The sequence below is a fragment of the Malaya genurostris genome, chromosome 1 (genome assembly GCF_030247185.1).
Source record: "Malaya genurostris strain Urasoe2022 chromosome 1, Malgen_1.1, whole genome shotgun sequence".
In the NCBI taxonomy this organism is placed as follows: Eukaryota; Metazoa; Arthropoda; class Insecta; order Diptera; family Culicidae; genus Malaya; species Malaya genurostris.
The window spans coordinates 70,944,088-71,007,883 of record NC_080570.1 but is presented as its reverse complement, the minus strand read 5'-3'; the positions used below and the strand labels follow the sequence as shown (position 1 = coordinate 71,007,883).

Genomic DNA, 63,796 nt, shown 5'->3' with positions numbered 1-63,796 from the left:
GTCTAATCACCACATCTTGAATGCACACCTCCGGCGTATCGGCCTCGTGGAGAGCGGTCTCTGCACTTGCGGTAAGGGTTATCACGACATTGAACATATTGTCTGGGCATGTACCGAGTATTGTGGCACCAGATCGCAGCTAATGGACTCCCTTCGGGCCCGAGGTATATCACCTGGGGTTCCAGTACGAGACGTTTTGGCCCATCGAGACCTTCCCTATATGTCACTCTTGTACCAATTCATAAAAAACATCAACTTACAAGTCTGATCTGTGTTCTGCTATCCTCCGATGATATTTCAATTCAAGCTCGATTCTAACATCCGCTCGCAACTCCTCATCCAACATCTGTTCACCATCTTCTTCGGAACTAACAAGATCTTGTGCTGACACTAATTTTTTTGCTCCCCCTTCTTTCGTCTCTTCACTATCTCGACGTGAACTAATTAGATCTTTTCGCTGACCTAAGTAATTTCGCTTTCTAACCCCATTTTTCAACAACATTTATTTCTCTCTGTTTCACTCCTTCTTTTCCGCAAAATTCACCACCCCGGAGGGCCGAGTCGACGATCAACATGCGGGCCACTCGCCGGGTTCTTGTTGCCCGGGGGTGTTTCCCGCGGACCCACACGAAGAATGAAACCACCATCGATGCATACCATCGTCACCAACCGAACAGCCTCCACCAATGACTAGTTGGAAAATATGGTCATGAAAGTGAAGATTCTAATTTACTCTAATTTTAAGTAGTATAAAAATGCCCTCGGCATCTTATAGCTTAACGCAGTGTGCCTTAATATATGTTATTGAATAAAAAAATTTCCGATTTATTATTTTAATTATTTATTAAAATTATTAATTGGTTATATTGGTTGATCTGGGCAGCCGGCTACCGAAAAAAATATTTATTTATTTTTTGAAATATTAATATCAAGTATTTTTTACTATGTATTCAATATAAGGATAAATGTTATCTCTGTTATTAACTTTGTAATATCAACGGATTTGCGCAATAGTTGAGTTTCATATAATTCAATTTATAATCCTGAAAGACAATCAATAGCATGGAAGAAGAATTGGTATATTTTTAAAACTTTTCTCCGAAACTAGACTGAAATTGATAAGTTGAATGGAGTTGAATGAAGAGATAATTTAGTAAAATAGAGTAATCAGAAAGGAAACATTGAAAATATCTGATAACTGAAAGGAAAAAGAAACTCCTGCTATTGTCGCCTTTTACGACATGGAAGCAGGAACCCAGTGGATCTATTCTTGGTTCGTATTTTTCCGCCGGATTCCACACGGCATCTAGGCTGGTACTGTCCGGAGGACGATAATATGTACAGGGTCCGGCACTCGAAGTGTAACCAACTTCAGACCGCTCGCGCAGCTGACGCACGGGCATCAGCTCTCTAGAAATTTGCTAAATGACAGTTCGGAGTTGTATTGTTTACAAGCGCAAGAAAGCATTTTGCTAAAAGTGAACGCGGAAAAAAAATCTTGACTTGAGAGAGCGAAGGAGTTGCTTCGTTTGGCCGAAAGCGGTCAATTTCCGATCATTGTATTTTCTGACGAGAAAATTTTTCCAATTGAGCAATTCGTAAACTCTCAAAACGATAGGGTTTACTTGACCGACCGTTCATACGAGAATTTGAGTCATCGATTGGCCACCAGGAGGCAGCACCCGCAGCAGATAATGGTTTGGGCCGCTGTAACCGCAGATGGGCGCTCTCCAATCGTTTTCATCGAGCCTGGCGTCAAGGTAAATGCGACATATTATCGGGAAAGTATTCTGGAGGTTGCTTTGAAGCCGTGGGCAGACAAACATTTCGGTGGCAGACCATGGACGTTTCAGCAGGACTCGGCACCGTCTCACAAAGCTCGAGTGAACCAAGAATGGCTGAAAAACAACGTTCCGAACTTCATCACGTCCACACAATGGCTCTCGAATTCACCAGATGCGAATCCAATGGATTATTCTCTTTGGGCCATTTTGGAGAGCAAAGTCCGAACTAAAAGATACACCAGTCTCGAGGCGCTGAAAAAAGTTATTGTCCGCGAGTGGGCCTAAATACCTGCAAGTCACATTCGGCAACTTGCGATTCGTTTTTTGACGGTCTCAAGGCCATAGTCAAGGCAAAAGGAGGTCATATCGAGCAAAAGTGAATTGATTCTGAATTTTGTATTATTTTTACACATTTTGTACTTTGAATTAAGTAAAAGTAATTTTCCAAACTGAATTTATGGCCTTTTTAATTGGTTACACTTCGAGTGCCGGACCCTGTACTATCAATCTACTAGTGGACCTCAGCCCCTACGATTGTTTCGGAAATGGCTGGACCGATTTTCACAAACTTAGATTCAAAAAAAAACGTACACTCGGTTTTCTCTGAGATCGCTCGACCGATTTTCTTCAACTTAGATTAGAGACATTGTAGTCAAGGATGGCTTTTACCGTATCAAATAACGCTTACTAGCAACCCCTCACACGATTCAATCAGTGCCATCAAAGAGAGACGGATATCATCGCAGCAACCAGGCGCGGCAACTATGGGGGGGGGGGGGCAAAGCACTTTTTGCCCCCCAAAAGATTTATTGGAGGGGCCATGCCCCCCAATATTTTGGCAACTGGAATAATCATTAGAAAAATTCATTACAAATATCTTATGATATAACACTTTTTTTCTGTTATCCCCATAGTTCGTTTCCGCAATCCTTCACATTTCTTAACTAAGTTAAGTTTTTGAAATTTTTAAACTAATTTACTACAATGTGTAATGTGCTATATTTTACCACTTTCGAATATTGGTTATTACTTATTTATTTACTTGTTTGCTTTTTAATTGCTCTAACCTCTCCGTTTCCTTTATATATTGCAAAGTTCAATGACAATTTATATATTGCAAAGTTCAATGATCTGTAATGTTTTGTGACATATAACACATATAACACTCCCAAATTTCATTCGGACACGGTTCCGGAATTGCAGAATGATAAGTATAAAAATTCCATTCTGACACGGAAAAATCAAACCAAATACATTGAAATAGCCGTATAATTTTTCAATTAGGTAGGTATGGTTAGTATATGACCAAATACGTTGACTTTGAGCATACCAGATCATCGTTCCTGGTTCCGGAAGTACCGAAAAAGTGCTCCAAACTGAAAATCACTCCAATTTCTCAGAAAAGGCTAAACCGATCTTTGCCCACTCATACCGTTTTTGTTTATTGATCAGAGCAGCCCGAAAGCTGAACCAGAGTCGCCCAAACAACGTTTGATATGTTTGTTTTAGCAACCTGAAGTCGCTCTAGATTGCACTCCAATCGCGTAGTTTCGCTCTGAAATTTTTCTCGGCTCGCACCACGCATCCATGCGAGTTTGTTTATTTATTCTTTTTTTCATGAGTTGTTGTTTAGGGCGCGTACTACGTTTTCGTTTTACTCGGATTCAGAGTTGCCCGCGTCTAGGTTCAGAACCGAAAACGGTATCAGATTCAAATGAAAAGTATCATATTTCCTTAAGTTAATTTAGAATATTATCTAGATCCGGCTTCCGGATCCGGAAATACAAGGTAGTGTGTATGAAATTGCAACCTGTTATATAGACCGATAATGCAAAAATCGTAGAAATCCTTTATAAATTTAATTCAAAACTGTTTCAATTTGAGGGCTATGCAAGTTGCTGACCAAACATACCGATTTCAGCTATGCCGATTCCCAGCTCCCGGTTCCAGAAGTACCGGAAATAGTAGTCGAAAACTCAAAAACAAAATCTTTTCATTTTCTCAGGAGCGATTTTCACAGACTTAGACTCAAATAAAAGGGTGAACGTATATAAAAATAAACTGCTTTTGACCTTTGTTCGGATCTTACTTCCGGTTCCGGAACAACAGGGTGAGATGCGTTTGAAATTTTAAACCGTTAATTAACACATGGATCGATAAGTCCCGAGACTAAAGCAGAGATGGCGCTCGTAGTGAACCAGTAACCACGTCTTTCTAGAGTACTAACCTTTGCTTGAAAAGGGCCAAATTTTAAGTCGATCCGACCAGAAACAGCTGAGTTATCGAGTTTGGAGTAAAGTCGAATTGTAGTTTGTTTAAAAATGGAAAAAACGAATTTCGTGTTTTGGTAAAACATTGTTTTTAATGGGTAAAAACACCGTGCAAGCGAAACAATGGATTGAAAAATGTTATCCGGACTCTTGTCCATCAAAAGCAACGATTTGTCGGTGGTTCGCCGATTTTAAACGGGGTAGTACCGACACAAATGACGCGGAACGCTCGGGTAGACCTGTGGAAGCCGTTACACCGGAAAATGTGAGTGAAGTGACAAAAATTATAATTTTTTTCGGTTTTTTTAACGATATCAAACTAACTAGAGATTATAAGAGGAGAAAGAATATGAAATCATAGAGCCATAGTACTCAAGGAAGAGCAAGGATGTGAAGAATAAAGTGCGGAAAAGTGAGACGTGACAAGGGTCATTTAAGTAAGCAGAAGGCTTCTCGTATCTAAACTTTTACCTTCTACCAGAGGAGTCGAACTTAGGCATCTTAGCGATACGAGTCATCCGAGTCTCTGATATGTCAGAAAGTGAAGGCAAAGGTCGTTTGCCATTTACTGTACGAACCGGCAATCAATGGCAAACGACCTTTGCCTTTACTTTCTGACATATCAGAGACTCGGATAACTCGTATCGCTAAGATGCCTAAGTTCGACTCCTCTGGTAGAAGGTAAAAGTTTAGATACGAGAAGCCTTCTGCTTACTTAAATGACCCTTGTCACGTCTCACTTTTCCGCACTTTATTCTTCACATCCTTGCTCTTCCTTGAGTACTATGGCTCTATGATTTCATATTCTTTCTCCTCTTATAATCTCTAGTTAGTTTGATATCGTTAAAAAAAACCGAAAAAGTAAAAAATACTGACTGACCAGAAGTCATAAATAAAAAAGTAAAAAAAAAAAAAAATTATAATGAAAGATCGTAAAGTGAAGCTCCGTGAGATTGCTGAGATGACACAGATATCATATGGAAGTGTATTTACTATCCTTCATGAAAAATTAAGCATGAAAAAGGTTTTTTACAAGTGGGTGCCGCGATTGCTTTCGATGGAACAAAAACAGCAACGAGTCGATGATTCAGAAAGCAACGAGTCGATGATTCAGAAAGCAGTTTATCGAAAAAAAATAACAAAAAAAAACGTTGGAACCATTGTATCACCCTAAAAGGTGATTATGTTGATGAATAAAAAAAATTGCCAAAAAATGTTGTTTCCATTGTTAGTCTCGGGACTTATTGATCGTTAGAAAAACACGAAGAACTCCTATTGACCTGAGTTAAAACGGTTTTAAATTGAAAAAAAGCTAATGTATGCTCAAACAAACTTTTTCCTATTCAATTTTCAAAGAAAACTTTTTTGAAGAAACCCTTAGTAATAATAATGAAAACATGAGTTATATGAGGAAGGCATTATAGCACCACTAAGTGGATGAAAACAGGTTTTTGATTTGTGTTTACCTTCGCCTTGCGAAATTTTCACCACAAGCCCCTGCAAAAAATACGCTTCGCTTGATGGGATATTTAATTTTTATCCAATCAACTTAGTTTTTTTTTCGATAGTACAACCAAATACAAATAATTGATACAATCAACAAATTTTCTTTCCCTTTTTCAAAAAAAAGCCCGAGAAAAAGCGACAAATTGTTCCGTGATATTCAATTTTCGAAAATTATTGTTTATAATTACCAAAATTATTGCTAACTAAATTTAATCGTTTCTCAATTATCATACACAGAAAAGTGCCATGCTTCATAGAGTATATACTAAATATTTGAAATTTTTTTAAATAAACGTGGATTGAGAAAAACAAATAATTTTTCTAGATAAAAACTTTTCTCTGAGAAAAGTGTTCTTAGTTTTGTTAGTTTTCTGAGCTTATGATGTTTCATCGTTATTATATTTATTTTGAAATGAATCTAAAAAACGTGATTAATCCCCCTAGCAGTGAGATGATACCTTTTTTTATCAATCCGCATGTGTTTTTTTGCATGGATATTCTTAGGTGTTTTAGTGCTCATGACATTATTTTAATTATCGTCGTTTCAAACGGCAAATTGAGATTTTAATCACTCATTACCCTGTAATTTAAATAAACGTGGATTGAGAAAAACAAATAATTTTTCTAGATAAAAACTTTTCTCTGAGAAAAGTGTTCTTAGTTTTGTTAGTTTTCTGAGCTTATGATGTTTCATCGTTATTATATTTATTTTGAAATGAAACTAAAAAACGTGATTAATCCCCCTAGCAGTGAGATGATACCTTTTTTTATCAATCCGCATGTGTTTTTTTGCATGGATATTCTTAGGTGTTTTAGTGCTCATGACATTATTTTAATTATCGTCGTTTCAAACGGCAAATTGAGATTTTAATCACTCATTACCCTGTAATTTCGAATCTGCAAATCGCATCGAATTTCAATTTTAACGTGTGACATTCGATTGAACATTCCATGAGATGTCGAAGTAAGTTCCACTTTAGAGTTTTTCGTCATTATTTATGGTACCTCCAGAGCTGGTATTCAGGAACTAGCATAACCCAAAATGATTCGAATGGCCATAAATTAATACGCCAAACAATTTACATCTTCTATATCGGTATGAATTTTAAAAATTCATCATCTGTAATTCCAGAATCGGATAAAATTCACCAATTTTGTATGGGACCTTAAGTCCTTTAATTTGAATTTTTGTTTTTGAAGTTCGATTTGCCCTTTTTGAAAAAATGATTAAACTTTGAGAAACGATTCGAAACTGGATCCGGAGTTCTAAGATCGGTGTAGCCGAAATCAGATAAATTCACCTGAGGAGTGTGTAGACATCTTTGAGAAATTATAGTGCGAATTAAAATTTGGGGGTACATTCCGAATCCAAAAAAGAATACCGCTTAAACTGAAATAAATTTATTTGGTAATCGACTATCCAAATTTACAAACCCGATAAACCTGATTAATTTATGTGAAATGGACATTTTTATACTAATCACCCTGTATCTCCTAAACCAGAAATCGGATCTGACTAATTTTTATAGGATTTTAAGACCTCTCATTTGAATCATAGATGATTCTTAGATTTCATTTGAATCTTAGATCGGTTCAGCCATCTACGAGAAAAATGAATTGCATAATTTTAATTTCGTTTCACATGTCATCCTGTGGATCCGAAATCAGAAGTCGGATCCAAATTTGGAAGTATACTAGTTTTCATATGAATCTGAGTTTGTAGAAAACGTCACACACGCATTTGCTGATCTCGACGAACTGAGTCGTATGGTATATGGAAGTTATGTTCTTCCAGCTTTTATTGCTGTATGTAGTTTAAATCAATATAATTATGGAATTACTTTCAACTCGAAAATGCTGATATCATCTGGTTTATAAATGCCATATTCGAACGATTATGTTGCCAAAAACGAACCGTGCTAAAATTGGTCCAAGGCAAATTGTCATGAAAAAGGATGCTGTACACAGTCTTTTGGGCACTTAGAAACAATTGTATGTCACAGTATAAAAATCGTGTTTTCCGTTGCTCCCAAGCATTTCTTTGTCATACAGTGCTCAAAACTTCTACTGCTGGAATAAGGGGAAAAGTCGTTTACACAAAAATATTGATATCTCCGTTAAAAATGGACGGATTTTAACAAACTATGGCATGTTGGATAGCTATTACCGTGCGGATTCTAATATTCTGTTTTCAAGGTCAATTGTGACAGATACTGTCAAAAAACTGAAAATTTTCACATAAAACTCCGTATAACTCAAAAAGTAAACATCCTATCTCAAAACCATTCAATAGCGTTTTGGGTGACGGGGAGACCTTTCATTTGCGACTAGTTTGATCAAAATCGGTCCAGCCGTCTCTGAGATCTCGACCTCTTAGTTGACAACACACATACAGACACACACACATACACACACACACACACACACACACACACACACACACACACACACACACAGACATTTGCTCAGTTCGTCGAGTTGAATCGATTGGTATATAACATTCGGCCCTCCGGGCCTCGGAAAATTTTTCGAAAGTTTGAGCGAATTCTATACCTATTTTTTATATATATAAAAAAAGGTAAAACGGATTCAGAAAAGACCTTATTGTGTAGTAATAAAAACAATAATAAAAATCATTTAGAGTTGCGCTTAGGGCACATAACCGATTAAGTTTAGCAATGGACTCGTCACTCGTTGTTAAGCTGTTATGCCACCTAGCAGTTCAATGTAAACCGCTAAGCAAAAAAAAATAAATAAAAAGATTACAGTGTGACTATATTGGTCAGGCTGGCGCCGGAAGTTCACTCCGAAACGCGATCCCACTACTGCTTACCGCGGAGACTTTTAGCTGCTGGTTTTCACCTCTCGCCCGGTTCATCTCTCTTTAGCCAACCTGAGTGCATCGGGCTCCCCCATTGCACCCATATTGACGGTTAGCTTAGTGTGGACGTCTCGTCAACATGAACTTATCCAGCACACAGTAGGCCCCAACCTCAAATCAGTCCATAACCCGACCCGTGAGTAGCCACGTTACAGGAGTTGCCAAGCTCCCAGTCGAAATCAGCTGGCTTACGAGGCAAATAACTGAATCATTTTTCAGAGTGTGCAACTAATAGATATCGAATGAATGAAATACTCTTGTATCTAAAAATAGAACGAAAGAGAATGGAGTAAAAGAGACACTATGAGAGCATTGAATCGAAATCGCTACTGCACACACACGACCGCTAACATATTTAAGGGGAGTGCGAGTGAAGATTCATTACGAACACCTTCACCACTAACCTGAGGTGTAATAAAAATATACACTTGAAATTCTTACAAATACAAAGGCTGATCAGAAACTATTTCAAACACGCAAAACTATTCATACCATCATAGTCATTTGTTTTGAAAGCTCTTCGATGCTCGCAAAACAGACTTACAGAACAGTGCAGTCTTATCAGTTCTCAATAGTGAACACGCATTTCACGCCTCGGTAGCGCAACTGACAGGCCCGAAAAGTTAATTTGTTCCTTGATAACCTGCTGTCCATCAAATCTTGTTCGACTTTCGTTTATGCTGGGAACACAAATTCGGTCGAAAATGTCGCTCAAGTTTTGTGCCAACTTGAACTTTATGTTCACTGAAAGTAGCGATTTTTTAAACCGGTACCGGCTAGCTAAACAGGCAGGATTCACTGCAGTGGAAGGTCCATTTCCGCCGGATCACGTAAGTGTTGCAGATTTGACAGATGTGTGCAAGGAAACCGGTCTTGAGCAGATTCTCATGAATATTGCACTCGGTAAAATATATGTTATTGCTATTTCCCCTTTAAAAGACTTCTGATTATTTTTAGGTGATGTTGCTGACGGTCAGTTCGGTTGTGCTGCTTTTCCGGAACAGACCGGCAGGTTCAGATCGAACCTTGAACGAACTATCGAATATGCCAAAGCAGTAAAATGTAAAAAGTAAGTCATTATAAGTTAAGGCCAGTAGCCTTTAGTTTATTTAACGCTAGTTGCAACTTGTACTAAGAGTACATTCAGAGATGCTTATCTTGTCCAGAGCGGCAAGTATATTACACCAAAGTCTATTGTTATGAGTGTAATTTCATAATCGCAAATCTTCATTAAAAAGTGGACTTCGCCGTATTGACATGTTACCGGAGTAGAAACTATAGTATAGTATTCACATTAACTCAGATAGGTTTTCACTTAGCATCAATGGAAAGTTTATCAGACAATTTTGATCATGACAATCAGTTGTCCAAGGAGTTTCCTGGTGCAGTTTTGTTATCTTACTCTACTTATTGTTTTGTTGTAAGTGCCACTTGAATTTTCTGCCTGCAAATTACGGTGTCATTTGTTTACAATACCAATAGCTTTAGGTTTGTTGATAGAGGTTCTGCAATCTTAGGAAAACAGTCGTTGTTGAAAAGTTTGAAGAAGTTTTATCAGCTGTCACTGGATAATTCTTCCTGAAGAAACAAACATTGTAACTACAATAATGTGCTGTTACTATTTTTGAGCGACAGAGCAAAACAACAACAAAACTTAAAATACTAGCTTAGTTATTCGGTGTTGCTTGGAAATGTTTCGCTAAAGTCGCTTGAACAAACGAAATTACTGCCAACGTTAAAACAGGAAACATCATATGGGAACAATAACAACTTATGGTAGTAATAGGTGGGGCGAAAAGTAAACTCCTTGGGAATTGAAAAACATCATATTTTATTATCTTGTTTAATATTATTCAACGTAGTCCTCTTTTAGCTCGATACATGTCTTCCAGACATCTTTCGATGTGCTGAATCCATCTAAAATGTAATTTTCCGATGGTCTACAAAATACTACTCAGTGGAATCGATGATCTTGGGCTAGCTGATTTTTTTCGCAATGTCTTGTAAACAGAAATTTTTGTTGCTTTCGGTGACGACGATTCCGGCTTCATTCACTTCGATAATGCGCAGTGAAATTCACTGTTGATGGATTTTCTCTTGTTAAGTTAGTCTACGAAAAGCTTATCATGTCAATCACAGAAATCCGACGCCTTGTCCTTTCTGACTCATTGAGCCTTTCTATAGGTCGAAGAACTTGAGCCGACTTCAGTTCATTTCTGGACACGCATTCTGTTTTCTGATTATTAAGTAGATAAAGATTTGTGATTGTTCATGAACCACATAGACCAAAATTTGAAATTTTTTACCCCCTCGTAGACTTTTCTAACCAAAAATTCCACAGTATCTGAATACATCCTATTCCTTGCTGTTATAAAGTACAGGTGGAACTTTTGACAACTTGAATGCAGCCTCCTGCTATAACGTCATGAAACTGTGCCAGCATCATTCTGCAAAAATCATAACAATGAAGAAGAATGGCTTACAAAAAATTGGATATTATAAACTACTTTTTTTATTCAGTACCCTTTACCGCGCTTCCCCGCAAATTATCGATCAGAATATCATCACTACGATATAGAAATTCAGATTTTACTCGATTTGACATACTCGAATGTTTGTTTACCATACTCTGAGCGCTCTGATTGCCCACCAAATGCCCCAGATGTTGGCTACGATAGCACTTGCTGGAGCGCCTTATCATTGCCACCGGGCTGCTGAAATGTGCAGAACAAGTGTCACATGAATTTTCTCACTGCCAGAAACCTGATTACCGGAGCTGCTGATGTTCGTTCAGCATCAGTAAATTTGCTAGTCAAGATGTATTATCATTTTCCGTCGAATCCAATCCATTTGACATTAGTCTCCAAATGTTAGGGATACTTACTACATCCCTCTTATTAAACATTCTTATGATCTCCTCTGATGTTCAGAAAGTTTTTGTACATTTCAAGACGCCATCTTCACCTCTCTTTTAAAAAAGTAACGTCTCACGAATTTAATCAATTTAACAGTTTTACCATAGTCAAATATATGAGTTCTGTGACCTCAAGATAAACATCTTTTGTAATGATGAGAAATATCCAAATTGTTTTGTATTGATCATAAATAGTACGTAAAAATCTAGCTAGTCAATTTAGTTTCAGCGAATCTCATACCTAAACAGACCCATTCGTTATATCATAGTGTTCACTAGAATCCAAGCTCTATGATTGGACACTCTCGCATAGACAGCAGGCGAATCTTGACCGCAGGGAAGACCCCACGATACGATTCCTATCAGCTGGTTGTTGCTGTCTACTAACGGACTCCCGCTATCTCCGAGACAAGTTCCTTGATTTTCTGAGCCGCTAGTGCAAATAATGTTATCTGGTAACCATTCCGTGTAGGACTCATCGAATGCAGCACGACACTCGTCCTGATGCATCACCTCAACCTCGATGAAGCGTAGTGGATCCGGCGTTGTGTTATCGGAAATCTGAAACATTTGTACACCCATTTAGTTTAATTTTGTTTTAATTTAGAGTTACTAAACGCAAATGTTGTATTACCGTAAAACGACCGAAACCGGACACGGTTGCCTCTGTATCGGGTTCAACTATTTCTTGTCTGATTGTTATTGGTTGAACAGACTCATTAAACGAGAATCTATCATTAACATTCAGAACAGCTATGTCATTAGCATGAATATCCACCCTAAAATGAGGGTGAGTCACAATCCTTCGTACGCGGCTTGTTGAACCTCCCGTGCTCAATCGATTGCTACCTACAAAAACAATCAGATCCTGATTGGTCAATCCTATGACACAAGATGCCGCTGTGGCAATCCATTCCCGGTTCAGTATCGCGCCTCCACAGAAGTAAATGCCTAGCGGTGTTAGAAGGGCAGCCTGATAAGGGAACTGGTTCACGGTCGCCTCTTGGCCACCAGCAATACGTGTTTCCTTTTCCGCAATCGGCAGTGCAACCACTGAATAAGCCAGTATTGATGCAATGCAGGTAACTAAAATAAATCCAGTCATGTTGGATTCTATTCCACGATCTAAGTAAGACTTTCGCCGAAGCGGCTTTTATATTCATCTGTTAAGAAACGAAAAAAACACCTGTGGATTATTTGGTAGCCCTGATTAGATCAAATCACCGTACCTTTGTTAGATAGCAACCATTCAATCCGGCCAGATGTGCCGCATTGAATCTATCCTACAAATAATCACAAAGTGTGTACTACGCATACTACGCATATGTATAGGTAATGAAAAGAACACAATACCAAGAAATCGAAAAAAAGGAAAATAAATAAGTGCGTTGTCTTTTATTAGTGTGCTGTAGACCAAAGAAGCAAGCATCGGTGGTTCAGTGGTAGAATGCTCGCCTGCCACGCGGGCGGCCCGGGTTCGATTCCCGGCCGATGCAATTCACTTTTTTATTTTTCTAAGTAGATGTTAGATTTCAGTATACAATAGTAACACAGAATGAACAATTTTTTTTAGTAAATAAGATAGTTTTTTAAGAAAATTTGTGGGTTTTCTTTAAAACTCGAAAAATAGAAAATAATTGAATCATCGGCGATACAGTTTTCTTTCACTGATGGTTCAACGTTGTTTTTGTTAATCAGATCAATCAGTAATGATTTTGCGTAACTCAATTTTTGCATAAGGATATTATACTTTGTCTTTCCTTGATGAAAGCATGCATTCACTATACAGCATCTTTCTTCGAAGATGTTAAGAACCGCTGATAATTGTAGGAACCGGTTCGAATTCATCTCTAGACCTTAGTTTCTTACCTACCTACTTCGATTTTTTTGCGTGTTGAAAATAAGACTCAAATGTACTAAATTTGGCAGTTACTGGCCAAACGAACCGGTTCTCGGATCCGGAAATAGCGGTTAGAAACCTCAAAACGGAACTAAGATGTGGTTGAACCGATTTTCACAAACTTAGGTTCAAGCAAAAGTTTTTACGGTACCATAAAGTAGTGCTATTGAATTTAATTCGGACCCAACTTCCGGTTCTGAAATTATGGGGTGAAGTGTGTTTAAAACTTTAATTTTCTTCTCATTTAGAGCGCCGCATCAAAATAAGGAAAATTTCTACTAAATTTGGCTCAAAACTGTTTCAAGTTATATTTTTTCCTTTTTTTCTTCGAGATTCAATGAAAAGTTTTTCAGAGTATTACAGTAATATTTATGAGAATATGAGTAATATGTAACACCTTCGAGAGAAGATTCGGTCCCGGGAGGACGGCAAAATTACGCCCCCCTATATATAGGAATAAAAAATTGAGCATGGGAATATCTTGAAATCAAGAGACTTGTAAATATATTAACTTAACAAAATAATCCGCATGCCAAGTGTGTTTATTTTTAATATTGTTTGTTCGCTCAGAAAAAATAACTTGTTTTTTGTTCATATATTGATAATTTTTTTTTCTATGCGATCATCAAAATAACTTGCTGAAAGGAAACATGAAAACAAAATTTCAATACGCATGTGTTTTTTCTATGGATATTCTTAGGTGTTTTAGTTCTCATGACATTATTTTAATTATTGTCGTTTTAAACGGCAAATTGAGATTTTAATCACTCATTACCTTGTGATGTCGAAACTGCAAATCGTATCGAATTTCAATCTTAACGTGTGGCAATCGATTGAACATTCCATAAGATGTCGAGGTAAGTTCCACTTTAGAGTTTTTCGTCATTATTTATGGTACTTCCAAAGCCGGTATTCAGGAACTAGCATAACCCAAAATGAATCGAATGACCATAAATTAATACGCCAAACAATTTACATCTTCTATATCGGTATGAATTTTAAAAACTCATCATCTATAATTCCAGAATCGGATAAAATTCACCAATTTTGTATGGGACCTTAAGTCCTTTAATTTGAAGTTTTGTTTTTGAAGTTCGATTTGGCCTTTTTGAGAAAACTATTGAGCTTTGAGAAACGCTTCGATACTGGAACCGGAATTCTAAAATCGGTGTAGCCGAAATCAGTTAAATTCACCTGAGGAGTCTGTAGACTTCTTTGAGAAATTGTAGTGCGAATTAAAATTTGGGAGTGCATTCCAAATCCAAAAACGAATACCGCTTAAACTATAATAAATTTATTTGGTAATCGACTATTCAAATCTTAAAAACGCGATAAACCTGATTAATTTATGTGAAATTGACATTTTTATACTAATCATCCTATATCTCCTAAACCGGAAGTCGGATCTGACTAAAAAGTAAGATGTTTTATTGGATTTTAAGACCTCTCATTTTAATCATAGATGATTCTTAGATTTCATTTGAATCTAAATCGGTTCAGCCATCTACGATAAAAATGAATTGCATTATTTTAATTTCGTTTCACATATCATCCTGTGGTTCCGCAATCAGAAGTAGGATCCAAACGTAATCCAGGAACCTTGTTTGGGAGTATACTACTTTTCATATAAATCTGAGTTTGTAGAAAACGGTTTAGCCATCTCCGAGAAAATTGAGTGAAGTTATTTGCCACACACGCATTTGCGGATCCTGACGAACTAAGTCGTATGGTATATAGAAGTTATGTTCTTCCAGCATTTATTGCTGTAAGTAGTTTAAATCAATATAATTATGGAATTACTTTCAACTCGAAAATGCTGCCATCTTTGCCATCATCTGGTTTACATATGCCATATTCGAACGATTAGGTTGCCAAAAACGAACCGTGCTAAAACCGTACACTTAGACTTAGACGTACTTTGGTACTTAGAAGCAATTGTATGTAACACTATAAAAAATCGTGTTTCACGTTGCTTTGTCATACAGCGCTCAAAACTCCTACTGCTGGAAAGGGGGGAAAAGTCGCTTATACAAAAATGTCGATATCTCCGTTGAAAATGGACGGATTTAAACAATCTATGGCTTGTTGGATAGCTATTATTGTGTGGAATCTAAGTATAGAAACATATTTTGTTTTTAAGGTCAAGTGTGACAGACAGTGTCAGGGCCGGTGAAACATGTAAAACTCAGGTGGGTAATTTTTCATACCGGGGGAAACGACCCACTATTTTAAAGTACACCAAAACCTCAATTTACGCGAATTTGATTTTCCCGACTTTTTTTAAAAAAAAAGGTTTTTGCATAGAGATGGAAATTTCAATTTAAATAATTACAAAACAATCTAACATGCTTCAGGAATTTGTATATTATGAAATGTACATTAATGAATTGTTTAATTTCAAAGAATCTAAATAAGAGCGTGGGCATCCAAAAAATAAAACTGGAAAACAAATATTGTATCACTATCTTTACGTTTCGTCTTAGTTCTCTTATTGTATATAATCGCTTTTATATAACTATCAAGTGCGGTATGTACTCGTAGTACTATTTACAGAAAATTGACATACTATGATAAGATCTGTAGAAGAACTTGCTTATTCAAAACCTCCTCGGAAAAGGCTCAAGGTCTACCAACGTAACCGATGATCCAGCCGAAAACTTCCTGGAGTTTAGGCCTTAAGATCTACCAGTGTAACAAAGTGCATTAACGAACTTATCGTTCTCGGTCTGCTGAATGCTCGTATTGATCTTAAGATCTGTTTTCACTGAAGTTCTTGGACGACTGGGAACCTACCTGGAACAGCTAAAAATAAACAAGTAAACAATGTGTAGCTCAAAAGTTTGAACTACAAACAAAAATGTATTAGCCATTGTAGTTCTTGTTGTGACACAGTGTAGTTCCTAAGGACAGTACTCCAAATAGTTCTTGGATCTTGGAACATCTCTTGAGCATTTCCATAGTCACAGAACATACTCAGAAGGTCCTCAGGCGCTTAAGCATTGGACGTAGTAGGATTGTTCATGTTATTTACACTAAAATCAAATGAAATTTGAAAAACCTTTTTTTGCCCGAAAAATTTGAAATAACGCGATGTTTTATTTAAGTTACGTGAAATTGTATTTACGCTCTGCGCGTAAATTAAGGTTCCAGTGTACCTTTATTCTAACGGAAATTATATTTATCCCTTAAAAGTGCAAGGTCGTTTTTTTTTCTTAATATTTTGTTTCTATAAAACATTGCATGTAACGAAGGACTACCTAGCTAGTTTCAATGCAAAGGCAGCAGGCTTTCGTGATCCGTTTAAACGAAATTTTTCGAAAGTACCAACCTTCAGAAAAAATGTGGCAAAATTTTCACATCAATAGCATGACAAACACTGAATATAAGACGTTACCTATAAGCGGCGTTACTAATTCATTTATGAAAAATGGAAATAACAATAAAACATTGATAAAACCGTGTATTGATAAAACATAGTTTTTTAAAAAGAAAAAATCAGCGCAAACCCAGCACTAGCTTGAGGAGTATTTCCCCCACTCGGATCCATTAAAAAATAAAGGCTTGTGGTGTTCTGATTTTGAACGTGGCCAAATGAAACAGTCAACCGGAAAAAAATTAAGCAAGTTTTCATAAAGTTCATTAGATTAGATGTGTTGAGATGGTTAGCACATAAACTGGAAGTTCTTTTACGATCTTGTACGAAAATCTGGGCATAAAAAAGATATTTTCCAAATGGATGCCGCATTCGCTCACAAAGCGTTTGTATGAAGCAATGGACGAAACATGGATACACTATTTTTATTCGGAGTCATACTAGTATTCAAACTGGAAAAGTCACCCAAAAACGTACCAGGTAGTTGAACAATCATGGCGTCTGTTTTTTAAATGCTCGAGATATCATTAACATCGACTACCTTGAGCTAGAAAGTACCTTCAAAAGTGATCATTACATTGATTTATTGATGCGTTTGAAGTGCGAAATCGTAAAAAACGGCCTCATAAGATGAACCAAAAAATCATCGTTAACCAAGACAATGCATCGGGACATAATATTAAACGAATTGGGCTGCAATCTGTTTCCTCACCCACCTTATTCACAATAACCTAGGGGCTGCTTGTCCTTTACTGATCAGAAAACGACACGCAAGTGAAAAATATTTGGCTCGAACGAGACAGTCATCACTACAACTGAAGTCAATATTCAGGTCATTGACAAATAATTCTATAAGGATGGAATCTATTCGATACAGAATCTTGCTTTGTATGAATAATTTTATTAAATGCGAACGCACTCATTGAAACCCAGAAATCTTATGAAAACCGTGTAAAGACGAAACTGACTTATTTGCTAAAGGAACCCATGACAATGATTTTCGTTCCCAACTGAAGGTCCAATCACCAATTATCTGAAATATGCGTAGAAATATTTCCAAACAGTCAACAGATTTTGAGTGATTTTATTTATGTGAAAGTATAGAAGCTGAGACGAGACAAGTACTGCTAAAGCTCGGCTGGAAGGGGAAAGTTGAGTTACTAAAAGATTTCTGCTTGCTCAAATGATCCTTGTCAAGTCTCATCTTAATAAATATATTGTTAAAAAAAATCACATCCTTGCTCTACCTTGAGAACTAGCATTCTATAATTTGGATTTTATTTATTATTCCGAATTACAATAATAATATTCTTATTAATATGAATAATACTAATATTACCGTTGTTTTTCGCTTGAAATTTCAGGTGGGTAATTACCCACCTTTGGAATTTTCGGGTGGTTAGTATTACCCACCGTACCCACCTCTTTCACCGGCCCTGGACAGTGTTGGTGATTGCTGAAAATTTGACAGAAGCTGCTCGATTTTTATCTATATTGTATACAACATTTTCAATCCGGTAGAAGATGCTACAAGAATTCGAGTCTCTCAATGCATGAACCTCGAGAGAATTTTTCTACATTTCTTCGCTCCACTTCATACTCTGAGTATTTCATGGCCCTTAAAGAAAATTTCAGTCTGATAATGATCGCCGCTGTGTGGAATTTACCAAGAGAGAATCGCAAGTTGACAATTATCGCAGAAAATCGAATCGATGATTCGACTTGATGATTCTCATACTAGGTTGCAATATTTAAAAACTCTTGTGTGGAGCATTCACATGCATTTTCATAGACACAAATTATACAAAGGTTATAAGCACATAGTTAGAATAAGCGGCAACAGTAAAATGATTCTATCGCAATTATCCACTGCCCATACAGAATCGGATCGCGAAACGAGAATAAGCGACCGTTTGTTGCTTCAGAGAGAATCCCCACAGCAGCGTGCTTACCTTTGATTCTCAGACAGGCCATCGAGAGAAATTCGCTCTCGCACTAATGTCTATTCTATGTTAAATGTACCATGCCGGTTTTTTTGTTGTTGCGATGATTTCCGATTCTCTTTGATGGCACTGATTTAATCGTGGAAGAGTTGCGATTGAGCATTCTTTGATACGATAAAAGCCATCCTTGGTGACAGATACTGTCAAAAAACTGAAAATTTTGACATAAAACTTCGTATAACTCAAAAAGTAAACATTCGATCTCAAAACCATTCAATAGCGTTCTGGGTGACGGGGAGACCATTCATTTGCGACTAGTTTGATCAAAATCGGTCCAGCCATCTCTGAGATCTCGACCTCTTAGTTGCCTACACACACACACACACACACACACACACACACACACACACACACACACACACACACACACACACACACACACACACACACACACACACGGACATTTGCTCAGTTCGTCGAGCTAAATCGATTGGTATGTGACATACGGCCCTCCGGAGCCACGGAGAAATTTTTAAAGTTTGAGCGAATTCTGTCTCTATTATATATATTATATATTGTATATATTATATATTATATATATATATATATATATATATATATATATATATATATATATATATATATATATATATATATATATATATATATATATATATATATATATATATATATATATATATATATATATATATATATATATATATATATATATATATATATATATATATATATATATATATATATATATATAAAGGTAAAAATGAACGCATTCGAATGAAACTATGGCATACAACAGATCTCACTCTAACTGATGGTTTTCGTATATGAGATGACTTATGGAACTAAGATGAATGAGGTTACCGTTATTTTGGATATTTCTCTCACGATTTCTCTAAGTGTAGGAGATAACTTTATTTCCATGTCGTTTGAATTACACGAGAATTCAATTGGAATAAAACAAAAATAAATTGCGTGAAGTGAATGTAGCACCCAAAATTGTGTTGTGATGCGAATACCCACTTAGAAAAAAAAACGTTCAACGATGGTCCTTCATTGGTCCAATACGTTGGATCATTGGTCCAATGAAAGTCCAATCAATAGTTCAACGGGAGGACAACACGGGATCTTCGTTTGCCGATTTTGAAAACATACCATTGAACCGAATGCCATTTTTTCGTTCAACAAACCCGGCAGACAAAGGTCCATTGTTGAGCCATTTTTAACATGAGGAGTTGCAGCCCCGTTGGACTAGTTTTACTGCAGAATTTCTGAAGTTTTTTCCACTTATTTGTTTAAACTAACAATACATACCTACACAATACTTCTACTTCACGTAGAATAACAACAAATTTTCTTTCTATGTAAAGGTAACACTTAATTTTCACACTATTTTTGCAAGAGAAAAAACAACAACAAACCGTTCCAGCAAATTGAACGAATATTTCGTGCAATATGTCGTTCAACAAGCGCTCAAAACCAACAAAATTGAACGGCCTGCTGAGAGGGTACTGTATCCAAAATAGTGTCGATCGTGGTGAGATCTGCAAGAATTCACCACACTGAATGAACAAATTTTACACACAGTTCATATGCGAGCCTGTATATCTGTTTTCTGCGGTTAAATATTTTGCTTTATTATATCATGTCAATTCCAAACCATTCAATTTGATGACATATTATTTGGCTTGAAGAAAGAAGCTCTGGGCTTATGAGATATTATATTTTCAGTGCATTTGATGACATTTTTTATTTTGTCAGTCAAACACGGAAAATATTTAATTATTTAGATGGGACGACAGATCACTCAAAGATTTCTACTTGTGACCACGAAACTTGTATCCTCACAAAAAAGCGATTTTCAGACGAAATCCAAAATGCTTCGACAAAAAAAAATTTTTTTTATTGATACGAGACATCAGTCTTACTAAGATAATAGCTTTCACTTTCCTGCCAGCTCATTGCGGAATGCAACATTGCGGAAACAACGTCCATTTCAGGAATTTTGTACTATTTCGCTGCTATTCGATTTTGAAAGAGTATTGTAAATGTTGTTCGAAGAAATTGGGTTAGTAGGACGAGAGTCCTTCCGTATTTTTTTATTTTTAACCTTAGGCATGCTGCCTTATAGGGAAGACCCCGGTGTTTTATAAGAACCTGAATTAACTAGTCTAAATTAATCTTGTGATAGACTTCTAGTTTGAATACGTCTTTAGGATGACTTATTTTCAGAGAACCTTAAAAAATACTTATATAGTGAGTCTTGAAAAAGACCAATTAGTTCGGAAAACAATTCTTTGGATAGTCAGCCTTTAGTCTATAAAAACGGACTGAGTGATAAAATTTAAGTTGCAAAAATTCTTAGTTATCACGAAAAGAAGTAGTATCTCTCTAACGATAGAATCTTGCTTATGTCACCCATTTCCTCATAATATCCCATAGTGGAACAGAAAAAAGTCTGTGAAACAAGCTAGCTGATATATTGATAGTTATTTCTAGGCGCCAACATCAAAACATTGAATATTTTCTAACAGAACTTGTACAAAGCATATACAATTCTCCGAAATTGTCTACAGGATCATTTTTTGTCGTTGCAACAGTATTTAACGATGTCCATTTTTCCAGAATCCACATAATGGCAGGAAAATTGGCCGGATCAGCTACCACTCAACATGATACGACTTATGTGAGCAACCTGAAAACAGCTGCCTCCCTTTTGGAGAAAAATAACATTCTTGGTGTTATTGAACCCATTAACAAATATTCAGTTCCTGGATACTATCTTGACAGCTACGAAAAGGGTAAACTGTACTGATACCGGTTCAATAGTAATGTTTTAAAGTGTTACCTTTCCTGTAGCTATTAATGTCCTAAGCGAAGTGAACAGCCCAAATTTGAAGTTGATGTTTGATATTTTCCATGCTCAGCATATACGCGGTGACATTACAAGTGCCATCAAAACGTACGCTCCGTATATTGGCCACGTCCAGTTGGCCCAGGTTCCTAATCGTAATGAACCTGATACCGAAGGAGAGCTCAATTTCCCATATGTTCTGCGCACCTTGAAAAGTAACGGATACAATGACTGGATCGGATGTGAGTACAAACCGAAGACGACCACGGTTGAAGGACTTGGTTGGCTGCGTGACTTTGGCTACTGGAATCAATGATATCGATACCGTGACAGTGACATTCAGCACGCGACCACGGTCGTTAGGGTTAACTAAACTGTGTTAAATTTTAATGAAGACCAATAAAACTTGTTGATGTTTGAGTTAAAGTTTCATGTTTGCGAATTTATATAAGTAAACGTCTACATTGGACACAACGTTCAGTGTTACATAGTGATTTAGAAGAAATGGTTATCAAAGATAGTGACTTTGATCAAGCGCTTGATTTCGCATTACTTCGCAGAGACATGGGATTTATATGGGATACCGGAAAGGACGAACATGTGATAAATGGAACCATGAATCCGGAGTTGATTCAACGAGCCAAGGAACGGGCTATACGTGCTCAGCTGAACTCTGCTGATGGTGATACAGCTGAGACTCATGATCAGTTCTATCGTGACCATAAGTTACTGCTTGTATTGTTTCGGGCATTAGCAGTTATGCCGATTCTTCGATCATCTCCAGGACGAATCACGTTCAACTGGAAATCCTGGGCATCAATTTACGCATATTGCTTCTACCTAGTCAGTAGCGTTGTCGTGCTGATCGTTGGATACGAGCGAATCGTTATTTTGCAACAAACGAAGAAATTCGATGAGTACATTTATGGAATACTTTTCGTAATTTTTCTTGTACCACATTTTTGGATACCATTTGTTGGTTGGGGTGTGGCAAAGCATGTAGCGGTTTATAAAACCATGTGGGGTACGTTCCAGGTTCGTTATTATCGCGTCACAGGGACGAACCTAAAATTTCCAAATTTGAAGATACTAATTATTATATTTTCTTTTGGTTGCCTGGTGTGTTCAATTGTGTTCTTACTATCACTCAGTTTTTTGCTTGATGGGTTTACTCTTTGGCACACATTGGCTTACTATCACATCATCACCATGCTTAACATGAACAGTGCACTTTGGTACATTAATAGTCGAGGCATTCGGGTAGCTTCTTCCAGCTTGTCGGATCGATTCCGAAAAGACGTTGCAATAGAATGCACAGCGGCTATGATTTCCCAGTACCGTTTTCTATGGTTAAATCTAAGCGAACTGCTCCAACTGTTGGGAAATGTGTATGCTCGTACGTATTCCACCTATTGTTTGTTCATGTTTGTCAATATCACCGTTGCCATCTATGGAGCACTGTCGGAGGTTATCGACCATGGCTTCGGATTTTCTTTCAAGGAGATTGGATTGATTGTCGACACGGTGTACTGTTCGTTATTGCTGTTTATATTTTGCGACTGTTCGCACAATGCTACACTCCAGGTCGCTCAAGGAGTACAGGACACATTGTTGGGTATCAATCTGCTGAAGGTTGATCTTCCCACCCAGAAGGAAATAGATCTTTTCATTCAGGCCATCGAAATGAACCCGGCTATTGTGAGTCTCAAGGGATACGCCGAAGTGAATCGGAAGTTGCTGACGGCGGTGAGTTTTTTTATTCGTACAAAATTTTAAATGCTAATTTCTGTTTTCATTGCAGAGTATCGGAACTATAGCCATTTATTTGATCGTTCTTCTGCAATTCAAATTGTCGTTGATTTCTCAGCAAATGCCAAACGAACTACTACAAAGTGTGGAACATCTCGTAAAACATAATTAGGTTCTGTTGATTCACGAATGCTCGATTTATGGTTCTTGTATTATTATAATTCCTTATATTGAAGTAAATTTTAGCAAAAATATAAACTAGATCTTTTATGTAATTTGGAATGTAGAATTTAGAAAATTAGTTCGGATAGGTTTCAAGAATTATCCAGTTTCCACACAAGACGTGTAGAGCTTGGAAGTCTGTTAAAGTAAGGTAATTAAATGCCTTCCCGTGAGTCTATGATGACATTTGCTATAACTTTGAGGTAATAGTTAGTTCTAACTCTGAGTCTGAAAAGCCTTTTGTGAAATTTGACTTTCATTCCTTTTGTGAAGTTTGACTTTCTGTATCGAAAAGCCTTCGCTACCGATTCATAGCGTACATAAACATTGCGTGACTGGTACTGCGATCCTACTGACACTAAGCGTCCTGAGTCTGAATCTTTTTAATTAGTATCAACTACCTAATTCCTATTGTTTCCATTTTGGTAATATAAACTGTACCCGATGAGCTTTAGATTTCAATGGACTACTAAATGTAGAAGGTTGAAGAAGTTGCCATAAATGTTTTGAAAATGACAGTTTTAAATAATAGGACATTCGTTTCGAAGATTATTATCAAATGTTGTATTCAATAAACTTAAGTCTGTCTACATACTTAAGGAATACTACCCACATGGTAGTGTCTTTATTCTATCAAGCGTACGGCACCAACTATATCGATCCATGGCTACTCGTGGCCTGCCATTCAAGGCACGGAAATCGTGAACCAGTATAGCCCTAGTGAGTTTGATTGGACCTGCTATCACACATCAGCTGAGATCCTCGAATATATAATAAGCAGCAAAAGAAACAAAAACCAAATCACAAATCATTGTCTGATTGCAAAGCAGAGAGTGAAGACTTGTGATACGGTGTGTATTGTTTTTCTGTTGAATGTGTTTGCATAGAGATTTGACAATAATTGAATACTGTAGCAGTGAAGTAAAGCGAAGCATGCTTGGTTCTTCTAATCAATTAGGTTGTCTCTTCATATGCAGGGTGATTTATTTGACAAAACAATTCCCCCGATTTTCAACGGGGGAAACTACGGGTTCTCGAGTCCCGTCTCTGCGGTAACATTTTCACGGTTTTCATCACATAGATGTATCACTATCTTTGTCGGAACAGTACCTGGGTTGTTTACCGACATACTACAACATGAATTTTTAACAACTATATCTTTCAGCGAATGTAAACTCTAAACAATTCTTTTTAATCACACCTAGTGGTGTGATAATGTTTTTCTCTTGCCGTTTTATTAAATAGTATCATTAAAACATTTGTAAGTTTTAATCTTCGATCATTAGTATTGTGAGTTTATCAAATAACCTAATAGTAGGCTTCTAAACGAGTCTAAGCCTTTGAAAATTAATTCTTTTATCTCAAAGAAGTTTTGTAGCATTGAAAACCATTGGGATTTGTCGCTTACGCCACTTATACCATTATATCTCCGGAACCGGAAGTGCCGGCCATTTGATCGTCAAACATGATTCACAATTCAATAGTAGCTTTAAAACTTCAAGACTAGGCTTGTTAACATCGGTTTAGCCAACTTTGAGAAAACTTAGTGGTAAAAAAATCTTTGAAAAGAGCACACACAGACATTTTCTGATCGTCGTCGTCTTAGCTCGTCGAGCTGAGTCGAATGGTCTATAACTCAGCATCGTTTTATTAAAGAACATCGTAATACTGTTGAAATAAGTGGATTCCTAGACTATCAGACCTCTTGGATTTACTCATATCTTACAAGCCGTAGAACTTCTGTACGGCTTGGAGCTTCGATTTCGATCAGGTTTTACGCGAAATTGTATTGGACGATCGTGATCGTTTGCAGGAGGAATTCTATAATTTACCAATGAATAATTAAAATTTTTCGAGATATAATCCGTTTTTACTGCCTAAAGTATACTCCGGGATATATGTTCGGATTACATCGACAAATAAATAACCACAAAAAATGACACTTTTCAGTTTTCACTTGTTTATTCCTTGAAACAACATATAATAGAAAAACATCCGACTGAAATGCTCACATATGTCATCAACAGATAGACATTTTTTTGACAACGAAACAGACTGGTTCTAAATTCTGTGAAAAAAATGTAACATACATATCCAAAATATAAAAACCTGTTTTAATCCACCTAGTGGTGTAATGATGCCTTTCTCATATCAATCCTACCATCATATATAATACTGTGGTATTCTTCAAAATAATTTTCTTCGATTCCTAAAAAGAATAACCGAAATCGGTTTGTTTGACCGTCTACTGATAAAAACTATTAATTGGAGAAGATTTGAAGTCGATTTAGAAAACTTTTTACGGTTTTTCGCCCTTTTCAGTGATGGTATACAATTTTTAACACACTTTACCTTATATTTCCGGATCCGGAAGTCGGATCCAGATGAAATTCAGGAATTACGTATGGGACCACAGGACCTTTCATTTGAACCTAAGTTTATGAAAATCGGTCGCGCCATCTATGAGAAAAGCTAGAAAACATATTTTCATTTTTTTGCACATTTTACCCCATAACTCCGGAACCGGAAGTCGGATCCAAACAATATACAGGAATTTTGTATGGGACTACAAGACCAAGTTTGTAAAAATCGGTTCAGCCATCTCTGAGAAAAGTTAGTGCACTTATTTTCACATTTTTTTGCACATTTTACCCCATTACTACTATATATTACTATTGAATTGCTGAACTTTTGGGTAATTGTTTGACAGTTCAACAAAATCGTCATTACCGAACTTTTCAGATTACCGAACGTACATTCTAATATATTTGCACTATAGGAAATTCCGATGAAAATTACATGGTGTATCAATATCATGTCAAACATATAAGATAATCATATAAAACATAAAACTTTTCTTAAAGTTATTTTCATAAGTATTTCATATAGCGAATGGAATTTCCAGACTCAATAAAATTTATTAGCACCCCCTATAACAACTATTTGATAATTACACAACATATATTAGGACAATTTATAAAGTGCATATTCTATTCAATCAGAATTTATATAGATTCATGTAAAACATATGGCTTGTTATATAACATGTATAAATAGCCTAACCAGTAATATATAGATCAAATGATTACTATTGAATTAAACAAGTGATGCGAATATGCAATATTGTTAAAAACAATGGGCTTATTATATTAAGAGAAATCAAAAGCTGCAATAAAAGATAGTTGCATTATTATAAAAACTTTGTTATTTATTTTTATCATTTCATAATAATTTCGTTTTTAAACTTACGTCTATCGATGATTTTCTGTTATCGCGCTGTTCTTTCAGGATTCGAGCTTTACTACTGGTGAATCCTTGGAAGCACTTTTTGATATTAATGGTAAAGAAGTGTGACCCCAAAGCTATTAAATAATAAATAAATTATTTTACTAGTCAGTAATGAAAAAAATTCAACATACCTTATTATTTCATGATTCGTAAATTTATCCTTAATGGGAGTTGAAAGAGCTAACGTGTCTGCGATTATAAATTACTTTATGATGCAGAAATCCCAGGTGAACTGCCTGAAGCAGCTGATGAATATCGATGACTCATAACATACATTACGAAATGGGATAAGTTCTATCGAGTTTTCATATAAATTGTATGTGATATTCTTATCAATTCATTATTGTTACACTAATTTAGACTTCATGTACATTCTTAATAAAAAATATAAATTTCCTTATGGCTACAATGAGTTATACGATGCATACGATTCGTATGACGAATCTAATGAATATAAAAAAGATTTTTATTTCAGTGTACGGCCGTTGATAATTTGGTAAAAAAAACTACCTAATTCTGCAAAATTTTATAAGTGTATACATTGTGTGTCTTGTAACGTGTAGTTTGCCGTACATAAATATTTATATTATGTTAAACAATTATGATTTCAATGTATAAAATCATTAAAATCAGAGATGTTAAACTATTTACCTAACTATTGTTTGTGTGACGGTCATGTTTCTCTAAATTACTTATTGTGTAAGAGCAATTCTCGAAGGAAAAAGGAATAAAAGATCCCATCCCATCCACATCTAGGATATGATATGGGTTCGATCCCCAAAGTCTATACTACTATTTCTATCCGCAAAAAAATACCAGTGGCTCCGTTTGTCCTTTTTTGTCATAAAACATGGTAAACTCGCATCATACGGAACTAGATATGGACAGAACAGTTCTTTTCAAAGAATTGTTCAGTGATGTAGAGTTCTATTAAAAGAACTTATTCTCCATAGCCGTTCGTTCGTTCTTTGCATTGGTGTGTTTGTTAAGTAAAAAAACCTGTTTATAATCCACCTATTGGTGTAATGATGCCTTTCTCATATCAATTATACTATCATATATAATACTGTGGTATTCTTCAAAATAATTCTCTGCGATTCTTGAAAGAATAACCGAAATCGGTTTGTTTGACCGTCTACTGATAAAAACTATCAATAGGAAAAGATTTGAGGTCGATTTAGAATTTTTTTTAAACGTTTTTCTCCATTTTCAGTGATGGTATACAATTTTTAACACACTTTACCCTATATTTCCGGATCCGGAAGTCGGATCCGCATGAAATTCAGGAATTACGTATGGGACCACAGGACCTTTCATTTGAATCTAAGTTTGTGAAAATCGGTCGCGCCATCTATGAGAGAAGTTAGAACACATATTTTCTTTTTTTTGCACATTTTGCCCCATAACTCCCGAACCGGAAGTCGGATTCAAATAATATTCAGGAATTTTCTATGGGACCTCAAGACCTTTCATTTGAATTTAAGTTTGTGAAAATCGGTTCACCCATCTTCGAGAAAAGTTAATGCAAAAAAACGTTACATACACACATACACACACATACACACACACAGACATTTTGCGTACTCGACGAACTGAGTCGAATGGTATATGACACTCGGCCCTCCGGGCCTCGGTTCAAAAGTCGGTTTTCACAGTGATTGCATAACCTTTCTATATGAGAAAGGCAAAAAGGTTCTTCCAATTAGAACTGAGGTTTCTCGTGATGAAGCCATTCTCGAAAACGGATGCAAAATCCAACAAAACTAGGTACAACGGATATTGTCTTAATTCCAAAGTATATCGTACCCTAGAAATCATTAGTGTCAATTGGCATTGTCAATCTTTTATTATAACATTCACATCTCTTTTGCATGCACATTTCGATTTCAAAATATTTCTCATCTTGTCAAAATTCCGAATGTTGACCGTGTAACGCCGCATTCGATGCTTCAGCCGTTAACGATAGCAAAGTTCTCTGCATTACCATAGTTCTTCTATGCTGTTACCTTATATAATTTTCGATAACTGCTTGAATCCAATGTCCTATGTGATTTCGATTTGAAATGGCTAGCAAAGTCTGCTATTGAATCATGTTTGCCTAGTAATGAATTTGGAAACAGTCAACTTTCAGTAAAATTCGCTCTAAGTCTATTTCAGCGAATGTAAGAAACAACCGATCTCGAAATGGCTCCATAGCTCAGTTGGTTAGAGCGTCGTGCTAATAACGCGAAGGTCGTGAGTTCGATCCTCTCTGGAGCCAAGTTATTTTTTTTGCCATGAATTTATTTTCTTGCTGACATGAAGGTGTTTGCTAACAGGAGGAATTTAAGAAATCGAAATTTTTCGACAGGCACATATTTATTACAAATAAGAGATGATCGTAAGGATATTAATACACGTAAAAAGAGCTCAATTGTTTGTAAATATCGGAATAATTCCATAACAACTCAGTAAATTATCGCTAAACTTGGTAGAGGTACTTTTTGCAATTCAGAGGTGGTAATAAAGCTATTTTTTCTTGTCGAGATCAGATATTCATTGCACAGGTGAACAAAAGGTTGAAGTTTGTAGCAAGTGCCTCTAAAAAGAGGTTTATTGTTAAATTTATCTTATTCGTCGACAAACAAGGGAGGATATAGACTAGGAGAAAAGAGTCTCGAAAATCAATTTTCATTCACCCTCCCCCCACCCCTCTCTTTTTTTACGAGCAAAGATACTTTTCACAGGGCAGAGGGCAGAGGGCAGATGTGTGATGCTACAACAATAATCTCGCAAGTAAAAATATAGAGGATTATTGGTGTAAAAGCAGCAAAAGTTTTGACAACTGCCACAGGAAGCATTTTTGTAAAACGCAACATAGAATTAAAGGAATAATTGTTCCTTTAAAATTTATTTTTGCATTTTTGTATCGCCTAATGGAATTAGTCCTATTTTGATGCAGTTATTAATTTGTTGCTTTTGAATATTGTTTCTTTTATATATTAATGATATAGGTAATTTACATCTTAAAGGAACTCCACGACTATTCGCCGACGACACAGCTCTGTTCTATCCTGACAGTGACATCAATGCTATTATTAACTCAATGGAAAGTGATTTAAGAACTCTTGATCAATATTTCAATGCGAACTTATTATCATTAAATGCCACAAAGACTAAGTATATGATTTTCCGTTCCACAAGGAAAATTATACCAACGCATAATCATCCCCAGCTTGGACACAATATTATTGAAAAAGTTGACTATTTCAAGTATCTGGGCATATATTTCGACCCCACATTAACCTGGGCTCACCACATAAAGTTTGTTGCCAAGCACGTGGCGTCGTACTGCGGTGTTTTATGGAGAGTCAAGTCCTTTGTTCCCCAGCGTGTGCTGTTAAATTTTTATTTTGCTTATATCCATTCACAGATCAACTACTTGGTATCGGTGTGGGGGCGAGCCGCTAGTTCTCATCCGAAGAAACTCCAAACTCTACAGAACAGATGCCTAAAAATCATTTTCAATAAACCCTTACTATTCTCGAGTCTATTGTTATACTCTGACAGAAAACATAATGTTTTACCAATAACATACTTATGTGATGTCCAAACGTTGCTATTCATCCATGATAATTTGTATAAATCCACAGTACACCATAACCTACAGTTCCCAACTATATCCCATTCTAGAACAACACGCCGTAGTAACAATTTGTTTCGTGTTCGAGCAGCTACAAGCCTTGGTCAAAGACGGATCCTTTTTGTTGGTCCAACTAAATATAATGCACTTCCGCCTGACATGCGAGGAATAAGCAATCGTGCCACATTTGCGGCTAGACTAAAGTACCATTTTAAGCACAGACTGAACGAGATATTTAGCTAATTTAGTTTTTTGTTTTATAATGTAATGTATTTATCGTCAACAGTATTTCATATTAATAACTAATTACCTAATTTAATTTGTACTTTCTTTCCAACATAGCGTAGTAATTAAATTGTGGATCCCTTAAAAGGAAATCTTTTCCACTGGGATTCCACTTTAATAAATTGCACATCAAACCATGAATAAATAGAATCTCAGCGGACTTTGAATCAAAATTAAATTTGTATTTCTAGTATTATTATTGCCAGTGTCTATTTGTTTCTTGTTTTTCCGCTGAGACTAGTTGCGTCCACTACCAGGGGGCTTCAAATTGAAGCTTTTTGGTGTGGGGGAGTGTGGTGGGCAAAAAAAAAAAAAAAAAAAAAAAAATAACCATTTTTGGAGTTTCCAAAAGTTTTTTTTTTCAAAAGTAACAGCAAAAAGAAACCCTTCTTAATCCACCTAATGGACAGTAGTTTTCAAACGAGCCCAAGTTTGTTAAAATCGGTTCAGCCATCTCTGAGAAAATTGAGCGCGTTCAAATATCTTCGAAAAGTGCACACACATACACATACACACACACACACATACACACACACACACACACACACACACACACACGCGCGCGCATACACACATACACACATACATTTTCCGATCTCGTCGAACTGAGTCGAATGGTATTTAACACTAATGGTCTCCGAGGCTCCGTTCGAAAGTCGGTTTTTCCATCATTTCTAATACCTTTCTCTAGAGACAGGCAATAGCATAATGTGATATCAATTGAAAAATTGATGAGCTGAGATCAAATTAAGATTACAATGTGATGTTTCTATCATAATAAGATTTCAATTTGCTCACGTTTTGATGTTTGACTTTGCTCGGGTAGATCATCGTTTAACGAACGACGGAAGTATCACGAATCACTGGTCAATGGAAATTCCGATATTCTCTCCGCTGGAACAATCTTTATCATCCGACAATGCACATTTAAACTGGATTACCGATTTCAGCTGTTCAAACCTCGGAAGCTGATTTTTTGAGTGAAAATAACATTTCAGCACAGCGAGAACTTTAAGGTACTGCTGCCAGCAAATGTTTATTTGTGCTGATAAATCAGCAAAATGAGAGTGTTTGGTATTTCAGCTGTTCTGAACTCGTAAAAAGATGTAAAGTTACAGAACGAAGTTTAGTGTGTATGCATCTTTATTTTGTGAGAAATTCAGAGTAAAATATCCAGAAAAAGGTTTTACTATGAAATTTTATATATGTATATATATTTCCAACTCCATCAGCAATGGCTACGTGCTATTTTATAAAATCGACAAGAGATATTAAAAGACAAGTGTCCCGTAGAGTTACAGTAAAAGCTAACACAATGTTCGAAATCTCGGTTTGATGATTTCGATATATTTGTTGTTCACTGATAAGCTCAGCTTAATATTTTGGCAAATTTCGGCAAAAAAACGCGCTTTGCCGAGATATCAGAATATTTCGGATTTCGGAAAAGAGCATGTGGATTACTGAACAATCAGTTAAATTTCGTGTTGCCGATCTACTTCGGTATTTCATTATGCCGAGCTCGAGAATCTGTTTTAAGCGTGTTCTTACGAGCGAATTGTCAAGGTCGAACGTGAAGCAAAATATCAGAACCAATGGAAATTCAGACCTTCTCTGCCACAAGTGCAATAGGTCTTGCACCAGTCTGCACCCATTGACAAAATATCTCAAATTTAAATTACCGAAGAATTCTAAATTAGGATTCCCAATAGAACAAAGTAAACTATACCCTTAATAATCTCAGCTTCACCGTTGAGATCTGCCCTTTCTCTTTAATGCAAACCCAAAGGATAAGTTGAAAATGGATGTCATGTATGTATGTATGTATGTATGTATGTATGTATGTGTGAAGCCACCATCAGTTCAAGGCATTACCAGTGTATGCGGGTAGACTTACAGTAGATCCGAATTTGATTATCAGATGGCTTTCATATAATTGCTGTTAAGAAGACCAAAATGGGTTTTGAGGACCCGGCGCCTTCCAGCAAGAACATTGTTTTTTGGGAGCGAAGTGAATATACAGGCTCCGATTAAATCGTGATCCGTGGTTTGTAGTCCGAATAATAAACCAAGTTATGTGGTGGCTTGTTTAATTAGATGACTATTGGTACAATTCCCCTAAGCGAATGCACCTAATTTCATCTCACTCTTAAAGTCAATCTATCAAACCGAGACAGCAGATCTCACTCTAACGAATGGTTTTCGTATATGAGATGACTACTGGACTAAGATGAATGAGGGAACCGTTACCCTAGATGGTAACAGCCTAACGATGAAGCGTAGTTTTATCTTGAAAGAATCATTTATATAAGAACTGTCACTGTCAATGGTCCCTAAGAAAATAAAACGTATAATTCAAACATCTCGTGATTCGCCTATACTATCAATAGCTTTTATCAACCATAATTGAAGCATTTTGAAAGAAATGTTGAATATCGATGCTAATAAATTTCAATTGTAAAATATAATAAATCTTAGAGTAACACAAAAGCAAAATAAAATCTTGGCTCCAGAGAGGATCGAACTCACGACCTTCGCGTTATTAGCACGACGCTCTAACCAACTGAGCTATGGAGCCATGTTGATTACGGATGTTTAAAGTTGTTTCAGTATCTTACTGTTGGGCATAAAAAATCCTAAAGATTGTCACTCACCAACCAATATGGAATGTTTACAATCAGAGTTCTAATTGGATAATACATAGTTAAATACGATGCACTTTTAGATTTGTTGCGCGACATGCATAGATTCTAATTTCATTCAATTTTGAAGGTTAACTCTCGAGCTCCTTCCTACTCTAGTACCATCATACAACGGCAATCATTCTGTGTGCGTTATGCTATACTTTGAAGATAAGACGCTGTTCGCATTATGCATATACGGTATCAATGTATGGAAACAGCTGCCTAGTTGTGTCGCGTGTAGTGGTAGGTAATCAAAGAAGAGAAACAACGAAACGGTCATGCGCACATATGTATTTCTGGTGAAGTTATTTATGTACCTGTTATGCTATTTTTGTACGTCTACTGAAATGAACACATCAACAGCAAAGCATGCTGTTTTCTCAGCCACATTTTCGACTGGGAGTTTGGCACCTCCTGTAACGTGGCTACTCACGGGTCGGATTACGGACTGATTTGAGGTTGGGGTCCACTGTGTGCCGGATAAGTCCATGTTGACGGGACGTCCACACTAAGCTAACCGTCAATATGGGTGCAATGGGGGAGCCCGATGCACTCAGGTTGGTTAAAGAGAGATGAACCGGGCGAGGGGTGAAAACCAGCAGCTAAAAGTCTCCGCGGTAAGCAGTAGTGGGATCGCGTCCCGGAGTGGACTTCTGGCGCCAGCCTGACCGACATAGTCACACCGTAATCTTTTTGGTTTTTTAGAATATTTATTCTATTGTCCTTATTTTTTGGTCTTTATCCTTATTTTTAACGAGTTTTTCTCTTATATTATAGAAACAAATATTTTTTAAATTATCAATGGCGATTGCAATGTAGACGATTGTATCTTCATGCTACACGAAACACTAATATTTATGTCTCTTATATAGACGGAAAGTTTTATCTAACATTATTTGATTAATTAATTAATCAATGTAGTTATCATATAAGAATACATTCAAAATGACCGGACAAGGTATCATCAATTACATTGCAATGAAAGAATAATATTCGTCAACGACGAGTCAGCAATCTAGGCGCAACTTGACAATTTTTTTTGACTGCAAGAACTTAGAACTGTAGGACGTTGTTGTGATTAGAGAATTTAAATCTTAGCGAATTTATTTATTCATTTCTAAACAAAATTAGTATTTTTTGGTAATTATTACTTCCGCACTGCTGAAATTTCCAGCATGTTGTTCGAAATAAAATATTGAAGTCTCATGTTTTATTTTAACTGCTTTTTTTGCCTTTCTCATATAGAAAGGTTATGCAATTACTGTGAAACCGAGACCCAGAGGGACGAGTGTCATTTACCATTCGACTCAGCTCGTCGAGTACGCAAAAGTCTGTGTGTGTATGTGCGAATGTGTGTATGTAATGTAATTTTCTCGGAGATAGCTGAACCGATTTTCACAAACTTCACAAGATTGAAATAGTAGGTCTTGTGGTCCCATAGAAAATTCCGGAATATTATTTGGATCCAACTTCCGGTTCCGGAATTATGGGGTAAAATGTGCAAAAAATTGTGAAAATAAGTGCACCAACTTTTTTCGGAGATGGCTAAACCGATTTTCACAAACTTAGATTCAAATGAAATGTCTTGTGGTCCCATAGAAAATTCCAGAATATTATTTGGATCCGACTTCCGGCTCCGGAATTATGGGGTAAAATGCGCAAAAAATTGTGAAAATAAGTGCACCAACTTTTTTCGGAGATGGCTAAACCGATTTTCTCAAACTTAGATTCAAATGAAAGCTCTTTAGGTCCCATACTAAATTTCTGAATTTCATTTGGCGCGGTCGCGTTTTTATCTGTAGACGGTCAAACAAACCAATCTCGATTATTCTTTTAAGAATCCAAGAAAATTATTTTGAAGAATACCACAGTATTATATATGATAGTATGATTGATATGAGAAAGGCATCATTACACCACTAGGCGGATTGATACAGGTTTTTCATAAATACGTTTATTTCATAAGGCAATATACATAAGTTTTTCTTCGCCGTAGCATCAACAATACAAAGTACTTCAAACCTAATACATTTCGAAAACAATATTATTATGCCGGGGTTATTTTAACTGTTGATTGTTCTAAATAAAGTTTTCGTATTTTAAGTTTTGAAATATTTTTGTTAAACGTGCGTTCCTGTATATTTGAAGACATAGTCAGTTATAGTAGGTTTAGAAATGTCATCTAATGTATGATGTAAAAACCTGTTTTAATCCACCTAGTTATGTAATGATGCCTTTCTCATAACAAACATACTATCATATATAATACTGTGGTATTCTTCAAAATAGTTTTCCTCGATTCTTGGGAGACTAACCGGAATCGATTTAGTTGGCCGTTTACTGATAATGACTACCGATTGAAGTAGATTTTTCAAGGATTTAGAATTTTTTCACGTTATCTGTTTTATTACATTATTTTATTAGATGACAACTATCTCACAGAATTTCAGAAAAAAATATAACACACTTTTTGAAATCTCGAAATTAAGGTTTGTTAATTTCGGTTTATTTGCTATTTACTGACAAATTCAGTAAATTATTACATCGAAAGTAATCAGTAAAAATTCGCATCGTCTCTATGAAACGTTATTTTATTATGACGAACTCGGAATCTCTTGAACCAAATGACGATATTTAGTATGGTTAATTTGTGAAATTGAGTCCTCTCTAAAACGACGCTTAGGAAATATTACGCGAGATTTTTTATGTAATGCATCTTACCCAAGAACAAAAATGAATGTAATATAGAGGATGCGATATTCGCACTTACGATCAATTTATCATTCACCTTATTTAATCTTTTGAACATTTTACACAGTTTAGTTAAAATGTACAACACTTTCATAACAAACTATGCCGAGACTTTCAATATTTACGTAAATCTAAACATAAAATATATTCGTGTGATTTGCAAAACACATCTTCACATGCGACAGCTAAAATTTTAAAGATAGCACGGGGAACTCAGCTAATATTTCAAGTATACCTAAACTAACTGTTATATGATAATATAATTTCTTAATAATGTCGAGTCAAACTGATGTGAAATTTGTATTGTAAAAATATGAGGTTCATACGCAATATTTTTTCACATCGATTCTCCTATATGGAGTGTCATTTAAAATTCTTCTTGCCTTCATCAACTAGAAAGGCTATTAATTTATTGTAAAAATCGACCGAGTGATGATATATTTCAAATCATTTGGTCCAGATCGTAATATATCTGTACGTATGTGACTGAATTTTGCTTAAAGATGGCTGAAACAATTTTTACAAATTAGATCCAAATGAAAAATCTGAAGATTTTTTATACTGATACAAAATTTAAGACTGGCATTCAAGGGTGTTGTTTGATAGCATATCAATTTCAAGAGTGTATTGTTGTAAGTGACACTATAAACGAAAGAATGTTTCTAAGAACTGAGGAGGCATTATGCAAATAAGTCAGCTCGATGTTTTCGTACAAGTGCTCGTACAGATTGAACCGTTCGCTTCGAAATTTATAATACTGTCCCTGTTATGTTTACATGTTTGTTTAGGTGATGACCATCCCAACTCTCTTCGGCTATACCAGTTCTTGATATTCATCTCCGGAAGCACCAGAGGTAATGGAAGACTCCGGAAAGGAATTCACAGTGATTTCTCAGAAATGAATTGTCCTATTTCCACAAGATAAAATTCACATGAAAGGTGTTATGGTTTCATCAATTGCTATAACATTTTATTTGGATTCTGATTTCGGAATTATAACATCATAAATGTAGGAAAAATTAAACTGTCATGAATATGACGACACCAACAAGAAATGAAATTCTCTAATCTGGTTTAAAATCTTATCAAATTTGATGATCGTCTTAGTTGATGATTAAACACTTTGGCGATAACAGTCTCCCATTCCCAGTAAAAAACTGAGAAAACTCCGGAAAAGAATACTCATTGACTTCCAAGACAGGTGTCCCCGGATTACTGGTTGGGAATAGCTGCTCTGAAGTATTCGAAGTTCAACTTTGATATTTTGCCAATATGGTCTCAGATAATGTATTTATAGATTGGAACAATAAATGAAAAAAAAAATTTCATTCTTTTTCATTAACTGTTTAACTGTCCTGTATAGAACTTGTTCGGTAGCAACGTTTGCATTTGAAACAATTCTAATACCTTTCTATAGAGAAAGGCAAAAATGGACAAAAATTGTCGATTTTTCGTGGGTTTACCTTCACCCGCACTGACGAAACTACCCACACGCTCTTTGATTATAAATCATGGTTTGAGTTGCGATTACTCAAATTCATAAACCGGAACAATATGTCAAAATTTGAGTATGGATCAGGCCATGAGTTCTCTCGCATTTATTCATACATTAGAGTAAGTGTTGAGTTTTCAAACATTCGAGTGAGCAAAATACTTTTTGCTGGTCAGTGCGTTTTCATTCTCGGAATATTCTTATCGAATTTAAGAATGCAAAAATACGTTCATTGCCGTTTCAAGATCCGGTTTTCAGAAACATGAATCATCAATCATAGATGTTTTCAAAAGCTATTTATGGTTTCAATTATGATAAGTGAGAAGTCCAACACAAGGAAATCAAAATCGTTCATTTTGACCCCAAACCGGTCAAAAGGTAACGGTTTTTTTCACTTCCCGTTTAAACGAAAGAAAAATGAGTTTAACTAGGGATTCCATGTATGTAAACATTAACGAAGAATAATTTCCTTATTTTGAGTGCAAGGAACTCCAATTTTGAGTTAATCTCACTCAAATTTTGAAAAAAATATCGTTTTTTTGTTTTGTGTAAAATATACTCAAATTTTGACAGCTTCGTCTCTTAACTAAAAAATGAATAGATATGTGGTAACTCATGTTTAGAGTACGTGCAGTTTATATGAATTTGAGTGGTGTGTCAATTTTGAGTTATGTTCAATGAGAGTGCATGAAACATAAATCATGATAACCCATAAGTCAGCAAACAAAATTTGAACGTCCGTCTACTGCACCCTCATTCAACATAACTCAAAATAGAGTGACACACCACTCAAATTCACAAAAAGTGCACGTACTCTAAACTTGAGTTACCGCCTATCTACTCATTTTATAGTTAAGAGAGGATGCTTTTAAAATTTGAGTATTTTTTAATCAAAATATGGAAAAAATAATTTTTCCAAAATTGAGTGACTTCAACTCAAAACTTGAGTTCCTTGCAATCAAAATAAAGACAATCTTATTCGTAAATGTTCATATACAAAGTCATTCTTTCTAATGGAAAACTTTTTAATGGAAAACCCAGAAGAGTGATTCAAAATTTCTATTGAAAACATGTATGATTGATAATTAGTTTCAAAAACCAGATCTAGAAACGGCAATGAAAAACGACATATTCTTGCATCCTTAAATTCGATAAGAATATTTCGATGAAGAAAACGCATTGAACTGCTAGAAATATTTTTTTTCACTCAAATGTTTGAAAACTCAAAGCTTACTATATTGTATGAATAAATGAGACTCATGGCCTGAGTAAATTTTACTCAAATCCATACTCAAATTTTGAAATATTGTTCTCGTTCATGAATTTGAGTGATCGGAACTCAAACCATGAGTTATGTTCACAGAGCGTGTGAACCAATCGACAGATGTTTAACATAGAAGGGCGTGAACCTCTAATATGTATAAAAAATTGGTTTTATTATTTTTTTTATAAAAACAGCATAAAAACACCTTTGTTTTTCTTGTCTATATGTTTGCATGTTTCGTAATAAACATTCACATAGTATCTGAGGCTCACACACTGGAGACAAGTCTCCTGATTTGTTTGATACATTATTTGGATGTATAAGAGTTCAACTTTGAAACATGAAAATGTGAATCATGATTTCCGATTGTGAATCAAAAAACCGAACACCGTGAATTAAAAAATTGGGTAACAAAACTAAAATTGCTATTATGTTTTAAATTGTGAAATTCAAGACCTTTTTAAATTCTAAGTAAAACCAAAATTTTTCTTATCAAAAATCATTCATTTCAAAATTCATTATAATATTTACAATAAATATGTTATATGAAAAGATAATACTGACTATTTTTATTTAGTGTGAATAAAAAAATTTGCTTATTTCCACCCCTGCTTTGAAAGATATCGTGAGAACGGGAAGTCGATATTTTTCAAACCAGTCACCGGAGAAGCTTTCAGTGGGACTCTCGACATGTGAGTACTAGGTGGTTCAAACGAGGCTCACTCACTTTTCAAAACATTTTTTCAGGTTTATAGGTTCTAAGAATCCACATGCTTATGATTTCCGTAGAAAGTTCAACAAGGAAACAATACTTCCAGGAATGGACGAGGGCGAGTGAAATCAAAGAACATTTCCGAAAGTGTCCCCTTAGCTTCACTAGAGACTATCGCCTTTGTGATAAAGCTTGCTTCATTTAGAATTGGAACAAACTTTTGCTCATATTGTGGCGCTCCTGGTGGACGGATTTGGAAGCTCTTGGCGCCCACGTGTCGGGAATTTTGTCAGCTTCACGTATGATTTTTGACATTCCGAAAATCGACTGTACTTTGTAAAAAATCAACATGGAAGCCGAAAGAAGGAAAACAAATTGTGCACAGTTATTTGGAAAATCCATTGTGGTCTGCATCTAGGCTAGCTAAACAACTGAAATTGCCCAGGAATACCGTATGGCGCGTTATCAAACGGTATAAGAAAACATTGACGACGATTCGGAAGCCTCAAGCCGATCGTCGGAGTCGAACTGACGACCGGAAATTGCGTGGTAAGATTTTGAAGACGATTAAGAGGAATCCTAATCTGTCGGACCGTGATTTGGCCAGAAAATTCGGTGCTGCCCATAATACCGTGAGGAGAACTCGACTCCGGGAAGGAATCAAGTCGTATCGAGCTAGCAAACAGCCAAATCGGACCATGAAACAGAACAGTGTGGTCAAAATTCGTGCTCGGAAACTATATGACCAGGTGCTGACCAAGTTCAACGGGTGTCTTCTGATGGACGATGAAACCTGTGTCAAGGCTGACTTCGGTCAAATCCCAGGTCAAAAATTTTATATGGCAACGGCTCGGGGGGATGTTCCAGTCAAATTTAAATTTGTTTTTGCCGACAAATTCGCAAGAAAATTTATGATTTGGCCGGGCATTTGCAGCTGCGGCAAAAAAACGAAAGTTTTCGTTACAAATAAGACAATGACATCGGAACTATACCAAAAAGAGTGTCTCCAAAAATGAATTTTGCCGTTCATTCGATCCCACGACCATCCTGTAATGTTTTGGCCAGATTTGGCAAGCTGTCATTACAGCAAAGCCGTTTAAGAATGGTATGCAGAGAAAGTGGTCCTGTTTGTTCCGAAAAACCTTAACCCACTCAACTGCCCCCAGTTCCGCCCTATTGAGAAATACTGGGCAATCATGAAGAGGAGACTCAAGGCAAAGGGAAACGTTGTCAAAGACATCAATCAGATGACGACCTGGTGGAATAAGATAGCTAAAACGATGGACGAAGAAGGTGTGCGCCGCCTACTGAGCCGTGTTACAGGAAAAATTCGAGAATTCCTTCAAAACCGTGACGAATAATTTTATCCGTATTTTTTCTTAAAAGTATAAAGAAAACGCTACATTTGTATAAAAAAAAGATCTTGAATACAATAATAAATAGCTGAAATACAGGCAATTGTTTTTGTTCCAATTCTAAATGAAGCAAGCTTTATCATAACGAACAAAACGCAAAATGAAGAAAAACAACAGCCGTCAATTCTAACAGGTCTAAACCGAAGGGGTTAACGATGTTTCTTTTTGATCGCTGAGACAGATTTCGTTCTATTTTGCAAAACCTCAATATTAAAAGCTGTAACTTTACCAACACATTTTACTTTCCACGCGACGGGTATTGAACGGGTACGGGTCGGGTTCGGGTTTGAAAAAATGCTTTCCCGACCATCTCTAATATGCAGCTCAGCCATAGCCGCAACAGAAAAAAAGTCTGAGTCGGATCGGCTTAATGTGGGTTGGCCTTAACAAATAGATATAAACATTTTTACATGAATGCGTTTTCATATTAGGTTGATTCATTTTGAATCTAAATGCCTGAGTTCGGCTCGATTTCCGCAAGCCCGGCTAGCTCAGTCGGTAGAGCATGAGACTCTTAATCTCAGGGTCGTGGGTTCGAGCCCCACGTTGGGCGATAACTTTTTTTTCGCAAACACGGATGACCTTAGGCCAAGATAAGATAACATTTTTATGCTGAATTTATTTTGCTTAGCTCTTTCTCAGTTAATAAGGAATGGTTAAAGTAGAGTAATTATTCGTGATTCCGTCTTTAATCTTTTGTTGCGTTCATATTGTTACTGGATAAAAGCATTTGTTTCGTAGGGTTTTCATTAGAGCTGTGCACCTATCCAGAATTTCAATTACGGTGGCGCTAAATCATTTTTTTACCAGCGGCGGCGGAGTATCGGCTTTACGTCGTTTCCATAAATTATTGCCCGAAAACGTGACTGTTTCAGTCTTATGATGGAAAGAAAATTTGTTTGCTACCCGACGTTTCGCTCTTTGATGTACATCTTTTCTAAGGAAAATAATTGTCAAATTGTCGAAGCCTGACGCTACATTGTCAGGTCAGTTTTAGAAAATGCAAAATTGACCAAACAACGTAGCATCAGACATCGACTTTTTGATTTTATAAGATAGTTTTTATAATTTTTGAAAAGGCCTACACTAATGCTTCCACCAAAATTCTATGGCAGAATACATTGTAACTCGAACTGTTAATGGAATGTAAAATGAGAGAACTGATTCGAAATACCATTGAATTCCATTAATTTTACATACGTCAATAACGTAACGTCATACGTACAACAGACGTAATAATACAGATACGCATTTCGGATGTTAATTACATCCTTCTTCAATGAAACAGTTTAGAAGTATAACTACTAATGGCGTTTTCGTTTTTAATTTGCACTACACTGGTGCAGTGCTACACCATGGCATGAATAAACGAACAAAAATGACGAAAACATAAACTGTAACCATTGACTACAATAAATGATTCCATTGCACAGAGCTACACCAAACTTTTGATGAGTGCTACACCAGTGGTATCGGTGCAGAAAACGTGTAGCACTGGTGTAGTGCAATTGGCAAAAACGAACGGTTTCAGTGCAACCTACACCGGGGTAGTGCAATTTAAAAACGAAAACGACATAAGACTTGTGAACAGTATCATTGAAGAAGAATGTTATTAACATCCGAAGAAACGTAGCTATATCATTATGTCTTTTATACTTCGTATATGGATGTATGTAAAACTAATGGAATTCAATAGTATTTCGAATCAGTTCTCTCATTAATGACAAAAATTTAACCAGCTTGTTTCAACTTACTTTACTGCCGATAATTGGTATACAGTGAGGTCTTTTGTCATGCTTTGAGTTGTGAGTAGTTTTCGGGATATTCCGTCTTGTTCCTGACTTTCTTGCAAACTTTGCTGGTCATAATTGGAATTGGAATTGGGATAGTACTGAGCCGTAGTTAGAAGATTTTTTTTATATTTTTTTTTGTATCGTAACCGTTTAATTTTTTAAATATTCTTCACCCCGTAATTCTGGAAACGGCATCCGAACCAAAATTCAGGAATTTTGTATGGAATTTTAAGACCGTCCATTTGAATTTAGATTAGTAAAAATCGGTCAATTCATCGAGTTTTTATCACCACTTCCGGTGTTTTCGGAACCGGTACTGCCAAAATGAGTTCATCCGGCCATCAACTAACAAGATTATAAATTGGAATAGATTAGTAATTAATTACACTACATTTCATTCCTATTTTACTTGATTCGGCTCTGAGAAATCAATGTGAGCACCATTCAGGAGTTATTTGTCCACTACTGTCGGTGCTTCCGGAGACTTGAATAGCCACAGTGGAGTTGTCTGATCAACAGTTAACAATACCCTTAAATTAAAGTAGTTTGAACACCAATTTGGAAGTTTTCGCATCTGTTTTGCTTCGTCCAGTATATGACGTTTTGAAATTTACAACAATCACAAACCTGTAACTCCGGAACCAAATGTCGGATAGCGTTAAAAGTTGGCAGAAATAAGTGAAATCATGAGACTTACTATATGAATTTAAGTTTAAGAAAATGGACTTGGCCTTCAAGAAGTGCATACAAATATATATAGATGAATATTTACATATCAACATTTTCCAACCGCGTCGAGCTGAGCCGAATGATACATAATACCAGGTTTCTTAGGGGTCTAGAGGTCTTCTAAGGATCCGACTTAAATCCGATTTATCCAGCAATACTTGTTCCTTTTTATAAAGAAATATAAAGAAAGGCAAAAAGAAAATTGTTCATTATCGTAACTATTTTTAACGTGTTCTTTACTTTCGAAATTCTACAGCGAGCATTGCAACATATGTAAATATAATTATTCTAGAGTAACCGGTGCGTCCGTGGTTCCACTTTCTATATTTATTACGGATCAAGAGGAAATGCACCAGAGCAATCATAGGATAGCCGTTTGCGTGCTCTACACTCATAACACACCGAAAGGTATAAAAATAGTGGATGCCGGCAAAGCAACATTTGAAAGCACATGCAAACGCAACGTGTGAAATATTCTCAAATCCGCCCATTTCCACTTGCATCCTATGCTGTGGAAATTTCAAATTTAAATATATAGTTTTGAATGAATTTCGTAAGCAACGTCTGCAGCAGTAGAAATTATGTTCTTATGTAGGCAGATAGTCTACCGTTTCCGAGTACTTCCTTTAGTGAGAAGGAAACCCGGCACGTACATCTGCCAATAAAATTACTTGGGTCAGCAAACTCCGAGTAACAAATACAAAGTGTAGTAAGTTAGATGGCTTAATAAAAATAAATATTTTCAGAGGTTCAAAATTGTGCAAATGCAAGATTGAAACAACTGTTTCGTTTATTTTGATTTTGATTGATTGTGTAGGGATGTCAAATATGGCTTATTTTTGTTGTGGATGTAAGTATTTAAAAAAAAATTGTTTATTTCATAAATTATGTGAAAGTATACTTGTGATTATCATTGATGAAGTAATTATGTGAAAATACCAGTAAACATCTGAGCTGGTTCATCAAGCAGAATTCAGTAAGAGGCTTTTGTATGATCGTGTATTAACGAAAAACAAGTGCTGCACTTCAATCGATGACGGAACATCGGTCAAACTCAATTTAAAACTTTTTTTACATCGCGACTGGACGTATATATGTGGTTAAAGTTAGTATTCTCCGAGTAGTTCGCAAAGAATGATACGATTTAGCAAGCGATTCGCAGTTGTGGCTCGAAAACGAAACATTATCGATGATGACATTCCAAGTAGAAGAAAGCCTTAAAAAGATATACTGGATATCGTATATGGACTGTATGTAAAATTTGCTCAATAAGCGTGGTGAATGCTTGTAGATATCACCGCGATCGATATTATTTTGGGTGTAGTATTCACACCCCCACACTAATTTGGGTGCAACATTCACTTCACGCAAAATTTCTGTTTTGCTGTTGGTGAAAATGACAGGTATAGTTTTGTATTATTCCGGTTGAATTCTCGTGTGATTCAAACGAAAAGAAAATATAGTTATCATCTACACTTAAGGAAATCATCGTCAACGATGATAATCAGTGATATGAATCGTGGTTACTATATTAGTGAAAAGTAATTAGTGTAGTAAGTACTTAATGTAGTAATTGAGAACAAACTATCTCCATGGACAAACATTTTTTAATTCATGTGCTCTTTTTACTTCACGAGTTTTCAGTGAAATTGACCAACAAAATAGTATAAGTAATAAATGATGAACAAGTCAGTACAATTGTGACAGGAGAATATTCAGTGCACTCTACCGAACGTTCAGTAAAAGAAACTTTACTGAAACTTTTTGAAAGCAAGTAAGTCCAACTTTACACTTTCGGTGAAACTTTCAACGGGTGAGCACGTTGTATCGTGTTAGTGCGATGAAATTTTGAGTATTTCATGAGAAAGAAGGAATTTTTGGCACCTAGACATAGCCACACAGTTTGTAGTCCAGTGAAAAGATAGTCTATTGGACTATAAACGAAAATTAACTGGAAATATAGCCTAAGTTACTGTGCCATCAATCGTTGTCATTTCAAGGAAACCAGAAGGAAGAATAAGAAAAAGTAGAAGAAGGAGAAGAAAAAGAAAGAAGAAGAATTTATAGTAAAATTTTACCGTCGTCCGTAAATATGATTTGGTGTGTAAAAACCATTTCTTCGAGGTTTCGGTGTAAATTGGAGTGGATTGATCTTAAAAAGTTCGACTAAGAAAACTGATTTCTAATCTAAAACTACCACACACACCTGGAGAAAATCATGTGAATTTACGTCCACGACACATACGAGCGTCAAACATAAACTTTATTTCCAGTAGATCTAACACATTAGGACTGAAACATGTAAATTTACATGTCTGCTTGAAAGGTGAAGTACACATAATCAAATCAAATTGCAAAAATCAGTCATTTTACGAATGACGTTTTCAAAGTTACCAAAAATTACATTTTCTTCAATATTATAGAAGTAAAAAACTCTCTATCTGATTCTAGTAAAAAATGAATTTTTCATCCGTCTTTAGACACGTATTGGAAATCTCATAAAAATACCTGTTACAATTCACTTAGTGGTGTAATGATGCCTTTTTTAATTTAACTCATGGTTTGATTAATATTAGTAAGGGATTCTTCGACTTCGAATTTTCGACTGCAGGGTGCTTCATCTTTTATGTCGGTACGTGAACTTTGAATAACTGTTACATTTACCAACCGAGCGATTGCATCAGATATGTTTTGGAAACGTCAATTCAGTACAATTTTTGCCATGGAACGCTTCACACCGAAACAACGCATTGAAATAGTGACACTTCACATCGAAAACAGTCTTTCTTTTGTGTTTACTCAACATGCATAACATCGTAGAAAAATATCGCGGCAAAAAGGCACCATCTGATAATATCCCACCCGGAATTCTTTTTGTGGGGTCTGAAAAACAAGGTTCACGCCAACCAGCCTCAAACTATTGAAGAGCTCTAGGCAAACATTCGTGCTGAAATCGACGCTATAACACCCGAGATGCTCGAAAAGGTAATGACAGACGCAGAAAAAGTAATCATTTTGTAATTGCTAATAAAGGTGGCTACTTAATTGATATTGTTTTCAACAACTTGTCCAAAAAAAGTGTATGAAACCAAACTGAATAAAAATACATTACTTATAGAAATCGGGTAATTTTCCTCAAAGTTATTCAATGTTCACATACTGGCATAAAAAATGGAGCACCCTGTACTATTTCCGGACACTACCCTTTATTTCCGGAACCGGAAACCGGATCTGGATAAATTTCTACATCAACTTATGGGAACATAATACTTTTCATTTCAATCTGTGTTTTCAAAGACTAGTATATATGACATTCGGCACTCCGGGCCTCGGTTGAAAAGTCGGGTTTCACAGTGATTGCTTAGCCTTTCTATATAAGAAAAGCAAAAACCGCCTAACTTTGAAAATTCCCATAAAAACGCATAATTCATGCGTTATAATAAAAATTCACATAAAAAGAAACCGATAAAAAAAATCGCTTAAAAAACTTGAGTGTACACAATATAGAACCGACAAATCATTTAGTAAATTATAATTTATTTTTTGTAAAATTTGAGCATCCCATCTTCCTAACTGCAGTGGAAGAAAACAATGATAATATGAACCACAAACAGGAAGTTAGGCTCCGAAATAGAATACTAAACAGTAAGCCAGCAGTTTCTGATTGGCAGTGGATAAAATAGCTGTTTTGCATATCGAAAGTAACTTTTGTTAGGTTTTACCGAGAAAGCGCAAGAGCTAAGAAGAAATACTTCGATTGCAATCAATGAACCAAAGTAGTAAGACTGCAGGCACGTTTTTGAACTTCCTTATCCGGATAAACATCAACTCACTAAACCGTGGTCTTGGTCGACAGTCTCGGGAGCCGTGTCTTGCCGCCTACTTACCTGTTGTTGAACGCCACTGTCTCTTCCGTTCGTTTATTGATTGTTATACAATAGATTGTGATTTGATGGGCTTGCCTTTCTATGCCGTTTTTTGTTTTTGATATTTAGTATTTGTGAACGTTTTATACAGGCTGTTTACTTCCTATAAGGAGCTTCGAACGGTAAATGACAAGCATTATTTTGAATTGCAAGAAAATTGTTATCGAATTCGGGAATGGGAGTGTGTTTACCGAAATATTAGTTTTGTTACTAACTGTTTTAATACGATCTCCGAACAAGAATTTTGGAACAGACTTTCGAACCATAATCTAATTTCTAAATTTACTTCCTGAATTCAGTTCCAGAATATTATTACTAGGTTCTGTTTTAAAACTCGCTTCCAGAATCCAGAGCCTGCATGCTGGAATTAAATTCGGAAGTTGGGTTCTGGAGTTACATTTTTGAACTGAAATCAGTTCCTTAATTTAGATTCGGAACTCAAGTTCAGAATTTGATTTATCTTGTCGAAGGCTGCGGAGAAATCTGTATAGATGTTTCGGAGATGTAGTTACTGCAATTGTGAGTGATAAAATTCAGGACAATAATTTCGAGTAACTTGGAAACTGCGCATAACGCCGCAATCCCACGATAATTGGAAGCGTCTGACTTATTTCCTTTCTTGAATACTGGAAAGATATATGAACTCTTCCGAATATCAGGAAACGTTCCTGAGGTGAGTGATGAGTTGAATAGCAGTGAGAGAGGGACTAAATGGCTTCTCGAACACTTTTTTAGCACTATTGAAGGAATACCATCTGGTCCAGCGTTCGAAGATGACTTCAGCTTGACGCACGATAACTCAATCATAGAAGTCGATATGATAGGGTGAGAGCCGATAGGAGAGCGGTGCGGAACATTGTTGATGGCTTCAGAGATTTGATGATTAGATATAGTTTCGTCGGAGAAAACACTGCTGAAGTGTTTCTGGAAGAGATTGCATATATCATGTTGCGTTGATGATTGGACATCTCCTAGAAACATGTGAGTTGGTAGTCCTGACTCTTTTCTCTGTTCGTTTACGTGATTCCAGAAGCTTTTCGGGTTGTTTTTTTAAATTGTTTTGAACGCGAAGCAAGTGATTATTATATAATATTTTGTTCAGTCGTTTGTAGCGGTTATTGAGGTGCAGATAATAAGATCGCAGCTGGTGTGAGGGACGATTTGTAAACTTTTTCAATGCCGATCGCTTAGCTCGTTTATAGCTTTTTGAAGTTTTGTTTGACCATGGAGGATGCACCGGTGCGCGTAGTGCTTTCTTGGGTACGAATTGTTCTATAGAATAGGATAATATATGAGACCACAAAATGGCAACGGAATTGCAATCACTTTTAGAAAATAATCTCCCCCAGTTCAACGAGAGTAAGAACTGGTTCATAGCATCATAATTCCCATTTTTGAAATCGTAATAAGTAGAATCTACAACTACTTCGAAGGCAGTGGGTGTATATTCAGGTATTGTGATCAAGAGTGGAGGATGATGCCGACATGATTTAGTCGTCGATTTAACTAACGGAGCGGGTGCGGTTGTTATAGAACAAGTAGTATTAAATTCGGAATCTTGGTTCTGAGTTTGAGTTTAGTTCTAAAAATCTAGAACTTAATTCATGAACTAAATTCTTGATTTAGACTTAGAACCTTTATTTCAGTTTCAACCTCTGAATGTTTAGAACTCAGGTTCTGGTGTGGTGATAATTAAATGGTGGCAAATTGACATATTGCCGCAAAGTTAAATTACCACTAGCAAATGGAACCAAGAATATGAGTTAGATTGTAGAGACGAACATTCTGTTAAACCGAAACCAGTGTAATGTTTACATCTAGAGTACTAGATTGTTTGGCGATCGAATTTCATTTATTTTGAATATGAAGTAAATTTGTTATTCTCTGTCAAGTATAATCACCATTTTAAACTAACTTCAGTTTTCACATAATGAATTCAGATCGACATTACCACCTCAGAGTAAAAACTTTTCTTCCACTTTTGCAATGATATTTCAAATGAATTTGCCGTTTTTATCACAAATCGTTAAAAACATGAACTAATTCAACAGCTAATTTAACAGACAACTCTAGCTAAAAGAATCATCTCTATACGAACAGTGGCTTTGTATTTCGTCAATCAACGTCAATGTGCCAATAGTATTCAACAGTTGTAAACATTGAATAAATCTCACAAATCGGTTTAAATGTTCCCAAAGAACTATGCGAAACCTTCATCCATTGTGTATGTAAGTATACGAACGGTTATTGAAGCATGTCAGTTTTATTAGTATTCAAGTCGCTTAATTATGTCTCTGATATTACCCACCTGCCTTTTTCATTAACATTAACACATCACCATTATGCGCTTCAGGTAGAAGCCTTTTTTTGTTACTGCACAATAAAAAAAAACAAATTTACTCCTAGCGTTTCTTAGAGGTAAAAATCTAAAGAGCTGAGCTTGTTTCGATTTGCAAGATTTGACGACTAGTAGCATACTCCGAAAATTTTTCTAGAAAACTGAAGATCCTCAATGGATGCGTAATCAAGATTCAAGACTAAGCAACGATTACGCTTTTGAACGATTTCTGAATGTGCTTTATACAATTAAACCGTTTTACACAACATCTTCATTATTCCATAATTGTCTTTCTATTGTTGATATTAATTTAATTTGATATCTTCAACCCTTGCTACCTTACTTTATGCTACGTTTCAAAAAATCACAACCTTCGGTAAATGAGTGGCTACCAAAGACGGTTGCGCCAGCTCAAAAGATGTTTCAGATAATACAGTACTCAAATGTTAGCTTATTTGAACGCAAATAGGACTGTTGTTGTACCGCTTAATTCTACTATGTCACGTCATTACACTCTCACAAAGTCACTATTTTCACAGTCACTATTTTCACGAAAGTGTATCAAACGTTATAATACAGATACGCATTTCGGAATGTTTTTTACATCCTTCTTCAGTGTATCGATTCTATATGTTTATTTGAACGGTCGAAAGCAAAATTCGGATGAGTGAAACTTAGTTTGGAAAACCTGTTTAAGTATTTTTGATTGCAAAAACAGGATAAAAACATTGAAAGCAAAAACCGGACATGGATTTTGCAATGCAGGAATCGTTTGAAACATATTTTTTGCAAGAACCGGACAGAAAAACTTCGAACGCAAAAACCGGACAAAAACCTAATCAGTTCTTCCAAAACTGCCGCTGAGGGAACGCACACGGATAAAAATCTATTACCGGTACCATGATTTTTTAATCATGAAATCATGAACCATGCCTTCTTATGAAATTTCATAAGCAAAATGATTGATACCATGAAAATTTTCATGAAAGATGTGTTATTGTGGATGATACCAATCATTTTGCTCATGAAATCATGACTTCTTATTCATGATAGACATTATTTATGATTTCAATGGATTTTTACCCGTGCAGCATAGATCAAGTTGCCCGTAACAAACAAGCAAACCATGCTTCGTCCACAGCGACAGTCGGTAAAAACTTTGAATGTAAAATCAGGACCCGGTTCTTGCAAAAAAGATGTTTTTAAACGATCCTTTATTAAAAAATCCATGTCCGGTTTTTGCTCTTAATGTTTCTATCCGATTTTTGCATTCAAAAATACTTCAACGGGTTTTTGCCTTTCTCATATAGAAAGGTTATGCAATCACTGTGAACACCGACTTTCGAACCGAGGCCATATACCATTTGACTCAGTTCGTGGAGTACGCAAAATGACTGAGTATGTGTTTTTTTACAAGGTGAAATACTTTATGTACTTTCCCAGCTCACGCGCTCGATAGTTGTCAAGCTACCGCTATTGTGAACCAGCGAGTGGGACTGGCTGAACCTTACCCACTAAAACACCTTGGACATCTTGCCTTGATCCCCCCGGAACTAAGCTAAGCTCAATACTTCGGGGGAGGCTGTGCTCATGCACTTCTTCGTTTGGGAGAAAATGAGCTCCTGCGTTTCTCTCTTTATCCATCTCGATCCACCTTTGGCGCCTCGACGACCCAATGCCGCTACGTCGCGCCACACTACTCGACTGATCCCCGACGATGGATCTAGCCTACATCAACGGAGAGTTTCCCGGAGAAGAAAAATTCTCCCGCAACCGGCGCCTCCAGTACCCGTCCACGACCCGACCGTAAGGATGCCTGGGTCGATCCAATGATGCCGGTTGGAGGATGGCTTCCGGTTCACTGGTTCCCCGACGATCTTAACGGTACTACGCTACGGTCTACTCGTCAAGTCCCCGACTAAGGACCTAGACTATACCGACGGAGAGTTCCTCGGCTAAGGAATTTCTCCCGGCACCGAATCCCCTTTTACGCCACGCGGGACACCCGAAGGAGTGCCGAGGTCGGCTCTGCGATTCCGGTTGGAGCATGGCTTCCGGTTCGCTGATGCCCCGACGACTCGAATCGGTGTTGTGGGGTCTACTCGATTAGTCCCCGGTGATGGATCTAGCCTACACCGACAGAGAATTCCCCGACGATGGAAGTTCTCCCGAAACCGACGTTTTCGATACCCGTATACGACAAGACCGAGAGAATGCCTGGGTCGATCCAGTGATTCCGGCTGGAAGGTGACTTCCGGTTCATTGGTGCCCCGACTATGTTAACGGTGCTACGCCACGATCTACTCGTCTAATCCCCGATGAAAGATCTAGACTATACCGACGGAGAGTTCCCCGGTGAAAGAGGCTCTCGCGACACCAAGTCCCCTGTTACATCACACGGGACACACGAGAGAGTGCCGAGGTCGGTCCGGCGATTCCAGTTGGAGCATAGTGTGTGTGTGTTTGTGTGTGTGTAACGGTTTTTGCACTAACTTTTCTCGGAGATGGCTGAACCGATTTTCCCAAACTTAGAAATGAAAGGGCTTGTGGTCCTATACAAAATTCCTGAATATTATTTGGATCCGACTTCCGGTTCCGGAGCTATGGAATAAATGAAAATATGTGTTCTAACTTTTCTCATAGATTTCTCATATGTTCAAATGAAAGGTCCTGTGATTCCATACGAAATTCCTGAATTTCATCCGGATCCGGAAATATACGGTAAAGTTTGTTAAAAATTTTATACCATCACTGAAAAGGGCGAAAAACCGTAAAAAGTTTTCTAAATCGAGCTCAAATCTTCTCCAATTGATAGTTTTTATCAGTAGACGGTCAAACAAACAGATTTCGGTTATTCTTTTAAGAATCGAAAAAAAAATTATTGTGAAGAATACCACAGTATTATATATGATAGTATGATTGATATATGAGCAAGGCATCATTACACTATTAGGTGGATTAAAACAGGTTTTTAAACTAAGTTGCACCTATCCGAATTTTGCATTCAGTCATTCATTTGTGCAACACAGAGCTCTCAACCTACTTAGACAAAAGGTTTAGTATTTCTAGTAGTGCTGATTCTCACAAGTGGAGGTGTTTTAAAAGGGTGCGTAAATGTGCCCGAAATTCAGTATAGCCTTAAGAATACTTTTTCACTTGACATAAATCGAAAAATTAGACTTTTTATCGTGACGATGCAAATGAACTAGAATTCATCCTTAACAGTTCAGCGGTACTGTTTACAAACAAGATTAAACAAAAATCGACATCTTAAACAATCATCTTTATACTTTGAAAGTAGTCATTTTTATTTAATAAAAATTAAAAACAAACCATAGCCAATCGTGAGCAAATGTTTTAAAACTCTATTTAGGCGATATAGACCGTAAATGGTCTCATCCAATTTGTCAACAGACAAACAAAAAAATCTCTGTTTACAAACAGTACTGTTGAACTGTCAAAATGTGTTCATCCGATTGAGGTTAGCACACTCTACTCTACACTAAACAAACGAGATATTAGCGCCTGATCAAAAAGGATCGGGCACTAATATCTTATTTGTTTGATGTACAAATTATATACAATAGGAATTTTTTGTAAACATTGGAAGGCATAGTTTCGATAATGATATTTTTGTTGTTTCCTAATAGGGTATGACTGGAATGAGGAAATCAATGCATTCAGGTTGTGAAACCGAGTTTCACATCATGAAGAAGTGCCAGACTAACGGATGGAGCTGAAGCCGCATGCTTTGTTTGCAAACTATAAGCTGATGCTTTGATTGATGTTCATGTCCATACAAATGTCATTCTATCGTGGCTACCAGGTTATGTTTTTATAGTCTTTCTCTTGTTTGCATGAAGAGCTTCCTAATCACCTCGACCGGGGGATTGTCGTACATTCCTGGTTTCGTGGAACAGTGGACGTAATTAACGTTCGAAAACATAAATTTATCATCATGCACGACATCGTTATAGGAATTTAATACCAATGAAATGCGGCGCTACCGACCTAAACAAACGCGCCAAGATGTATCTCGGATGCAGGAAATAAATTATGCTGATAATCTAGATTGCTGCATTGGGCATCTGTTGCGTTGGCTCTCGACAAGACAACCCACTCATGTTTGGTTAAACGGAGAAAGAAAACAAGGATTAAATGAACACGGGACACGGGAATTAAAAAGCTGCGTGAGTTCTAGAGTTTCGATGTTGATGTTTTGTTATGTTGAGTACGAGTAAGAATGCAAGTTCGTATTGATGGAAAATTGTATGCTTAGAAAAAACATTATCAGTCTAATGTTAAGGTAGATATTGTGGAATGGAATCTATTGAAACCACTAGAAGTGTGAATCTGTTGGAACCCCTAGAAACGTGGTATGAGACTAATTCGGTGAATTATTTCCCAAGGGCATGGCTCCTCCGAACTGTTCTAAACTACGTATTTTCTTTTCAGAAAATACATTATATCATGAATTACACTCAAGTTACGAGAATAGTATCTTCTGCAAATTAATTTGTAATGACTTTCTAAACAACTTTGCCGAAGTAACTTAGCCCATAACCCTGAGCTAAAATAATATTTTTCTCTCACTTTAAGGGGGATTAATCACAAAAGTTAAAATTTGCCAAAAGATGGTATCTATCATTCTGAACAACTTTGCTGAAGATACTGTACCTCGAAAACCACGTTTCCATGAGTTATCAATAAAGAGCGTGAAATGGAGCTTTTGAACCACTGTGCAATCGATTTTGCATCGCACCACGTCGTCATTTCTCGTGGAGCTGGAAAATGTATACAATGGGCAAAGGAAAAGATTTCGATACTGTCTGAAAATATATGTGAAATCAAAAACAACCTACGTTTCATATATATATGCTTTTGAATATTTGTTCTTCTCAGATAGAAGCGTTGAGGAGCACTGGAAACACGGTTCTGATTTTATCCATGATGTTTTTTCGGGGTTTGTTTTTGTAAAATTAAGGTTTGCATTAATAAAACACTCCATTTTCCTCAACTGTAACTTTTGTGATAATTATTTCTTATAATAAAACCTATTTTTATCTACTTAGTGGTGTAGTGATGCCTTTCTCATATATAATACAGTGGTATTCTATTCAAAATGTTTCTCTTCGATTTTTGAAAGAAACCAAGGGATTGTTTGTGCATTAACTAGTATAACATACAAAATGAAAAAGTGCTTCACTCGCCTAGATCATCCTTTCACCGGAGCCCGAGAACCGGTATAATCGAAGTCTGTTCGTACGGTCACCAACTAACATGACGTACAAAATCTACTAGTTTTTATTCATATTTTTATGTTTTTATACGATTTTGCCATATGACCACTATTTTCGGTGCTTCCTGATCTGGAGACTGGGAACCAGGATAACCGGAATCGGTTTGTTAAGTTACTCACTGATAATGGCTATCGATTTGTGTAGTTTTGAGTCTAGTTTAGAAAAAAAATTGAGTGTTTTGTTTCGCCAGTTTAAGTGACGGTGTACTATATTTAACACACTTTACCCTATAACTCCGGAAGCGGAAGTCGGATCCAAATGAAATTAAGGAATTCCATATGGGACCACGAGACCTTTCATTTGTATATAAGTTCGTGAAAATCGGTTCAGCCATCTCCGAGAAAACCTAGTGAGATTATTTGACACATGCACACACACACTCACTCCCAGGTTGGCGGTTCAATGCATAAGACGCTGGTCGTACAAACCAGTTGTCGTATGTTCGAGTCCCGACCTGGAAGGATTCTTAGTGTCAGTAGGATCCATAGTACTAGCCATGCAATGATTCTGTACACTAAGAATCGGCTGCGAAGTCTGTTGAAACAGAAAGGCCAAATTCCACAAAAGGAATGTAATGCCAAGACTTTGCTTTTACACACACACATACACACACGCACATACACACAGACATTGCTCGGTGAACTGAGTCGAATGGTATATGACACTTGGTCCTCCGGGCCAATTTTTACTTATCAATTTTTCAAGTAATTGCATAAGTTTTCTATATGAGAAAGGCAATAAAGCAAAATCCTTTCTCTGCTCAATTACTGATGACTCGACAATTCATGGCTCACAATTTCGACAATTATTGAGTTACCAAATTTAGGGTTGCCGAGATTCTCTGTAACTATACTCTTTACCGAGCAATCGGCTGAAATTCAGCAATAAAATTCCAATGCAAAATAAACCAATTAGTTTATTTTGCTTGAAATCAAGAAAAGCGAAATTCTTAGTCTAAAACTCTTCCGTTTTCCTTGAAACTGCTCGAAGAAAATTATTTCAGTTTCAGCTTACTTACACTTTTGATTAGCAACAAACACATTCCTATATGGATTTCCTTTTGCAGGAATTATTGCGATATAAAGATTTACGTACCTTCTATAAGTAAACCCGCAAAATAGAAACATATAATTTAACAAACGAAAGGCAATGGATATGGAATGTTGTCGTAAAACTATTTATTTTTCCGGAAAATTGCTTTTGTAACAGAAAATATTTAGTTTTGTTTATTGGGTGTAGCGCAATCTAATACAAATGCATTGAAGCAGTGTTGCTAACTTTTTTTTATTGAAGAATTAAAATTTACATTTATAAAATGTAAACAATTTTCCATCAAACGTTGGTGAGCAATTCCTGAAATGAGTAGACGAAAAAGTGACAAAATCAGACCTTCTTCGATTTGGATGAAACTTTGAACATGGCTTCAGTATTTCGAACCATAAATTTTGAACCAATGGAGAGGTCAATCCGACTCATGAGTGATTTTTAAAAAGGGCGTATGTATTTTTGCATTTCACAAAAATTGCCTTTTTCAAACCGTTGTAACTCGGAAACCGTTAATTGTACAAAAATATCGTTCAGGAAGAAGTTGTAGGGAATCAATAGGGTACTCTAAAAAAATATACACTGAAAAAAATTTGATTTTTTTCTCAATAATTTCAAAATGCCCTATTGATTCCCTACTCATTTCTCAATCGATCCGTCGTCCCTACCCTCGCTCACCGGTGCAGTACCCTCCAATGCCTTATCAGTATCCAACTCGACATAGCCAAACACTTGTTTAGGAATCTACTATCAAAATATCGGAGGAATGAATAGCTATATCGATCAATACCGTCTAGCTTGCGCTGATCGTGCCTATGACATATACATATTCATCGAAACCTGGCTGAACAGTAGCACACTATCAAAGCAATTTTTTTCATTCTCGTTTGCTACATGTTCCGAACTGTACTAGTGTTGAACAGTTATGGGTTGCTCTTACACTAAAAAATTGCACACTTTTTACCTGTGTAATTTACATACCGCCTGATCAACGATATGTAATTGATTCAGCAACATTTGAATTCGCTCTTGCTAGTTACTAACCAAATGGAATTGAACGATAAATTATTGATTCTAGGCGACTTTAATTTATCTGGTGTTAAATGGATTCGCTCTGTTTCCAATTATTTGTATCCAAATGCTGACTCCTTGAATAGCACTGTTTATCATAGACTACTGGACGACTATAACACTGCTGGTCTAGTTCAATTGAATAATCATTACAACAGCAATCATCGCCTTCTGGATATTTGTTTTGCTAGTCAGGAGCTTTTGAATTTCTGTTTAGTTGGTGCAGCCCCCGAACCGCTGGTTAAACTCTGTCGTCATCAGCCACCTCTCCATATTTCTTTAATGGAATCTTCGCCACTAATCTTTAACAATACATCAGAATCAACTTATAACAACTACAAGAAAGGTAACTTCGAGGCGATGAATAGGTTTATCACTTGATTGGTGTTCGCTATTATCGGACAACGACTGCAACATCGCTGCCACAGTTTGGACGAATATTGTACTTTATGCAATTGACCAGTTCGTTCCAAAGAAAACGTGTCGTCAACAAATTTATCCTCCCTGGTCAAACTCACTTCTAAAACGCTATAAACATGAAAAAGGTCTACCTTAAAAAAACTTACAAAGCATCCTTCTCTTCAACTAAGATCACATTATGTGTTTGTTAACAACCGTTATAAACGACTGAATGAGGCGCTCTAGTATAACTACCAACGCAAAATCCAGAATAATCTTAAAGATACTCCCAAACGTTTTTGGAACTATGTTAACGATCAGAGGAATGAATCGGGATTACCAACTCATATGTTTTTTGGTGAACTGGATGCTTCGACCCCTTCTGGTGTTTGTGATCTATTCCGCAGCTACTTTAGCAGTGTTTTCTCCAAAGAAACTTAGTAGTATGACCGTGAAAATTGGCGACTGCATTACTACATCATTCATCGTGAGCTCTGGCGTTCCTCAGGAAAGCCATCTAGGACCATTCATATTTCTGCTATATCTAAATGATCTGAATTTCCCATTGCAATGTATGAAGCTATCATTCGCCGACGATTTCAAGCTGTTTCATCTCATCAAAGATCTGAAAGATTCAAATTTCTTGCAGTTACAGCTGGATGTATTTTCCAACTGGTGCAACGTCAACAGAATGGTCCTGAACGCCTCTAAATGCTCCGTTATCTCCTTCTTTCGTAAACGAACCACGATCACGTATGATTACACTATTTCGCAAGCTGTACTAAAACGGGAGACATCAGTTAAGGATCTAGGTGTGTTATTGAATTCAAAACTTAGTTTCAAAGGTCACATAGAATATACCCTCTCTAAGGCATTCAAGATGCTAGGTTGCATCTTTCGCATCTCAAAGAATTTCAATAACATATACTGCCTGAAATCGTTATATTGCGCTCTAGTTCGTTCTACATTGGAGTATGCTGTTGTTGTTTGGGCACCATATTACCAAACTGATAAGCTGCGCATTGAAACTGTTCAGCGCAAGTTCATTCGTTTTGCTTTGCGTCGCCTGCCCTGGAGAGATCCATTGAATCTCCCAAGCCACGAAAATCGATGTAGGCTCGTACACCTCGATTTGCTATCTATTCGCCGTGATACACTGAAAGCTGTTTTCGTCGCGAACCTCATCCAATCTCGAATTGATTGTGCAGATCTCCTACAGCTAAATTTTGACATTCATCGGCGTAATTTGCGGTTTAATCCCTTTCTCTGAATTCCTCGTGCTAGAACTAACTATGGATTTAATGAACCGTTTTCGAGTATGTGTCGCGTATTCAATACTTGCTCTGATGAATTTGATTTAAATTTATCTCGTAACACTATTAAAACCCGTTATCTCCGGATCTTTTCCCGCTAGTTTTATTTAGATAATTAGACGATATCAATAGTTGTTGGCTAGCTTTGTAGTTTAAATAAGGGTAATTTAAGATTTCGTTATGTATCAGTTGTACAAATGTTATCTGTTGATACAAAGATGAGAAGGTTTTATGCCTTCTGGAGAAGGAGAACAAAAATCACAGCTCCAGCGGGCTTTTCCCTTGCTCCTAAAAACTAAAAAAATAAAATACAACTTCTTCCTGGACGCCATTTTTGTACGATGAACGGTTTCTGAATTACAGCGAGAAGAACTAACTATTTTAGCTGTAACTTCTTCATTTTTCAAAAGGCACGGATAGAATAGCCATCAATCTGTGGGTTTTAATAACAGCTTTAAAATAAAAATTATCAAAAAAAATACGGATAATTTTGCAATTATTGAGAAAAAATCAAAAATTTTTTTCAGTGTATTTTTTTTTAGAGTGCCCAATCGATTCCCTATAACTTCTTTCTCAACGCCATTTTTGTATTAGGTGTACAACTTTGTTTCCGCCGTTTTTTTTCAAAATTAAAAGCTTTATTGCGGAAAAGTGCTTACAAATGTATAATTCAAAGTATTGTCCGTCGCTAGTGACAACTTTGTCCCATCTTTCCGGCAATTTTCGGATCCCGGCTCGAAAAAAGGAGTCCACTTTTGACGCTATTCATTAAGTAATCCATTTTTCCAACTCTTCGAAGGATTGAAAATGTTGATCTGCCAGGCCGTGTGCCATCGAACGGAATAGGTGGAAGTCAGAAGGGGCAACATCTGGGGAATATGTCGGTAGGGGCAAGACTTCCCATTTCAGCGTTTCCAGGTACTTTTGGACCACTTTTGCGACGTGAGGCCGAGCATTGTCGTGTTGGAGGATGACTTTGTCATGTCGCTCTTGATATTGTGGCCGCTTTTCTTTTAGCGCACGACTAAGGCGCAAAAGCATTCGATGCTCTTTGGCTGCATTTTTTTCGAATTGTAACAGAAAAGTAAAACTTTCCGCAAATAACGAGAATTGGGCACATAAACAGACATTTTCGAGCGTAAATATCACGAAAACAAGAACAACTGTCACTGAAACGGCGATGACAATTCGTTAGACACTGTACACACTCACTTTAAAGGTATTATTATCTATGTATTTTGACCAGCCTCAGCCGGTACAGCCACCTATCGGAAAACGGCGGAAGCAAAGTTGTACACCTGATATAATCTCCGAGTTACAACGATTTGAAATGTCAGGCTTAACATTCATTTGAGAATAAATTATTGTTAAAAAAGATTGTTTGAAACTCAATCGTGCAAGCCACTTTGATAAACTGGTTGCACTGCATATATGAATACCATACGTAATAAATATAATGTACGTAATACACAAATTACCAACACAAGTTAACTTGGTTTACTCTTGATCCTTAAGACATTTAGTTTATCATTTGACGTTACAGTTCATTCTCTCGCATTTTCAATCAATTGAGCAGATCTATGCACAGAAAAAAATAATGAAATTTATACGACATGTAAATCAACAGTTCTGTAAATAGGCATCAGTTGAATCGCAAACTTGATTGAAAACCATAAACAATGTGATACTGAATTGGAACGCATTGATTTCCTAATGAATAAAACTGTGCTTTGAAATTAACGCTTTGTTCTGTGTCTAAAACATATTAAACAATTATACCAGAGGTGGAAATAAGCCCATTTTGCGCATGAAAATGTGAATCAAGATTTCCGACTGTGAATCAAAAAACCGAACACAGTGAATTAGCATTAATTGGGTAACAAAACTGAAACTGTGATTATGTTTTGAATTGTGGAAAAGGAAATTGAAGACCTTTTTAAATTCTAAGTAAAACCAAAATTTATAATATCAAAAATCATTCGTTTTAAAATTCATTATAATATCTACAATAAATATGTGATATGAAAAGATAATACTGACTATTTTTATTTACTGTGAATCAAAAAATTTGCTTATTTCCACCCCTGAATTATACCATAAACTGTGGAGTAATGTTACATTCAATTTTTTGCATGTGCATGCAAAAAATGTGAATTTACGAATTATTTTTATCTTTGTTCTAATTTAAGCGCAACCTCCACCTCAATGAATGGACAGAAGTAGCTAAAATTATTATTACATGATTTGTGTTTCTGGCTCGGAATTGAATGTTCTACCTATTTGTGGTTAGAAATCTTAGAGGTATATCATTCTAGGCTCAGCTTGGTTTTTGTCGAAATAAGAATATCCTATTCCATGTTATCCAACATTTGCGCATAGAACATATCACATTTCTTAGCTCGATGGGATCTTCTCTCGTCGTTTCGCTCTGAGTTCTTCTCCGGAGTGATTTTGCTTTTGGTCAGAATTGATTTAAATTAATTTCAATGAGTTCAAACATTTCTGCGCCGCCCCACTATCTCACATGTGCAGTATTGTGCTGAATGGTTCAACACGGAGAGTACATCTTTATGGAAACATAACACTCGTCTCGCGACCGCTAAGTGATTGTATTGCGCGTTCCCGCCGCCGTCGACTACCGGGCATAGTAGAGCACTTTCAGTATGCCACTTGAACTGGATGCTGAGAGCAGCTCTATCATTGACTGAGTGGAAATCACTACGTCTAGAAGTAACCATGTTGGGGCGAGACGTGCGGGAATAATAACAGCAAATTTATCAATTTTAATCCGCGATCGTGCGTCGCAGCATCGTCCGCTGACCGTTCCGAATTCCGATTCCCGCACAGTTCAGTGTGCTGCTGATTATTGGCGGTTGCGTTCTTAGGACGGAAATCGGTTTGATTGCAAACACCTCGCAACCGCAGTGAGTGACAACCTTAGGAGGTTCCCCGTTGGAAAGGTGTCGTCGCCTGCGCGTACGTAAATCAATCGTGACGTCAAACGTACGAAATCTGGACTCTCGCATGAGAATTTGTTTTTCGTTTGTTATGAGAATCGGTGATTTCGGACCAAATCACCAATCGTTGTTAGTGCTTCTCATTCCATTGTTTGGAAGTGCATAGATCTGCTGTTGAAACAATTGATGCTGCTAGAAATATGGTCACTGTTGGGAGTGAACTGAACCATTTGCCAGAAACTAGCAGGCGGTGAAAGTGACAGTAACTTCAAAGAGGCGTGAGTGTGTAAATAATTTGATCACGTCACTATCATGCAACAGAACGGCTCCAAATTACAAAAGTAAACACCAATTGCACACAACGACAGAGACGGTTTGTTATGGAGCTCAAGAACGCGAAAAATGATATCAAAAAACAATCCCAAGACAAAGTGACTGGCTGTGAATTAGGCATCAATGAGCAGACCGGAAGGTTGCAGTGGTGTCCTGGATATCGATTCGCGAAACTGCTGTTCGTGATACCGGCAACGATGCTGCCACTGGTGCTGCTATTCTTGCTCTTCACACGACTGCATGTGGTCGGTTCGGCGAATCTCTCCGCCCAGCATTATCAGTCATTCAGCTTTTATTCCGATCAATCGAATCAATTGGATGACCCACAATCTCGGTGCGAACCAGTGCGAAGGTCATTCCCCGAAGTGATAGAGGTCGAGGAACGAGATATTCTGAGAGATCTGCGAACGTCTTTTGTTCCCAGTGGTTCCATTGTTCCTGCTAGCTGTATCCCTGGTGAACCTGCGCACAATGATTTGATAATACTTCAAGGCTATAGCCCGGAATCCAACGTTGCAAACTTTGTCCGTAGAAAAAGGTTAACAGTGCCACGGAAGAGGAAATCGATTTTACAAGGAATTACATGGAGTAGTGATGGAAATCCCGAAAGTGTTCGAGCGGCACAGGTGGAGATTATGAAGCGGTACATGGACACAACGGTGGAGCCTTGTGATGATTTTTATCAGTATGCATGTGGAAACTGGGATCGCGTGAATCCAATCCCGAAGGATAAAGCCGGTTTGGACACTTTCGAAATTTTGCGAGAAAGTCTAGATGCCGTCTTGAAAAATCTTCTACTCGAAAATAAAAATGGAGGAGTGATTGATATTGAAAACACGATAGCAACAACAGAGCAACCGGCAGGAAGTGAGCACCTAAGGCGAGTGCGGAAAAGAATTATGGGAAAACGGGCAGTGTTGAATAGATTGGTACTGAAGGCACAGATTAAAAAAGTTCGAAAACGAGAGTTAGCCCATGTTGCTTTTGAAAATGCAGTTAATAATGCGGAAACCAAAGCCCGCAATTTGTTTATATCTTGTATGAACTATAGTTTGATAGAAAAACAAGGTCTCCAGCCGTTGCTAGAGCTTTTAGATTCTCTTGGCGGATGGCCAGTGTTGAATCCCGGCTGGCAGTCGAACAACTTCGATTGGCTTAACTTAACCGCTCAAATTCGCCGGTATAATAATGATATTTTAATTGTCGAATGGGTTGGTCCCGATATCAAGAACTCCGATGAAAATATAATACAGTTTGATCAAACTTCGCTGGGGTTGCCAACGCGGGACTATTTTCTCCAAGAGACCAACAGAAAATATCTAGAAGGTTACAAACAGTTTATGATTGACATCCTTGTTTTGCTCAATGTTCAACACAAGAAGGCCAAACAAACGTCCGATGAGATTATCGATTTCGAGATTCAGTTAGCCAACATCACTAGTTCTGTAGAGGAACGCAACAACGTTTCCGTACTGTACAAGAAAATCATTCTTGAAAACCTACACGAAGAAGTTCCGGAGATCGACTGGACGCGTTACCTGTCGATTGTGATGGATCGACCAATGAATAGCTCTGAGTTTGTCGTGATGTTCGCGTTAAACTATATGAAAGATTTGGTTGAATTGATCGATCAAACCGAGCCGCGAACACTGGCGAATTATATTTTGTG

At 36.7% G+C, this 63,796-nt stretch overlaps 4 protein-coding genes and 4 non-coding genes across 8 annotated transcripts in view; 6 read left to right on the top strand and 2 right to left on the bottom strand.

The window, feature by feature from the left end:
- The first annotated feature begins 8,639 nt into the window (after positions 1 to 8,639).
- On the top strand, positions 8,640 to 21,869 carry LOC131440389 (putative hydroxypyruvate isomerase). The gene is made up of 4 exons (XM_058611647.1): positions 8,640 to 9,344; positions 9,399 to 9,510; positions 21,215 to 21,390; positions 21,449 to 21,869. Exons 1-4 carry the CDS (start codon positions 9,119 to 9,121, stop codon positions 21,757 to 21,759), a joined length of 825 nt encoding a protein of 274 aa, XP_058467630.1. The 5' UTR covers positions 8,640 to 9,118; the 3' UTR covers positions 21,760 to 21,869.
- Positions 11,501 to 12,653, bottom strand: LOC131440390 (chymotrypsin-1-like). The gene is made up of 3 exons (XM_058611648.1): positions 12,585 to 12,653; positions 11,990 to 12,518; positions 11,501 to 11,916 (listed from the first exon to the last, which is right to left on the bottom strand). The coding sequence occupies exons 2-3, from the start codon at positions 12,458 to 12,460 to the stop codon at positions 11,614 to 11,616; spliced, it is 774 nt and encodes a 257-aa protein (XP_058467631.1). The 5' UTR covers positions 12,461 to 12,518; positions 12,585 to 12,653; the 3' UTR covers positions 11,501 to 11,613.
- Positions 12,781 to 12,851, top strand: Trnag-gcc (transfer RNA glycine (anticodon GCC)). The gene has a single exon. It is a non-coding gene; the product is annotated as a tRNA-Gly (tRNA).
- A 73-nt stretch (positions 21,870 to 21,942) lies between the features above and the next one.
- LOC131440388 (gustatory and odorant receptor 22-like) lies at positions 21,943 to 23,396 on the top strand. Its single transcript, XM_058611646.1, has 2 exons — positions 21,943 to 23,189; positions 23,245 to 23,396. The coding sequence occupies exons 1-2, from the start codon at positions 21,948 to 21,950 to the stop codon at positions 23,362 to 23,364; spliced, it is 1,362 nt and encodes a 453-aa protein (XP_058467629.1). The 5' UTR covers positions 21,943 to 21,947; the 3' UTR covers positions 23,365 to 23,396.
- Positions 23,397 to 28,888: 5,492 nt separating this feature from the next.
- Positions 28,889 to 28,962, top strand: Trnai-aau (transfer RNA isoleucine (anticodon AAU)). Its single transcript has one exon. It is a non-coding gene; the product is annotated as a tRNA-Ile (tRNA).
- Positions 28,963 to 33,110: 4,148 nt separating this feature from the next.
- Trnai-aau (transfer RNA isoleucine (anticodon AAU)) lies at positions 33,111 to 33,184 on the bottom strand. Its single transcript has one exon. It is a non-coding gene; the product is annotated as a tRNA-Ile (tRNA).
- An 8,220-nt stretch (positions 33,185 to 41,404) lies between these two features.
- Positions 41,405 to 41,477, top strand: Trnak-cuu (transfer RNA lysine (anticodon CUU)). The gene has a single exon. It is a non-coding gene; the product is annotated as a tRNA-Lys (tRNA).
- A 19,944-nt stretch (positions 41,478 to 61,421) lies between these two features.
- The window catches only part of LOC131440386 (neprilysin-4), a 3,890-nt gene continuing 1,515 nt past the window's right edge, over positions 61,422 to 63,796 (top strand). Inside the window, exon 1 of the mRNA XM_058611645.1 lies at positions 61,422 to 63,796. This exon is cut by the window's right edge and continues 1,515 nt beyond it. Within this exon, the coding sequence (XP_058467628.1) occupies positions 62,175 to 63,796 (1,622 nt within the window). The 5' untranslated portion in view covers positions 61,422 to 62,174.

What these genes read in the sequence shown, in the direction of transcription:
- LOC131440389 (XM_058611647.1), top strand. Translation starts at nt 9,119, where the DNA reads ATGCTGGGAACACAAATTCGGTCGAAAATGTCGCTCAAGTTTTGTGCC. An exon ending in TCTCATGAATATTGCACTCG is followed by an intron (nt 9,345 to 9,398) that starts GTAAAATATATG and finishes GATTATTTTTAG; the next exon opens with GTGATGTTGCTGACGGTCAG. An exon ending in TCTTGACAGCTACGAAAAGG is followed by an intron (nt 21,391 to 21,448) that starts GTAAACTGTACT and finishes CCTTTCCTGTAG; the next exon opens with CTATTAATGTCCTAAGCGAA.
- LOC131440390 (XM_058611648.1), bottom strand. Translation starts at nt 12,460, where the DNA reads ATGACTGGATTTATTTTAGTTACCTGCATTGCATCAATACTGGCTTAT. An exon ending in CCGGTTTCGGTCGTTTTACG is followed by an intron (nt 11,917 to 11,989) that starts GTAATACAACAT and finishes CAAATGTTTCAG; the next exon opens with ATTTCCGATAACACAACGCC.
- LOC131440388 (XM_058611646.1), top strand. Translation starts at nt 21,948, where the DNA reads ATGGTTATCAAAGATAGTGACTTTGATCAAGCGCTTGATTTCGCATTA. An exon ending in ATCGGAAGTTGCTGACGGCG is followed by an intron (nt 23,190 to 23,244) that starts GTGAGTTTTTTT and finishes TTTTCATTGCAG; the next exon opens with AGTATCGGAACTATAGCCAT.